This window comes from Plecotus auritus, assembly GCF_963455305.1.
Source record: "Plecotus auritus genome assembly, chromosome: 3".
Lineage (NCBI taxonomy): Eukaryota > Metazoa > Chordata > Mammalia > Chiroptera > Vespertilionidae > Plecotus > Plecotus auritus.
The window spans coordinates 144,810,991-144,883,079 of NC_137772.1; the positions used below are offsets into that span (position 1 = coordinate 144,810,991).

Here is a 72,089-nt window from a genome sequence, read left to right on the forward strand (position 1 = left end):
ATATACAAATGGCAAGCAAGCACATGAAAAGAAGTTGTTCACCATTATTTGCCATGGTGACATGCAAATTAAAACCACAATGGAAAGAGATGTGACTTGGGGAAGTGAACACATAATACAGGGTACAAATGATGTGTTCTGGAATTATGCACCCGAAACCTGTGCATAATTGTGTTAACCAGTGCCACCCCAATAAATGCAATAAAATGAAAAAAAAAAAAGCCACAATGAGCTAAAACCTATCAGAGTGGGAAAAATAGTGACAACACCAAATGTTAGCGAGATGTGGAGAAATTGAATCACTTATGCATTGTCTGTGGGAATGTAAAATGACAATTTTAGGTAACAAATTGGCAATTTCTTAGACAAAAAGAAAAGAAAAATTACACATACAACTACTATACAACTGAGAAACTTCACTCCTGTATATTTTCCCAAAGAAATAAAATATTATGTTTATAAAAAAATCTATGCCCAATACTTATAGTAGCTTTATTTGTAATAATTGCAAACTGGAAATATCTAAGATGTTTTTAAATTGGTAACAGATTAAACAAATTGTGGAACACCCATATCATGGAATGCTATTGAGAAACAGTCTATTATATTTAACTAGAGGCCAAGTGCATGGATTCATACACCGTGGGGGTCCCTTGGCCTGGCCTGCACCCTCTAGCAATCCAGGACCACTTGGGGATGTTGGAGAGCCAGTTTCTGCCCAATCTCTGCAGGCCATACTGAGGGACCCCACTGGTGCATGAATCTGTGCACCAGGCCTCTAGTATGCATATAAGATCTTTGATTAATCTCTTCCCACCCTCCCCCCTCCCCTCTACCCTCTGAGGTTCATCAGTCTTTTTCCATGCCTGTGCATTGAGCATCTGCCCCCTGGTGGTCATTGTAAGACATCACACCAGTCAAACAGTCGAATGGTAGAACAGTCACTTAGGCTTTTATATATATAGACTCAATGTGGGGAGGGCGGGGTGTCCCTCAGCCCAGCCTGCACCCTCTCCACTTTGGGACACCTCGGGGGATGTCCAACTGCTGGTTTAGGCCCGATCTCTGTGGGATTGGGACTAAACCAGCAGTTAGACATCCCTCTTACAATCTGGGACTGCTGGCTCCCAACTGCTCGCCTGCCTGCCTGGTTGATAGCCCCTAACCACTTCTGCCTGCCAGCCTGATCACACCCTAACCACTCCCCTGCCAGCCTGATTGCCCCCAACTGCCCTCCCCTGCAGGCCTGGTTGCTCCCAACTGCCCTCCCCTGCAGGCCTGGTCACCCCCAACTGCCCTCCCTTGCCGGCCCGGTCACCCCTAACTGCTCTCCCCTGCAGGCCTGGTCCTGCCAACTTTCCTCCCTCCCCTGCAGGCCCAGTTGCACCCAACTGCCTTCCCTTGCTGGCCTGGTCTCCCCTAACTGCTCTCCCCTGCAGGCCTGGTCCCCCTCAACTGCCCTCCCTCCGCTGCAGGCCCAGTTGCCCACAACTGCCCTCCCCTGCCGGCCATCTTGTGGTGGCCATCTTGTGAACCCATGGGGGTGGACATCTTCGGCAAGGGTGTGACGGTCAATTTGCATATTACCTCTTTATTATATAGGACTAGAGGACCGGTTCACGAAATTTATGCATGGGGGGGTCCCTCAGCCCAGCCCCTGCACCCTCTCCAACCCAGGACCCCTCAGGGGATGTCCGACTGCCGGTATAGGCCTAAACCGAGGATTGGGCCTAACCCGGCAGTCGGACATTCCTCTCGCAATATGGGACTGCTGGCTCTTAACTACTTGCCAGCCTGCCAGCCTGATGGCCCCCAACTGACCTGCCATACCGGCCTGATGGCCCCCAACTGCCCTGCCCTGCTGGCCTGATCGCCCCTAACTGCCTCTGCCTCAGCACCCACCACTGTGGCTTTGTCCAGAAGGAAGTAGGATGTCTGGAAGATGTTTAGTCACCCGGTCTAATTAGCATATTACCATTTTATGAGTCTAGATCAGCCATGGGCAAACTACGGCCCGTGGGCCGGATCCGGCTGTTCTATCCGGTTCTCTTGCTCTCCCCTCCGCTCCTTTACTTTGAATTTATATTAGTTCACACAAACACTCCATCCATGCTTTTGTTCCGGCCCTCCGGTCCAGTTTAAGAACCCATTGTGGCCCTCGAGTCAAAAAGTTTGCCCACCCCTGGTCTAGATAGTTACTGAGCAGTGCATTCTGGGGAACATGGGGAAGTGCCCTTATGACTCAGAGACCAGGGACTCAACAGAAAGCTGGGAGGTCCAGTCTCACTCAGCAGAGGATGGGCCGGGGACCATGAGCGAGGCCTGGACTCTGTTTAGGTCCGAGGAGCCTCCCTCCTCCAGGTACCACTTGCTCAATGGCCTCCTGCACACACCCAGACCCAGGCTCAAACCCCCAACCTTTCAATGTACAGGACAAAGCTCCAACCAATGGAGCTACCCAGCCAGAGCAGTTATTCTTGGCTTTTTTTTTTACTTTTCTATTTTATTTTATTTTTTACTCTTTTTATTAAATCTTTATTGTTGAAAGGTTTACATAGGTCCCCTTTCCCCTCTCATTAACCTTTCCAGCCTACTACCCACCCCCAGGCCCTCACCACCCCATTGTCTGTGTCCAGGGGTGATGCATATATGCACACAGGCCATTGGTTGATCTCTTCCCACCCACCCACCCACCCTCCCCTGCCTTCCCTCTGAGGTCCCACAGTCTGTTCATGTGTCTGTGTCTCTGGGTCTATTTTTGTTCATCAGTGTATTTGGCTCATTAGGTGTTAAAAGTGCTCTGGTTGTGATCACTTGGGTTTTCTAAGATGCAGTCACATCACATAGAAACCTTTTTTCTTTTTCCAAATGTGCTTGTGGACACATTGGGAATATAGATACCAGAAATAGAAGTCTGTGAATAAGTTGGGAATAGGATGCTTTTTCTTTCATGACGTTGTGTACATGATCCTGTGCCCCTGCTGTGTTGAGAACACAGTGCTGAGACCTCTGAACTCATTTTATTCTTTATTGCATTATTTGATTTCTGGAGTTGAATTAAACATGAAAACAGAAGAAAACATACCCTTAGATATACAATCTGAGTTATTACCCGGAGATTTGACACTGAGCATGAGACACCTCTGTTTATTGGTCAGTTTCCTCAACTATGGAACGAAGGTTGAACCTGCCCCTTGGATCCTTAGGAGGTTGGATATGATGCATCCAGAGGGATTAACTGCGCTGGGAGAGTAAGATCGGAAGTCAACAGACACTTGTTTTCTTTACCTGGACAGAGTTAGAAAAACACAACTTTTTATTATAACACCAGGAAGGGCTATGCCTGTGGGAGGAGGTGCAGGGAACCAGAGCTTCCCCCTTGCTCCTGCCCAATCTCTCTTCCTCCATCCCTGCACTGGCCCAGCTGCCTGGTTCAGCCCCTCCCCCCCCCCCATGGTATGCTCAACTCAGGCTCTGGCCCCGTCCATCCCACAGGGAGGAGCATGCGCAGTTTCTTGCAGACATGGAAGCAGCTGTGGAGTAGGGAGGTAGCAGTTTTCCCCCCTGAAGTCCTTGTTGAAGTTTCTGCTCTAGAGCCTCTCACAGCGGTGAGTTCGCGTCCCGGGAGGCTGTGCAGTGGAGGTGACACGTTCCTTTCAGAAGAAACTTAGGATTGAACAGAGCCTGCCAGCTGGTGGCAGGGACCAGGAGGTCTGCCTTGTGCTTGCTCTTTAATCCCCAGTCCCGCTCTGCTATAACCCAGACCATTTCCCCATGGCTCTCTGTTGGCCATCCAGCAATGGGAGCCTGTGGGCCTGGGGTAGAGGGGAGTGGGGGGAGGGGGACTGAGAGGTGCTCCATGCACTTCCTGGTGACCAGTCATCCCTCTGGTCATTTACGTCATGACGGTCCCTGGTCTTTTATAATATAGATTTCTATTATAAACACAGCATCCTGGATGATTCTTCAGGTAATTTTCCTAAGGGAAGAAAGCCAACCCACAGGATACATATCTATATATCTATAGCTATCTATAGAAATATCTGTAGATATCTACATCTATATCTATCTATATATATATACATGTACATATATCTATAGATAGATAGATAATATAATTATCTTGAAATAACAAAATTAGAGAAATGAATTATAGATTACTGGTAGTCAAGTGTTAGGAATGATGGAGGAAAAGGTGGAAATGTGAATGGCTATAAAGGGGCAGCTTAAGGGTTTCTTGTGGTAATGAAAATGTTTTGTATCTTGAAAGTGTCAATGTAAATATCCTGGATGTAATACTGTAGTATGGTTTCACAAGATATTACTGTTGTGGGAAACTGGGTATACATGAAATCTGCCTATATTATTTCTTAAAACAGCATGTAATTCTTTCAAAGTATCAAGTTCAGGAATGACAAAAGAAGTTAAATGAGTGATAGAATTGGAATATCTATTCCCAGGTACCCTACTCTTTTTTTTTTAAAATATATTTTATTGATTTTTTTACAGAGAGGAAGAGAGAGGGATAGAGAGTTAGAAACATCGATGAGAGAGAAACATCGATCAGCTGCCTCCTGCACACCCCACACTGGGGATGTGCCTGCAACCAAGGTACATGCCCTTGACCGGAATCGAACCTGGGACCTTCAGTCCACAGGTCGATGCTCTATCCACCGAGCCAAACCGGTTTCGGCAGGTACCCTACTCTTAACACTACAGTATAATGACCTGCAATATTTTGTCCTGACTAGGTCCTATGTCCTCAGTTTATTTTTACCAACAAAATTTTTTTTTTCATTTTCTGATTGTATTATGATAGTTTCTAGGATTTTTTCCCCTAGATTTTTATTGCAGTTAAATCCAAAAGAACACAGATATGAAACTTTAAGATTTAATGTGTATGTATTTTGGGTATTTTATAGGCAAAGGGTTTCCCATAAAATACCCAAAATACATACACATTATCTCCCAGTTTCCCAAAGAGTTTTATTAAGACTACTATCATGCTCTATTTTATGGGAGAAGCACTTACGAAATGAGTCAGAAAAACCATCTCATTGTATTTTCTCATAAGTCAATTGAGAATAATCACTTCATTGGGCTATGAGGATTAAAGATAAAGTAACCATCACTGTACTTGACACACAATAAAACAAGATAATTTATTTTTCTCCTCTTCTCCCCACATGCCTTTCTCATAATACTATTTAGAACTTGCACAGAATCTTTCCATGGATGTTCTTAAGTGTTCTGACAAAAGGATATATGTTAGCTCAGTCAGAATTTCCAAATGAAGGACTAGAGAATATTTTGGCCACTGGATACCTGATATAAGAGTCATATATAACTGGATGAATATAACTCAGTGTAAGACAGCATTAAAAATGTGAATGCTATAAGATGTTATTTTTTATCTTCAGAATCCGTAACTCCTATTTCAAAATGAGCAATAGCATAATATACTATAGGCTTTTGTCTATAGCTAAATTAACATAGAATTTGCTTTTCAACACAATGAAGGCTTTAATTAAAAACATGGATTCTAATTATGTTGATATATTCATTACATTTCAAAAATTATTTTATGTTATTAAGGTAAAGCTATCATATAGATATATATGTATAGCATATACTATACACATATAGTGTATTTAGTAAGAATATAGATTACTCTCTCTAGATTAGTACATTATTTATCCCTTGAAAGTTTGAAAGTCTTCTTGACAAAACTCAGGCAGTCCTGGAGCCATTTTTTTCTTTTTATCCTCACCCCAGGACATGCTTTTATTGATTAGAGAGAGAGAGAAAAGGAAAGAGAGAGAGAAAGAAAGACAGAGAGAGAGAGAGAGACATCAATGTGAGAATGAAGCATCAGTTTGTTTTCTCCCACACTCACCCCTACCTGGATTGAACCCCAACCTGGGTATGTGCCCTGACTGGGAATTGAACCCACAAGCTTTTGGTGTATGGGACTATGCTCCAACCAACTGATCCATGTTGGCCAGGGCATGGAGCCCTTTTTATCTAACAATGTTTCTCAATTATTTTCCTGATTGTGATTTTTTTTCTAATAAACATAAAGCTAATTTTGCAATTTTTAAAAATATGAATGGTGTTTTTCTCACTAGATTTCTCATACTATTTAGCACAGCTTTATATACTTATTAATTTGTAAAAGTTTTAGTTCTTTTTTTTACAAGTAGCTTCATTTTCTAACATTTCACTTTATTAATAAAATGAAAAAATAAAATGTAAGGCTAAAAAATACTACACATAAATCCTTATACCATAAATAAAACTATCCTGGGCCTAATAAATTTATTTTTTATTTTTCAATTATAGCTGACATTCAATATTATTTTATATTAGTTTCTGGTGTATAGATTAGTGGTTAGACATTTATGTAGTCACCATGCATAGTTATTACAATATTAATAACTACATTCCCTACGCTGTACTCTACATACTTATGACTATTTTGTAACTACCATTATGTACTTATTTATCCCTTCACCTTTTTCACCTAGTCCCACAATCTTGCTTCCATCTGGCAATTATCAGTATATTTTCTGTTTCTATGAATCTGTTTCTGTTTTGTTTATTCATTAATTTTGTTCTTTAGATTCTGCATGTAGGTGAATTTATATGATATTTGTCTTTCTTCATCTCACTTATTTCACTCAGCATAATACCCTCTAGGTTCATCCATGTTGGCACAAATAATATCTTATTTTTTTATAGCCAAGTAATACTCCAGTGTATATTATGTACCACATCTTCTTTATCCAGTTGTCTATTACTGGGCACTTAGGTTGCTTCTATGTCCTGGCTATTATAAATAATTCTGCAATAACATAGAGGTGCTTTTTAATGACTCTATAGTTTGGGACCAGCCTTTCCTTCAATTTGGTTCAGTTTAAACTTATCTATAGACAAATTTCCTTAAGGTTTCTGTCATATCCTATCTAAGAAAGAGGGAATATGCTAATTGACCATCACGCCCTCACAAAGATGGCGGTGCCCACAGCCACAAGATGGCAGTGCCCAGTCCCCTCAGCCCCACCGGTGGCAGCAGGTGTGCAGAGCAGCTGGGCCCGCCCCCAGGCCGGTCCAGCCGCTCCGCACACCTGCCTCCGGAGTCCCCCAGTCCCCTCAGTCCCCCAGCCTCCCAGGGCCGGCCCAAGGCACAGGCAAGCCTCGGATGGTGGCTGCCCAGCCACCCAGGGCTTGCCTGAAGTGCAGGCAAGCCTTGGATGGCAGCTGCCCAGATGCCCAGGGCCGCCTAAGGCTCAGGTAACCAGGGCCGGCTGAGGCTTGCGCTGCCGGCAGTGGCAGCAGCAGAAGTGTGATGGGGGCGTCACCTTCTCCTGATCACCAGGTCGCCTCCTGCCCCTGAGGGCTCCTGGACTGTGAGAGGGGGAAGGCCAGGCTGAGAGACCCCTGCCCTCCAGTTCATGAATTTTCATGCACTGGGCCTCTAGTGAATATACAATCTCTTTCAGTATTCAGTTAGGATCGTTTTAGTACATTGCTGGAAAGTAGTTATGTGTCTGTGCAGTTATGTGTCTATGCCTTTTGTCTACAGTTTTTCCTTCCTGTTTCTTATGTCTTTAACCCCCTTATAATCCCATCACTATTAATAAAGATCTCACCTCAATTTATGTTCTTTCTCAGCCCCCCCTTTTTCTTTCTTTCTTCCTTCCTTTTCTTTCTTCCTTCCTTTTCTTTCTTCCTTCCTTTTCTTTCTTTCTTTCTTTCTTTCTTTCTTTCTTTCTTTCTTTCTTTCTTTCTTTCTTTTTCTTTCTTCTTTCTTCCTACAAGGAACAAAGACTCACTTGAACCATCTCAGGTAACTGGTTTTTATATGGGTACATACTGCAGTCTTACAGAAAACCACAAACAGACCAAAATACATATAGGCCTCTTATGGAGAGCAACTGGGAATTTAAAGGTCATCAGAAATTCAAATTCCTATTTATCATGGTTCATTTATCAATGAACTTCTCTCAGTCATTACATTTCTGCTCTTCTCTGGGTGTCTGAGCTCTTTATATGTTTCATCTCAAGTGCTCAATAACAAGTGGCTCAGTCTCATGTATCCAAATTCTAAGTTTCTAAAAGATACGTCTAATTGCCCTAAATCATATTTTTACTAGGACTGCCAAAGTCATAGGGAGTGGAGGGACCTCAATTTTCTTCATGTTTTACATTAAAAGAGTTGTTATTTCCTATGTATTTTGTGTGTACAACACTTAGATCTCTATGACAGGTCTTTGTTCTAGATGACATTGCCTTTAGCCCAACTATTACACTGCCTTTCACGTGATTTTCATACCTATATCTTCTCACTGGGTCTACACCTGCCCAGCACCTCCCTCTGAACCACCAGAAAGGTGAACAAATGTGTCCAATACCAAATTAAGCTTGAAACATTGTTGGGAGAACTGTGCTATTTTGGCCACATCATGAGTATGGGGTTTTTAGAAAGAAATAATCTTGGGGAAAGAAGAAGGAAGCAGGAGAAGAGTAAAACCAAATATGAGATGGATTAACTTCATGAAAGAAGGCTTAGTCATGAGCCTACAGGAGTTGAACAGGGCTATTAAGGACAGACCATTGTGGACATCACTCATTCATACAGTCACCAGGAGTTGGAGTCAATTTAATGACAAGTAACACAAACACATTCTTGCTCCTTCAATGTATCATCCAGGACACTATAACTAATTTTAAGGAATGAGGATTATGCATCTGTATGAAAATAGCATAGAGGAGCAAGAAGTAATAATTGGAAAAATTATAGACTTTAGATTCAGGTAGACTATATCTAGAATATTGGTTCTTGAGTGAGTTATTTACCTCTAAAATGGTTGCTTAATTTCTGAAAGCTTATGTATTTTCTGAAATTGTGGATTTCTGTAGTTAGAATACCAACATTGTCCAAGTAAGAGGCCAACAAATCTGACAAGATTGCATGTTCTTTCATGAATTTGGAAGAGCCCAGAGACTAGTCTGGCTTTTGGCCTAACTGCTAAGAAATTCTATTTGTTAGCACACTTAGCATAATTTCAATGTTACTATTACATTCTGTAATATTATTGCTGGTTTTTTTTTTGCATAATTACTATTTTACAAACATATTTTTCACTTCACAATGTTTATTGGACATGCAAATAAGACCTAGGTGGTAAGTAGGACAAATATTGTTACAGATATTTACACTAAAATATTACATCTATGGGTTCAAGAATGCCACTGAGGTTAACTGGCTTATCTGTTTATCATCCTGAAAACAAATATTTTCAGCCTGGAATGAGAACACTGCTATCTTCAGGGTTTTTCCAATATGAGTGAGCTTTGTGCTCTTTGTGGCATCTGAACAGTAATGTGTTGTGGTTAGTCAAAACTCCAGTGGCTGTCATCAGTGGAAAAGGTGGTGTAGAGGAAATTAACTTGAGGCAAGGAAATAATAATGGCTTGAAACATGGATTTTTATTTTTATGTAGAAAGTAATTTTCTGAGTCTATAATAGCATTTGTGGTACCATTCATTGGAGATTTGGTTTCAACAAAATTTCCAACTACAGATGTTATTAATTTCCTTCAGAAACCACAGACAACAACATATTGCAGGATTGTTAATTTGTTTCTTACAAAATATCATACAAAATTGTATTTTGAGTGAGGAAATGGCAAAATAAAACAACTAGAAACAAATAATTGTTGTGAAAACTGGATACTCTTTAATGGAAAACTTTGGTTTCAAATTAAAAATTGAATTTTATGGTAACTGAAAACTAACAGCAAATGTGTTTTCTCATGTAGAGTCTTATGTCCAGTGCCCTACATATTATTACCCCTTTTATTTATGTTACAAAAATTTATTTAGTTTTTGGCAAAATAATATTTATCAGTTATTAGCTTAGCTACTAATATTACTCAAAATTTATATTTAAAATAGGGCAATTTATATGGTATATATCTTTAGAAATATTAAAAAAACTTTAGATTTTATTTATAGTAGCAAATGCTTTCTTATATAATAACAACCCCCTCATCCCAACAAATTTTTCAGAAAAGACACTGTCTTTGACAATTCATAGTAACAGTCACATGTCAATGAGTTGCTGATTCCAATAAACTGTATGGCTGAACCTTGACCAGGCTTATGTCTAGAATATACAATTAAACAGTTAGGACACTGAAACTGGTCTTTAGGCCCTTGTGTGAAATCAGACTGATATGACCCATGGTCTGAAACAGCTATCATCAAGTCACAGAGAGACATTGACACAATTGCCTCAGGAAATCTGCATGTATAGTTGGGATTCTGAAACTATGAACTGAATCTATGAAGAAATTTTTCATGTGCTTGTAAGTTTTTCAATAGATTACAGGGAAGACATGTAATGTCCTAGCATATTTTAAAACAGATTTTTATAGACTTCACAGAAGAAGGAAGAGGAAGAGAGATAGAAACATCAATGATGAGAGAGAATCATTGATCACTGCCTCCTGCACGCCCCCTACTGGGGATCCAGCCTGCAACCCGGGCATGTGCCCTTGACCAGAATCAAACCTGGGACTCTTCAGTCCTCAGGCTGATGCTCTATCCACTGAGCCAAACCTGCTAGGGCTGAAATGACATGGTATTGAAAGGGAGGTATTAGAAGAGAGTGTTTCTAAGTAAAGTTAGAATGATTATAGGTCCCCATAGATCAGGCTTTAAATTAAATAAAATGTCCAGTGGAAAAATAAATTACTTGGTGTGAATTCATCAAAGTGAAATCAAAGTGGAGAAAGGAATGTCCATGATTCAAACATTCTTTGTTTTAGATACCGTAAATGGTGTGGAAAGAGCTATCAGGACACAATTATGTATATTGGGAAGTTCTTACACCCATTTTATGCCATAATTGAAAAACTATAAGATATGAATAATGATTGGGGTGACAGAAAAACTCAGTGGAAAGAAAAAAAAAATCTATGATACAGAAGCTATAGTGTCAAAAAAGACTGTGAGAAAATCTTACTACAACACCAAAGGGAGAATTCAGGGTAACTTCTCATGGTCTGGGTTTATTTAAACCCTACTTAGTGAACAATTGGGCAAGTGGGAATGGCAGCAGATATTACACAAAATAGAAAATTATAATAATAAAAACTTCACTGTAAGAATTGTTTGCCTAAAGATTTAAAGAGATCTATTTAGTTACTATATCTCTTTTTAGCTATGTAACCTAGTCCATAAAGGACTAAATTACTTTACTTGGACTGTTGAATTTGCCACAGAGAAGGTATACTCTTTCTGGGATTATGATTTGCCTGAATAATAAACTATTGGACGTGATAATATTGTGTTACTTCTTCTACCTCCCGGATGATTTTATCGTGTCCCTATAATTGGTGTTCACTTTTTTAGTGTATCAGATTATTAAGAATATATTATATCAAATCTGTCAGGTTGGCAGTAATTTGGAATATTTAGACTGAATGGTGAACCAAGCTGTTATTCCCAGTTTTACATAAATTTAAGATTCTAAATTGCAAAATATAAGGGAAAAATGTGTTTCACATTCATGCTTACTTCATTTCATACCAAATTTCCAAATTTAGAGTCAAATGACACTTTTAGTAAGCACTTTGTAAACTTTTGCTTAACCAAATTTTCTTCTATTCATTAAACTTTATAAATGTTTTTGGAGTGTTTCAGATTTTAAAGTCTCAGATTGGATTCCGAGTTTCTTAAAACAATTATGTCTATGTACTTTTCTTTTAAAATATGTGAAAACAGTGCATAAAATTATAGCACCGAGCATATCAGATAACTGTGTAAAGCCAATGCCCATGTGACTAGCATCCAGGTTGGAAAGAAACTTGCTACCTGCCCAGAAGTAATACCTCATGAGATTTTGCTTGATCACCCCTTCCATCCTCAAGAGTAACTACTATGCTAACTTTTATGGTAATTAGCTTTGTACTTTTAATATTTTTACCAGCTAGCATATATCCCAAAAGGATTCTACTAAAAACACATATGCTGACTGTGGTCATTACTTCTTTGTTTATATTCCTCTTTTCACCAACTTCTATACACTGAAAGTTTTTGTTTGCACCCACCACCTCTGCCTCCATGCATATGTTGACACCCCAAACCCAGTGTGAAGTGTGTATATGATTAGGTCATGAGGACAGAGGGCTCTTCTGAATGGAATCTGTGCCCTTGCTGAAAAGACCCTGGGGACAGTGCGGTGGTCACATTGTAAGGTATGTAAATATTAAACCCATTATATTGTACACCAGAAATTAATAGAACATTGTACACTTAAATATAAAGAGATAGATAGATAGATAGATAGATAGATAAATAAATAAATAAATAAATAAATAAATAATAAATAATAAATGGCAAAAACAACTCCTCCAACAGAAAGACCCAGAAGAGCTCCTCTGTCCCTTCCTCCAGTGAGGGCACGACAGGAAGATGCAGCCTGTCAACCAGGAAGCAGGCTCTCGCCAGACACTGGATCTGCTAGCACCTGAATCTTGGACCTTCCAGCCTCCAGGACTGTGAGAATAAGTGTTTGTTTCTTGGCACCCATTCTATAGTATTTTTGTGTTTTATGAAAACCCATGGACTAAGACACTCTCCATCTATATGTCCCTAAAAAGATATAATACTGTATCTTTTTATAAATGTAATCATATTATATATTTTATTTTTGTTTGCATCTTTCAATCAATATTGTTTTTATAATACACATATTTACATGTGGAGTTCAGTACATTTAATTGTTGTATGTTTGTATGGCTATTTAATAATTTGCCATTCTACTAGTGATATATATTGAATTGTTCTAGTACTAAAATGCTGCTATAGATATTTTGACATTTATTCTGATGGACATGTATGTGTCTGTGTTTCCCTAGATTGTCCACCTCAGAGTAGACTTGTTAGGTCATGGGTATTAATATCCTCAAATGTACTACATAAAGCCAAATGGTTGTCTAAAGAAGTTGTACTTATTTACACTTCTACTGAAAGGGCGGGGAGAGACTGACTCCATGTTCCTTTTGTTCCATGTCCTCCACCTCATGGAGTCAGGTTCCCGCCCTAGAACCTCTCCAAGAGCCCAACCCACACTTTTGAATTAGCCAATAGAAATGCAAGAGGAAAGTAAGCCGCACCCTGCCCCCATGTGCATCCTGACCCTGACCAATCAGTGGAGGCCACACTACCTCACCCCTCCTACCTCTCCCAGGCCCCCTATAAATCAGCGAGTTTGGGGTCTGGGGCTCTCTCTCTCCACCTCGCCGCTGTGCTGGTGTGTGTGTGTGGGACTGAGCTCGAGCTAGCTCGATTAAAGGCTCTTTGCTTTTGCATTGGACTCGGCTCCCTGGTGGTATTTGGGGATCACGAAATCTGGGCATAACACTACTAGGAGTGTTGCAGAGAACTTATTCCTTTCCTTAGCCAATATTTCTTACTTTGTTTCCTGCCAATCTATTGTGTGTACGTTGTAGAATTGCATTAAATTTTCCATTTTTCTAATGAGTCTAAATTTCATTTTCTGTTAGTTGATCATTTGGATTTCACCTTTTTTTATTTTGAAATTATTATAGAATTAAAGAGGAGTTGTGAAGAAACTTCACAACTTTCTGTTTTCATATAAGCTTTACTCTCTTTTCCAAAATGTTGACATTTTAAATAGCTATAGTAAAAATAAAAACAAATTAATTTTGGTACAACAATACTGACAAATTATTGTGGGAACCCCTTTCACGTCCCTCGTGGTTCAGGGTTCCGGTTCAGAGTTCGGGTTCTGGAAAAGGCCGCACACAAATGAAAGAGACTAGAAAAATATTAATTTCGGAAATGGGGGCCAGATGGAAGCCCACCTCTAGTGGGAGGACTACGCCTTGCCATCCCTTTTATTCAGGTTTGGGATACACCCATTGCCCTTAGGCAGGTAATTCCAGTAACAGGCAGATTATCTTATCAGTAAGGATTTACATGATTATTTCGTGGGGAAGTTGCCTCAGTTACCATTGTCTTAATTAGATAGGGAGTGGTTGGCTCTGACCTTTCAGAGCTTCAACGTTGACCAGCCTTCCAGGTTCCTTGTCCACATCTTTCTATTAGTGAGACAATGATTGGTTTCTGGCAAATTATAGATTTTTATTTTGATTTTAACAATTTTTCTACTAATGTCATTATTCTAGTTAATCCAGAATAGTACATTGCATTTAGTCATAAAATCTACTTAAATCTGTGAGAGTTTCTCAGTTTTTTTTCCCTCTTTTTAAAAAATTACTTCTATACTTTTGAAGAATTCTGGTAAGAAATTTTGTAAAATTACTTCAGTTAAGGTTTGTCTAATGTTTTCCCATGACAGCCTGGAGTTATACATTTTGGGGAAGAATAGTACAGAGGTGAAGTGTCACTATTAATTCCTATCAGAGGTTACATAATATCAATATGAATTGTTTCTGGTAATGTTAGCTTAATCATTCTAAATTGTTGTGAGCCAGGTTTTTCTACATCAAGGACAATCTTTTACTCTCCATTTTCTATTTCTTTAAAGGAAATCACTAAGTTTAGCCCACACTTAAGAGGGACAGAGTTAAACTTCACTCATAGAGGTAGGAATATAAAAATATTTATGGAGATAAGTTAAACCATCACAATCAATAATCTGTGAAGCTGTTAAAATGTTCATTAATTTCAGCATTCATCAGTAGATTTTGCATTCAACAATTATTACTGTGGTTTTCTAATGGTGATCCTTTACTATTTTTATTCCTTCTACCCTTATTATTTGGAATTATTCTGGAAATAAAATATGTCTCTTCTTCTGTGTTCTTTTTTTAAATTTAATCATTTAGTTATATAAATGTGGGCTTAGATATTTATTTTATTTTTTTGTTTATAACCCAATATTGTCATTATTTATTTTGTTGCCAGAATTGTTTTAGCTTTGGTCATTGGAGGTCTCTTGGCACCTCCTCTATGTATTAGAGGAGGCCCGGTGCATGAAAATTCATGCACTGGAGGGGGGGTCCCTCAGCCCGGCCTGCCAACCCTTACAGTCCGGGAGCCCTCAGGGACGGGAGACAACCCTGTGGTCAGGGGAAGGCGATGCCCCCATCACACCTATGCTGCTGCCACTGCTGGCAGCTCAAGCCTCAGCCGGCCCTGGTTACCTGAGCCTCGGGGGGCCCTGGGTAGCTGGGGCCTGAGGGGACTGGGTGCCACCATCCTGTGGCTGTGGGCGCCCCCATATTTGCATATTCCCTCCTTATTGGCTGTGGGTGGCATCCAATTAGCATATTCCCTCCTTATTGGCTGTGGGTGCTGCCATCTTTAAGGGCATGCCAGTCAATTAGAATATTCCCTTCTTATTGGCTACGGGCACTGCCATATTTGAAGGCGGGGCAGTCAATTAGGATATTCCCTCTTTATTAGATAGGATAAAATTGATTTTGAGAGAGGGCGAGTGAGGGAAAAAGAGAGAAACATCAGTGTGAGAGCTAAACATCTATCAGCTGCTTCCTGCCTGATCCCTGAGCCTGCAATCTAGGCATGTACCCAGGCAGGGAATCAAACCAGCAACTTTTTGGTGCACAGGACAATGACCAAACAATGGAGTCACACTGGTCAGGGCCCTTCTTACTCTTTGATAATGCAAAATCATACAGGATTGTCTTGTATTTTCCCTACTCCAGGCTTAGAATCAACTATTTTTCTGAGGAATTTTGGTTCCCTTTATCAACAAATGATATTTAGAAACCAAGGTCTTAGTACTTGATGTGCTGGTTGCTATTGGGGTGCTTCTAAATCTTCTAAGTGAGCAGAGGTAGCAATAAATGCATATGTGCTAACCTGTGTAAAATGTATATTTATAATTGCTTCTGTATCTATTTGTTATGTAGTAAGGTAAAAATGCATCTACATTGAGAATCAGTTAAGGCAAGTTTAAAATGTTGTGGCAAAGCAAAACTCTGAAGTAGATTCAATTACCAGTTTTAATGTAAATAATAGTTAAAATAGCAAACAAATATTGTAAGAATATATCTCACCACCAACTGTTTACTGTTTCATTTACTAAATATTTTAGCATAACAGCAAGTAGAGAAACACTATTAATATTTTTTTTTGAAATAGCAAACATGTTAAACAAAATTATAACCATAAATTTAATTTATATTAATACATTGAAAGTAGTATTATAATTGGATACTTTGAATGAGGAGGATATTTTATATATGAATGGTAACATCTAATACAACCATCATCTGCTATTTAATCTTTCTTTAGACAATCAACTTAGCTTTTTCAGTACTAAAACAAGAGCAAGAGCAGATGTTGATTTCAATTATAAATACAAGTGTTTGGTACATTTAACATGTACTGCTGCTTACAGTTGTATATAATTATGTTTTTATGAACATTGTGACACTGACAGTTGGCAGAATTTCTGTATAGCATAACATGTATTTATGAATTCAGGTTGCTATAAAATATCTCCCTCTGAGGTGAAGTGAAAATTTTAAATCATTGCTAAACTAAACTTTGATTTAATTTTATGACAATGTTAACAAAAAATCTAGAGGCATAATCCACATAGCTTTCTAGAAGGCATTCAATAAAATTTAAAACATTGGTAAAAACAGATATTAATTAAATTTGAATTAGAAGCACTTGTTAATTATGAATTAAATAATATTCATTATGTTTAAACTAGAGGCCCGGTGCACAAAATTTATGCTCGGGGAAGGATGTCCCTCAGCCCAGCCTGCACCCTCTACAATCTGGGACCCCTCGGGGGATGTCTGACTGCACAGGGACTGGGCCTAAACCAGCAGTAGGACATCCCCCTCACAATCTGGGACTGCTGGTTCCCAACCGCTCACCTGCCTACCAGCCTGATCACCCCCTAACTACTCACCGGCCAGCCTGATCAATGCCTAACTGCTCCCTTGCCAGCCCAATTGCCCCAAACTGCCTTCCCCTGCTGGCCCGGTAACCTGCAACTGCCCTCCCCTGCCAACACGGTCACCTCTAACTGCCTTTCTCTGCTGGTCCAGCCACTCCTAACTGCCCTTCCCTGCTGGCCTGGTCGCCCCCAAGTGCCCTCCCCTGCCAGCCTGGTTACCCCTAACTGCCCTTCCCTGCTGGCCTGGTTGCCCCCAACTGCCCTCCCCTGCTGGCCTGGTCCCCCACAACTACCCTCCCCTGCTGGCTATCTTTGACCACATGGGGACGGCCATCTTGTGCGAGGGTGTGAGGGTTAATTTGCATATTACCTCTTTATTATATAGGATTAGGAACTATGAAGCCTTGTATGTATTGGGAAAATCAATCAATTTTGCATTTAAATTGCTTTCTTTGATAGTTAGAAAATATCTGAGTTAAAATCTCAGTTTTAGAGCCTATTAACTTCCTATACCAGTTTCTACACCTGGTCAATAAAATATCTGTCAAATTGGGAACATTTAATAAGAAAATTTAGACTACTTCTCTTCTACAGTGCACAATAAGCACCTGTTGCATAATTAAAATGAGAGGAAGAAAGATAATGGCATTGAAAAAAGGAAAAGGGAGATTTTGCAGAGGGACTGAAGAGAAAAAAGAGGTAAGTGGAAGGTGGGAGGTGAATAGGAAGATGGGAGGTGAATAGGGTGGAAAGGCAATCAAAGCCTCATACACAAGATTTTGTCTTGGTTATAAAGTGGAGTCCACAAGCTGTGAGCAGATTAATTGTAGGAAACCAAGCAAAGTCACAGGTACTTCAGTGTCAGCACCGCATTACAGAGGGTCTTCTCCCAGACTCTTTATGGAACTTACTAACATTTAAAAATTTTTAAATCAACATACAGTAAAATGGATTTTCTATTTAGTGTATGGTTCTATCAAATTCGACACAAGTATAGTTTTGTGAAAGCACCACTATACTCAGAATATGTAATAGTTTTACCACCCCAAAGAAAGAACATCTCCCTCATACTCTCTATCCATGTGCAGTCTTATTTTCCCTTTTAATCCCTGGCAACCACTGATCACCCTCCACCATGTCATTGTGTCTTTTCCAGCATGTCATGAAAATTGAATCTTGATATATATAGCTATTGAAACTTGATTATTTTATTTATCAAATGCATTTATGATACATTCATGTTACTGTATGAATGAATTGCTTGTTAATTTTTTGTTGCCGTGTAGTATTCTACTATATAGATGTACTGCAGTTTTGTTTATTGATTCAGTTAGGAAAGGACATTTGAGTTGTTTCCAGGTTAGAGCTATTATGGGTAAAGTTGCAATTAACATTTTGAACTGATTTGTGTGTAAATATGACTTTTTATATCCTTTGTGTAAATAAGAAAGAGTGATATTGCTGGGTCACTCTTTTTTATAGACTAAGTGGATGTTTAACCTTCTAAGAAACTGCCACACTCTTTTGTAGAGGTGCTACCCCATTTTCCATCTCCACTAGAAATTTATGAGAGATCTAGTTTCTCTATGTCCTTGCCACCATGACAGTCTCATTTTTTTTATTGTTATTGTTTTAATTTTATCCACTCAAATAGGCATGTTTTAGTCTATCGTGATTGTAATGTACATTTCCCTAATGTATAGTGATGTTTAGCAATTTTCAGGAGCTTATTTTCTCACTATCGAGATTTGAGAGTTCTTTACCTATTTTTGTATACATGTTCTTTGTCATATATATGATTTGAAAATATTTTATGACTATGTGCTTCATTTGTTTAAACATGTTTTCGCAGAACAGAAGTTTAGTTCATCTTATTTTTCTTTAAGAATTTTTCTTTTTGTAGCATATCATATCAAAGAATCCTTTGAATAACCCTAAGTCACAAATATTTTCTTACATCTTTTTCTAAAGTATCACTTTACATTTAAAGTTTTAAAGTTAAAATTTTAGCCCTGGCCCAGCCAGCATGGCTCAGTGGTTGAGTGTAAACCTATGAACCAGGAGGTCATGGTTAGATTATGGGGGGGCGGGGGGACATGCCTGAGTTGCTGGCTCAATTCCTAGTGTGAGTCATGCAGGCAGCAGCCCATCAATGACTCTCTATTATCATTGGTGTTTCTTTCTCTCCCCCTCCCTCCACCCCTTTCACTCTCTCCTAAAACCAATGGAAAATATATCCTCAGGTGAGGATTAACAAACAAACAAAAATTTACATTTTAAATTTAGCTCTATAATTGATCTAGAGGTAATTGCAGTGTAACTGCAATTATACTGATATAGTAAGCTGTGAGATTTAGTTGAAGGTATTTTATTTATGTATTTATTTCTGCCTATGAAATATGCTTTATTGGGCCCCACTTAAAAATATTTTTATTGACTTCAGAGAGGAAGAGAGAGATAGAAACATTAATGATGAAAGAGAACCATTGATTGGCTGCCTCCTGCATGCCCTACACTGGGGACTGAGTTGGCAACCTGGGCAAGTGTCCTGACCTGTAATTGGACTATGACTTCCTGGTTCATAGACTGATGCTCAACCACTGAGCCATGCTGATCTGGCTGGCACCATTTTTTTGAAAGGCTATATATAGGGTAGTATATAGCATTATCATTAATTTTTATGAGTTAACTTTGTGATCTTATGATGATACTGTTGTAATTAACTTTTAATTAATAATAGGAAAAGAGCAAAGGGAAGTCTAGACATTCCAGGCATGTTATTTGGGCAGCTTAACCAGGAAACTACAGCTTTACATCCCCTGGAATCCAACAAAGGGAAGATAGATGCCTGCCCAATAAAGTTGAGATAACAGGGAAGATACTTGCCTGTCAGTTACATTTGAAAACAGGGGTCATTGGCCAGAATTAGCATGGCCACTACAAGCATAAGAAAATTTGGAATATTTAATCCCATGAACAAAGAAGTTAACTATATATATATATATATATATATATATACATATACACATACTAGTAAAAGGGTAATATGCTAATTAGACTGGGAGACCTTCCAGACATCCTTCTTGACAAAGCCATGGTGGTGGGGCTGAGGCAGAGGCGGTTAGGGACAATCAGGCCAGCAGGAGAGGGCAGTGGGGGAGAGCAGGCCAGCAGGGCGTGCAGTTGGAGGCAAGCAGGCCGGTGGGGGGGGGGCAGGTGGGGGCAAGCTGGGCGGCGGGGGATGGCAGTTGGAGGCGAGCAGGCAGGCAGGGGGGGGCAGTTGGGGGCAGAGTGGTTAGGGGCGATCAGGCAGGCAGGCAGGTAAGCAGTTAGGAGCCAGTGGTCCTGGATTGCGAGAGGGATGTCGGACTGCCGGTTTAGGCCTGATTCCTGTGGTACCAGGCCTAAACTGGCAGTCGGACATCCCCCGAGGGGTCCCAGATTGGAGAGGGTGCAGGCTTGGCTGAGGGACACCCCCCCCATGCACGCATTTCGTGCACCGGGCCACTAGTGTGTGTGTGTGTGTGTGTGTGTGTGTGTGTGTGTGTGTGTGTGTATATATATATATATATATATTATAGGCCTGGTGCATGAAATGCGTGCACTTGGGGGGATCGCTCGGCCCAGCCTGCACTCTCTCGCAGTCGGGGAGCCCTTGGGGGATGTCCAAATGTGAGCTTAGGCCCACGGGGAAGAGGCCTAAGCTGGTAGTTGGATATCATTAGCTCTGCCGCAGAGGCAGGAGAGGCTCCCGCCACTGCTCTGCGCTCACCAGCTGTGAGCCTGGCTTCTGGCTGAGCAGTGCTCCCCCTATGGGAGCGCACTGACCACCATGGGGCAGCTCCTACATTGAGTATCTGTCCCCAGGTGCTCAGTGCACTTCATAGTGACCAGTTGTTCCGCTGTCGGGCTGAAACTGGCTCTCCGACATTCCCTGAGGGATCCAGATTGTGAGAGAGCGCACGCCAGGCCAATGGACCCCACTGGTGCATGATCAGGGCCTGGGAGGGAGGTGGGAGGTAGGCCAGCTGGGGAGGGACCACAGGAGGGCTCCAGGGCATGTCCGGCCCATCTTGCTCAGTCTTGATCAGCCGGACCCCAGCAGCAAGCTAACCTAGCAGTCGGAACATCTCCCCCCTGGTGGTCAGTGCATATCACAGCGACTGATAGGTCAACTGTCTGCCCTCTGGTAGTCAGTGTGGATCATTGCATTTGTTCGACCAGTTGACTGTGTGCCCCCTGGTGGTCAGTGCACGTCATAGTGAGCAGTTGAGCAGCCTTAGCATATCATTAGTATATTATGCTTTGATTGGTTGAATGGCCAACTGGACGACCGGACACTTACCATATTAGGGTTTTATTATATAGGATTTTTTTTTTATTGTTTTAAGTATTACATATGTCTCCTTTTTACCTGATTGACACCCCCCCCCCACCACTCTCAATGCCAAGGGCAAGCCCCCACCACCCCAGTGTCTGTGTCTATTGGTTATGCTAATATGCATGTATATAAGTCATTTGGTTGATCTCTAACCACCCTCTCCCCTGCCATTTGTCTTTGGATCTACATATGAGTGAGATCATGTGATATATATCTTTCTCCAACTGGCTTATTTCACTTAATACCATCCATGATGTTGCAAATGGTAAAAGTTCCTTCTTTTTTATAGTGGTGTAGTATTCCATTGTGTAGATGTACCATAGTTTTCTAATCCATTCATCTGATGATGGGTACTTGGGATGTTTCCAAATCTTAGCTATTGTAAATTGTGCTGCTGTGAACATAGAGGTGCATATATCCTTTCTGATTGGTGTTTCTGGTTTCTTGGGATATAGTCCTAGAAGTGGGATTATTGGGTCAAATGGGAGTTCCATTTTTAACTTTCTGAGGAAACTCCATACTGTCTTCCACAGTGGTTGTACCAGTCTGCATTCCAACCAGTGGTGCATGAGGGTTCCTTTTTCTCTACATCCTCACCAGCACTTGTCGTTTGTTGATTTGTTGATGATAGCCATTCTGACAGGTGTGAGATGGTACCTCATTGTTGTTTTGATTTGCATCTCTCAGATGATTGGTGTCTTTGAGCATGTTTTCATATGTCTCTCGGCCTTCTATATGTCCTCTTTGGAAAAGTGTCTATTTAGGTCCTTTGCCCATTTTTTTGATTGGATTGTTTATCTTTCTTTTGTTAAGTTGTATGAGTTCCCTGTAAATTTTGGAGATTAAACCCTTATCTGAAATAGTATTGGCAAATATGTTCTCCCATGCAGTGGGTTTTCTTGTTGTTTTGTTGATGGTTTCGTTTGCTGTGCAGGTTTTTATTTTGATGTAGTCCCGTTTGTTTATTTTCTCCTTAGTTTCCATTGCCCTAGGAGCTGTATTGGTAAAGATATTGCTACAACATACGTCTGATATTTTGTTGCCTATGAAGTCTTTTAAGATTTTTATGGTTTGCCATCTTATATTTAAGTCCTTTAGCCATTTTGAATTTGTTTTTGTGTATGGTGTAAGTTGGTGATCTATTTTCATTTTTTTACATGTATCTGACTAAATTTCCCAGCACCATTTATTAAATAGACTGTATTGACTACATATTATGCTCTTGCCTCCTTTGTCAAATATTAATTGAGCATATTGGCTTGTGTTGATTTCTGGGTTTGCTGTTCTGTTCCATTGGTCTATATGTCTGTTCTTGTGCCAGTACCAGGCAGTTTTGAGAACCGTGGCTTTGTAATATAGCTTGATATTTGGTATTGTGATCCCTCCAACTTTGTTCTTCTTTCTCAGGCTATTTGGGGTCTTTTTTTTTTTATTCCAAATGAATATTTGGAGAGTTTGTTCTATATCTGTGAAATATGCCATTGGTATTTTAATGGGGTTTGCATTGAATCTATAAATGGCTTTGGATACTTGAACATTTTAATGATGTTGATTCTACCAATCCACGAACAAGGTAAGTTCTTCCATTTTTTTATGTCTTCCTCTATCTCTTTTTTCAATGTCTGTAGTTTTCTGAGTACAGGCCTTTTACCTCCTTAGTTAAGTTTATTCCTAGGTACCTTAATTTTTTTGGTCCAATGATAAATGGGATTGTTTTTTTAGTTTCTCTTTCTGTGAGTTTCATTATTGGTCTATAAAAAGGCCATAGATTTCTAGGTGTTAATTTTGTATTTGCTACATTGCCGAATTCATTTATTAGGTCTAGTAGTTTTTTGATGGAGTTTTTGGGATTTTCTATGTACAGTATCATGTCATCTGTGAATAAGGACAGCTTTACTTCTTCTTTTCCAATTTGGATGCCTTTTATTTCTTCTTCTTGTCTGATCGCTATGACTAGCACTTCCACTACCAGGTCAAACAGGAGTGGTGAAAGTGGGCATCTCTGTCTTGTTCCCGTTCTTATGGGAAGAGTTTAGTTTTTGCCCATTGAATATAATGTTGGCTGTAGGTTTGTCATACAAGGCTTTTATTATGTTGAGGTATGATTCCTCTATTCCCACTTTGCTGAGAGTTTTTATCAAGGAAGGGTGTTGGATTTTGTCAAATGCTTTTTCTGCATCGATTGATATGATTATGTGATTTTTGTCTCTCAATTTGTTTATGTGATGTATCACATTTATTGATTTGCAGATATTGTACCATCCTTGCATCCCTCCCACTTGGTCATGGTGTATGATCTTTCTAATGTAATGCTAGATCCGATTTTAGCATCTTGTTCATCAAGGATATTGGCCTATAGTTCTTTTTTTTTTGTGGTGTCTTTATCTGGTTTTGGAATTAGTGTAATGCTGGCTTCATAGACAGAGGATGGAAGTGTGCCTCCCTTTTGAATTTCTTGGAATAGTCTGAGGAGGATAGGTTTTAGTTCTTCTTTGACTGCTTGGCGGAACTCCCCTGTAAAGCCATCCGGACCAGGGCTTTTTTTTTTTTCTGGAATATTTTTGATTACTGCTTCGATTTCTTTGGTAGTTATTGGCCTATTCAGGTTTTTTATTCTTCCTGATTGACTTTTGTGAACTTATATTTTTCTAAGAATATGTCCATTTTGTCAAGGTTGTCCATTTTGTTGGAATAGAGTTGTTCATAGTATTTTTTCATAGTCCTTTGTATTTCTGTGGGATCAGTTGTTACTTCACCTCTTTCATTTCTGATCTATTTATTTGGGTCCTGTCTCTTTGCTTCTTGGTTCATCAATCTTATTTATCCTTTCAAAGAACTAGCACTTGGATTTGTTGATCTTTTGTATTGTTGTTGTTGGGTTTTTTTTGTTGTTGTTGTTTTGTTTTTTTTTGTTTTGTTTTTTTGTTTTTTGTTTTCGGTTTCTATGCCTTTTATTTCTGCTCTGGTCTTTATTATTTCCTTCCACTGCTTACTCTGGGCTTTTCTTGTTGCTCTCTTTCTAATTGTTTGAGTTGTAGGGTTAGATAACTTATTACCATTTTTTACTTGTTTTCTGAGGTAGGTCTGTAGAACTATGAATTTCCCTCTCAGGACTGCTTTCACTGTGTCCCATAGATTTTGTTTTGTTGTGTTTTCGTTGATGTTTGTTACCAGGATGCTTTTTCTTTCTTCTTTGATCTCTTTGATAATGCAATCATTGTTTGATAGCATGCTATTTAGCCTCCAAGTGTTTGATTTTTTTTCATTATTTTTATTGTAGTTGATTTCTAATTTTATGCCATTATGATCTGAGAAGATGCTTGATATGATTTCTATCTTCTTGAATTTGAATAGACTGCCTGTGACACAATATGTGGTCTATCTTTGAAAATGTCCCATGTGCACTTGAGAAGAATGTATATTCTGTGGCTTTGGTGTGAAATGTTCTGAAGATGTCAATTAATTCCATCTGGTCTACTGAGTCATTTAGGATTGCTGTTTATTTGCTGATTTTTTTGTTTAGAGGATTTAATCCAGTAGTGTTAGTGGGGTATCAAAGTCCCCTACTATGACTGTATTGCTCTCAATCTCTCCCTTGGTATCTTTCAGAAGTTGTTTTATGTATTTGGGTGCCCCTGTATTGGGTGCATATATGTTTACCAGAGTTATATCTCCTTGTTGAATTGCTCTCTTTAGTATTATGAAGTGGCCTTTGTTATCTTTTGTTATGGCCTTCACTTTGAGGTCTACTTTGTCAGATATAAGTATTGCTACCCCAGCTTTTTTTTCATTTCCTTTTGCCTGAAAGAATTTTTCCATCCCTTCACTATCAGTCTGTGTGAGTCCTTTATTCTGAGGTGGGTCTCCAGTAGACACCAGATATATTGGTCATGTTTTCATATCCATTAAGCTAACTATGTCTTTTGATAGAGAAATAATACAATAAGGAATAAAATGAGTTCAGAAGGCTCAGCATTGTATTCCCAGGACCTTTGGTCCCACACAAACCGCAGAGCTCAGTTATCCTGAGATGAAAGAAAAGGAAAGAGAAACGTGAAAGGTTTCCCAGCTCAGTCACAGAGACATCTCATAGCCACATACTAAGGACATGACATTAACTTAGGGGTGGAAAGGACACAAAAGGAATAGAAGATGGAGCCATTTCCATTCAGATTCAAACCAAGTTAAAGAGGCAGAAGAAACACTGGATGCCATAAAAGAATAAGATGAAACAGTCCAGTAGGGAGTGTCCCACACCTCGCAGGGACAGCATCTGGGGCTCCGGACATGACGGGAGGAGGGAGAGGGCTGGGTGACAGGAAGTGCATGGAAAGACCTGGGAGTAGGAACAAGAGGGTGATACTCAGAAGGTGGGCCCCACCAGGTTGATGTCAAGCCTGTGGGAGGTGGCCAAGTACCTCCACCTCTGCTGAGGGGTGCATGCGTCTGTCCTGGGAGCTGTGGCTGATGGAGAGGGAGGCCATGGCTCTATGTGGATGGGTTGCCAATGAGAGCCTCCCTGTAGCCACATTACTTGGTGTTTTCAACACGGCGGGAGCACAGGGTCATGCACGCAACTTCACGAAAGAAAAAGCTTCCTATTCCCAACTTATTCACAGACTTCTATTTCTGGTATCTATATTCCCAATGTGTCCACAAGTACATTTGGAAAAAGAAAAAAGGTTTCTATGTGATGTGACTGCATCTTTAGAAAACCCAAGTGATCACAACCAGAGCACTTTTAACACCTAATGAGCCAAATACACTGATGAACAAAAATAGACCCAGAGACACAGACATATGAACAGACTGTGGAACCTCAGAGGGAAGGCGGGGGAGGGTGGGTGGGTGGGTGGGAAGAGATCAACCAATGGCCTGTGTGCATATATGCATCACCCCTGGACACAGACAATGGGGTGGTGAGGGCCTGGGGGTGGGTAGTAGGCTGGAAAAGGTTAATGAGGGGAAAGGGGACCTATGTAAACTTTTAACAATGAAGGCTTAATAAAAATAGTAAAAAATAAAATAGAAAAGTAAAAAAAAGAAAATAAAAGCCAAGAACAACTACTCTGGCTGGGTAGCTCCATTGGTTGGAGCTTTGTCCTGTACATTGAAAGGTTGGGGGTTTGAGCCTGGGTCTGGGTGTGTGCAGGAGGCCATTGAGCAAGTGGTACCTGGAGGAGGGAGGCTCCTCAGACCTAAACAGAGTCCAGGCCTCGCTCATGGTCCCAGGCCCATCCTCTGCTGAGTGAGACTGGACCTCCCAGCTCTGTCGAGTCCGTGGTCTCTGAGTCATAGGGCCGCTTCCCCATGTTCCCCAGAATGCACTGCTCAGTAACCATTAATACTAATAAAAGGGTAATATGCTAATTAGACCAGAGGTCCTCCAGACAAAGCCATGGTGGTGGTGGCTGAGGCAGAGGTGGTTAGGGGGAATCAGGCCGGCAGGGGAGAGCAGTTAGGGGCAACCAGGCCGGCATGGGAGAGTAGTTAGGGGTGACCAAGCTGGCAGACAGAGTGGTTAGGGGTGATCAGACAGGCAAGCAGGTGAGTGGTTAGGAGGCAATGGTCCCGGATTGTGAGAGGGATGTCCGAGTGCCGGTTTAGGCCTGATCCCACTTGGGCCTAAACCGGCAGTCGGACATTCCCCGAGGGGTCCCGGATTGGAGAGGGTGCAGGCCGGGCTGAGGGACCCTCCCCCTCTCCCGTGCACGAATTTCGTGCACCAGGCCTCTAGTTGCTTATAAAATTAAAACTATATCTATCCTATGACCCTGTGATTCCAATCCAAAGTATTTACTCAAGAAAAATGAAAACATGTGTCCACAAAATACAAGTACAAGAATGTTGAAAGCAGCTTTATTCATATTAGCTCCAAACTGGAAAAATTCTATATGCCTATCAGTAGGAAGATGAATACATATATTTTGGTATGTTAATAAAATGGAACACTACATAGAAATAAGAAACTACTGGTGTATGCAACCCCATGGGTTAAATTCAAAATACTTATGCTGAGTGAAAGAAGCCTTAAACAGAAGAGGAATATTGTTTGATTCCATTTTTATGACATCAATGAACAAGGAAATCTCATATATGGTTGAAAAAATTAGAATATTGTTTCTATGCATGTAGGACAAAAGTTGATTGTATAGGGCATTAGAGAAACTCTTGGGATGATGGTAATATTCTACATTTTGGTATCATTATGGATTATATAGGTACATGCATTTGTCAAAAAATAGCAAAAACACAGTTAATGTTATAGTATTTTTATTTAGAATAAAATAGTTCATGTGATTAATATTATTACTTTTTACCCTTAGAATTTTATGAAATATATTAAGAATGTTTCTCCCAAACCTTTATAATTATAGCAATCACTTAGCTTAATTAGTAAAAAATATGGATTCCATGTGTCTTTTTACAGAATATTCTGATTCACTGGATCTGGATCGCAATTCACCATTTTTATGTGTCACGGATAATCATTTTAATTTGAAAAATTCTGCTTTAAGAAATACACAACATTTGTCTCCATGCTATAAGCCAAAATTTCAAGTCTCACTGACCTCTACCAATTATTGCCACAGGAATCTATCTTTGCCATTTTTATTTCCTTTATCACTGATATTCCAAATTAATTTTCCTAGTAATTATGTTTATAAAATATGTGGGTTAGTATAGTATTTCCTAAAAACAAAACAAAACAAAACAAAACAAAATAGCTTCTCTTCTTAGAAAAAATATGATATTGGAGAAAAATGAACTATGATTTTTAGAAATAGTTTTAAAATCTTTAGGAAGACATTTTTCACATTACTATGCAATTGGAAATAAACTTTGATGTTATTAAATCCAGAATTTGGTAAAATCTACTTAACAATCAGGTGGACTTAAACCATCTGAACATTTTCTTTAACCATAATAAAGAGACACTAACGCCCTAGCTGGTTTGGCTCAGTGGGTAGAGCGTCGGACTGAAGGGTCCCCAGTTCGATTCCAGTCAAGGGCACATGCTCAGGTGATCCCCAGTAGGGATCAGTAAAGGAGGCAGCTGATCAATGATTCTCTCTCATCATTGATGTTTCTATCTTTCTCTCCCTCTCCCTTCCTCTCTGAAATCAATAAAGATATATTTAAAAAAATAAATAAAGAGATACCAGCAGTATTTACCTATTAGTTTGACACTGCATGAGAAATTCTGTGAAAGAATCATTTTGCAAACAATGAATGACTCACAAGTATTAGTGGGATTGTTTTGGAATTCAGAAAAATATATAATTTTGGATAGTAATGAAATAGAGTTAAACAGAATGTGTTTAGAATATAAATATTGTAAGCAGATATGCTTAGTTAGGGTAATCTGACAAGCTTGCCTATAAAGATTTTACCTTTGCTATTTTTCTTTCACAGGTTTGAGTCAGTGTGCGTGTACCTGTGTGTGTGTTTGGACATTAATTAGTTCTTTCTTATAGTTTGGACTAGTTCTTTCTTATAGTTTACATGTGTTCATTAAGTAAGGGAGAGAGAAGGGAATCCATTTGTTAAAATTGTCCACACTGTAATGCATATGCTCTGCTGTTTTTCACATTTACACTCAGCTTGCTTCAACATGTTTTGATTGAACTTGCCTCAACCTCAGGACTGCAAATGTCCTGTGACTTTTCATCCAGACACAAGAAAGCTGGGAGTTGTCAGGAACACTTAGATGTGTGCATGGCTTTTCTAAGTAACATCAAGTGTTTAGGTGGGAGCAGAAGCTCACTTATTTATTATTGTACATCATATACACATAAAAATAATCTTTTGGGATGAAAGACAGAATCGAGTAGGTTATATTTTTTTATTAGAAGGAATTTATTGCTGCTATTAGAATATAAATTTTCTGAATACAGACCTTTTGTAACAACTGTGAAAACAATGTTTCTGGAGCAAATAAAATGTTTCCTTTATGTTTAGTTTCTGCTATTCTGGTATTTTAAAAAAAATCTCATTTTGAATTTCTTATATATTTTTAAATCCTACATCAAAAAGTTATGAGCCCAAAGGTAAAGTTTTCCATAAGACCATATTTATTTGTTCAAAGAGGTAAAATAGCCAGTTGGATATTTTTTATTTATACACCAATTAATCTATTTTCAAAGCATTAGTTTTTGAGAAATTCATATGGACTCATTCCACCATCTTAGTTGAAAAACATTTTTAATAAAAGGAAGATTACAAGGAAACTGATCTTTTTTTATTTCACGTTGGTCCATTACCAATGAATAATTATGTTGACTTTATTTTTTTTTGGTGATTTATTTTTATTTTATTTTTTTATTTCAGAGAGGAAAGGAAAGAGAAAGAGATAGAAACATCAATGATGAGAGAGTATCATTGATTGGCTGCCTCCTGCATGCCCCCTACTGGGGATCAAGCCCACAACCTGGGCATGTGCCATGACTGGGAATCATAACCTGACCTCCTGGTTCATAGGTCAATGCTCAAGCACTGAACTACGCCTAGCCAGGCTTATGTTGACTTTCTCTGTTGAGTTTTTCAGTAACTGTTAATAAGAATCACACATGCATTGGGTGCAATGAAACAAAAACTGATTTTAATGTAAAACAAATCTGTTTTCTAATGTTTTTTTCTTTTTTATTGATTTTTAGAGAGGAAGGAAGAAGAAGAAGAAGAGAGAGAAGCATAAATGTGAGAGAGAAACATGGATCAGTTGCTTCCTAGATATGCCCAAGCGCCCCTACAAGGGGAATGGACCCTCAGCCTGGGTATGCACCCTGACCTGGAGTTGAACCTGCAACCTTTTGGTACATAGGAAGATACTCCAACCAACTGAGACCTCCAGCCAGGGCTAATTTAAAACAAATTATTATCTATACTAATAAAAGGGTAATATGCTCATTAGACCGGACATATTCCAAACATCCTTCTGGACAAAGCCGCAGTGACTGCGAGGGCCAAGGCAGGCTGCCAAGGAGGTTGGCAGTGGCAGCACGAGAAGGGTGAGGGGGGGGTGCCTTCCCTTGATCACCTGGTCGCCTCCCACAGAGGGAGGCCAGAGGCAGCAGCAATGGCTGGGGTGATGGGGGCGTACCTTCCCTGATCAGCCCGGTCACCTCTGCCTCCCAGAGAGGGAGGCCAGAGGCAGCAGCAGTGGCTGGGGTGATGGGGGTGACGCCTTTCCCTCATAGACTGGGTCGCCTCCCACAGAGGGAGGCCAGACTGTGGCTTAGGCCCGCTCCTTGAGGGGAGCGGGCCTAAGCCATCAGTAGGACATCCTCTGAGGGCTCCTGGACTGTGAGAGGGGAGGGGCTGGCCAGGCTGAGGAACCCCCTGCTATGTCCCAGGTGCCTGTGGAGCCAGAGGTAGGGAAGCCGGGTCCTGGTTGCCTGTGGCCGGCCAGAGGAGGGAAGCCTGGGTCCCGGGTGTGGGGGCCGAGGCAGAGGCAGTTAGGGGTGATCAGGCTGGCAGGGGAGAAGTTAGGGGTGATCAGGGATCCCGGGTGCCTGCGGCTGGCCCAGGTGAAGCTGCCCGGGATCCCGGGTGCCTGCATCCAGCCCGGGTGAAACTGACCCAGGTCCCGGATGCCTTTGGCTGGCCAGAGAAGGGAAGCCTGAGTCCCAAGTGAGGGGCCAAGGAAGAGGTGGTTAGGGGTGATCAGGCAGGCAGGCGAGCAGTTAGGGGCCATCAGGCAGGCAGGCAGGTGAGTGGTTAGGAGCCAGTGGTCCCAGATTGCGAGAGGGATGTCTGATCCCTGGGTTCGGACCTAAACCGGCAGTCGGACATCCCCCGAGGGGTCCCGGATTGGAGAGGGTGCAGCCGGGCTGAGGGAACCCCTCCCCCCCAGGCCTCTAGTATAAGTATATAAATTCTCAACCTCTCAATACCTGCTTATTTATCTATGAAATAGTTCTAAACATATATAAAAACTTGAGATTAAAATATTTTTAAGAAGATTGAGTAGTATAAATTGAAACAATGCCTTTTTAAAAATTTTGAAGAAAAAAACAACAGAGGTGAAAAATCACATACATTTTTAATATTTGCCTTTACCTAATTCCAAAATTTGTCCACACCCTATCTTATTGTTATCTTATTTTTCAGTTGACTACACATACTGGGAAGTCAAGTTAAAGGTATTTATAGTTATTTCAGGTATTTATAGTTATCACAGTCATTCATAATTCAAGAAAGCCCCTTTTGTCATTTTAACTTTCAGGGTTTTCCGATTCTTTGAATCTCTATAAAAGTAATAGGTTAAAGTGATATAATAAAAGCAGAGCCCTAACCGGTTTGGCTCAGTGGATAGAGCGTTGGCCTGCAGACTGAAGGGTCCCAGGTTTGATTCTGGTCAAGGGCATGTACCTTGGTTGTGGGCACATCCTCAGTAGGGGGTGTGCAGGGGGCAGTTGATTGATGTTTCTAACTCTCTATACCTCATCGATGTTTCTAACTCTCTATACCTCTCCTTTCCCCTCTGTAAAAAATCAATAAAATATATTAAATAAATAAATAAATAAATAAATAAATAAATAAACGCAGACAATTCTTTGAGTACCTCTGTGTACATATCATTGAATCTTGGGGATGTAAATACATTTAAGTTATTTAAGGATTTCCTACATTTCTTCTTCCTTGTTTTAGTTCGGCTTACAATCTTTTCTACATTGCTGGGATATATTCAAGTTATCTAATCACACATAATGTATTTTTGTAAATAAATGTAAGCTATTAAATTTTTACATCTTTATGTTACCTTTTGCTGTTAAAATTCATAATCAAGGGAACAAAATAGAGTTGGTATTCTTCTCAATAATTCTGATTCTATAGAGTTTAAAGTATAGAGTTTGTAGAATTTTGAGATTTGCCTCTCCTTTTAATTTAATTGTCTTCTTTTGTTTGTCTTCTCATTAGCCATGCTGATAATTAATAAGCATTTTTTCCTTCCACAAAAACATTCTGGAACAAATTAAGACTAACTCAAAACTTAAAACAATGAAACAAGTCTCCTTCCAACACCATTTATTTCCTCTATACCAACTTCTACCTCCCCCTAACACCTTTTTCCTCTGGTAATCACCATTTCGTTGCCTGTGTCTATGAGGTATATTTTTGTGTAATACCTTCACTCTTTTCATACCTTCACTCTTTTCACCTAGCTCTCCAATCCCCCTTCCCTCAACAGCTGTCAGGTTATTTTCTGTATTTATTGATCTATTTATATTTTTATATTTTGTTTGTCAGTTCATTTTATCCTTTATTCCACATATAAGTGAAATCATATGGTATTTTTTTCTTACTTTGACAGGTTTATTTCACTTAGCATAATAATCTCCAGGTCAACCCATGATATTCCAAAAGGTAAGATATTCTTCTTTTTTATGGTCAAGTAATATTGCATTGTATATTGTACAACAGCTTTTTGGTCCACTCCTGTTCTGTTAGGCAATTAGGCAGCTTTCAAATTTTGGCTATTGTAAATAATATTGAAACAAACACAAGGGCCCATATATTCTTTCAAATTACTATTTCAGGTTTCTTTGGGTATCTATATATATAAAGAGCCAGGTCGTAACATCCACAATGACTGGAGGCTTGAACTAATGCCAGGCTGTGCACGCAGCAGGCGAGCAGGCTGAACTGCTGACCTCTCTGAGAGAGAGAGAGGCGGGGCTGATCAGCAGTGGCAGCGGCTGCTGGTGAGGCCTCTTTCTCTCCCCCAGAGGTCAGCAGTTCAGCCCGCTCCCCAGCAGCCTGGGGTGGCTGCTGATCAGCCCCGCCTCTGTGATCAGGCCTGGAGATGCTGACTGGCATAGAAACAGACCAATCAGAACCAAATCTGGGTGAATTGCGAGGATCCAATGGCCCAAGGTTTTTATTTTAGGACTGTACTCATCTCAATGTAATTTTGAGGTTTGACTATGTGGTTATTTTCTTATCCCCAAAACATTTATTGTGATTTTTAATTTTAATTGAGTGTTTTGACAATGTTTTGTTGAAAACCAGTTAACCATGTGAGATTATTTTTGAACTTGATCTTCTGTTACATTGATCTTTATGCCAATATCATATGGTTGTAATTTCTCTGCCTTTAAAATAAATTGTAATATCAAGTAATGAAAAAATTATAACTTGTTCTGGTTTCTCAAGTTTGTTTGACTGTGCTACATTTGTATTTATATATCAATTTTAAAACCAGATTCTCATTTCTTTAGCATGCCTTCTATAATTTCAATTGGGATTGCATTTAACCTGTACTTTAATTTGCAAAGGGTTGATGTCATAATAATATTGAGTGTTATAACCCATAAATATAGTGTTATTTTTATTTAAGTTATCTTAAATTTTATCTTATTTTATTTATTTTGTTTTCAGGAAAATGCACATTTTCACTTTCTCTTTTTTTATATCCCTTGGTTGTTACATTCAATTTCTTAAACACAATTTACATGACACTTTTAAATGTATATCTCAATTTAAAGACCTCTGCCCAGAGGGGAGGGAATAATGGCGGCGGAATAGACAGACGTGTTCTGAGCCTTGTCCCGGAGCAGAAAGAAAGAACAGCTGAGGGTCGCACAAGGAGTGTTTGTTGGCTGGTTGGGAGACAGCTGAATTCCAGAAGGAGGCGGGGGACTGCTGAACGGGGTTCCCCTGACCTGGCAGCACCCACTGCGGCTGGGTCCCCTCCCGGAGCTGCGGGCTTGGACGCGGAGTCTGCGCCATCTTGATCCGGAAAGTGGAGCTTATCTGAAGCCTGAGAATCCACAACTGCGGCACCCCAGGAACAGCTGCGAGCCCCAGAACAACGCTCCCCAACTGGCGCAAGCACACGGGTTCAGAGGAGCTCTACACTCCACCACGGAAAGGTCAGATTTCGCCTGAGATAAGGTGAGGTCTCTGGTCCCGGCGGGAGAGAGGAACGCGCGTTTCGCGGGAGCTGGAGGACCAGGGAAGTCTGTGCCTAGAAAAATCCGTGGCTGTAGGGGCTGGCGTGATCTGTGAATGTGGAAAGGGGTCCTCAGAGCTGCTAAGAGAAGGGCACTCTAAAAAGCAACCCATTTTGATCTGAAGTGCAGGGACACCCTAAGAATTTCAGGCAGTCCAGACTTATGCGCAGCCCCTGCGTTCCCTGGGTGCCTGGGTTTACGCGCAGCCACGGAGTGCGCACACTTGGGCTTTTTCCTCTTGAAATTCTGGCTTCTGATTACTAAGCCCAATACATAGGATCACCCAGTTGGGGACACCCTGGGAGACTGCAGGGTAAGGTTGTTTTTCTGGAACCCGGGGATCGGAGCGGGGAGTGAACATCAGAGAGTCAGCTCTGAGGCAGACCACGCCCACAGGCCGGTGGGAAAGAGTGCCACAGGGAAAGAAGGCTCTAACACTGCCTAGAGAGGCCATAGATAGACCCGGAAGTCAATCCAGAAACACTGCCACCCAGGGGCTGAATCACAAATTGACTCTTGTGTAATAAAAAATAAAGGAATACGAGAAATTAAGACACACCGCCTGCTTAAAATCAGGACTGGCTTACAACACCGAAGAGCAGTGGATCGCAGGGAACTGCAATACTGTCTGGACTGAGAAACAGGCGTGCCAAACAGAAAAACAGAGGAAGTGAATGACCTTCACTACTTCACATTTTATTTTTACCTTTTATTTTTTTATTTTTTTTTATTTTTTTTTTATTTTCATTTTTTGCATCTTTTAATCAAGAAACTTTTTTTTTCTTTTTTCATCACTAGATTTTACCTTTTTAATGATTACATTTTTATTTTCAATCCGTATTATTACTACTGCTATTTTATTTTATTTTATTTTATTTTTTTAAGTGTCATTTTACTTTCTCTTCATTTTATTTTGGGATTAGGGTTCTACATTCTATTTTTATCTTTCCTTTAGCATCGTTTTACTCTATCTCAACTCTACCTTTAGGCCATCACTCTCTTCCTAACCTCCCCCTTTTCAGTGTCCTGTTTATCTTACCCTTTTACTGCTTTAGATTTTCCCTATTCTTTCTGTTTACCCCTTGTTAAAATTTCACCCTACTTACATATCTAATCTCCAATTCCCTGCTCCAAGTCCACATACACCTCTCCCTTCACTGTCTGAGCTATCCATAAACTTGTCCTTCTCTCTGTCCTTTTGTTGTTGTTTGCTTGAATGTAGATTATACCCAATTTTTATGCTTTTTTGTGAGATTGTTTTGCTTATTCTTCTTTTGTTTATTTTTTTGTTTGTTTTGTGCTTCAGCTTTCCCTTGCGTCACTCCGTATTAGTTGGTGTTGTAGTTTGTACTAATCCCCAGGCACTTGTTGCTGGCATTTGCTGGGATTAGTGATTGTTCTATTGGAGTTTTATCCCCAATATATATAGTCTGTTCCCCTTTCTCTCTTAGTCACTTTCTTGTCTCTCTTACTTTTTTTTTTTCTTTTTCTCTTTACTTTCCCTTTTCCCAATTTCATTTTCACATTCCTTTTTTCTTTTTTTCTTTCTTTCTTTCTTTTTTCCTCTTCTTATTTCTCTCCTATCACCTAATTTGCCTTTCTCTGGTGGTCACCTTTATTGGAGGTTATTAATATCGTGAATACATTCCTGTTCAGTGCCTTGTGAGTTGTACCTGGTAGTGCTGTATTTTGTGCCTTTAAATCAACCCAGGAGAGAGAGAACTACATAACCAGACACCCAGAGAAGAGAGACCATGGGGAGACAAAGAAGCAGCCCGCATATGAAAGAAAAACAGGCATCACCAGAAAAGGAAGTAAACGAAATGGAGGCAAGCAACCTTCCAGAAAAAGAATTCAGAGAAATGGTCATAAGGTGGCTGAAAAGAATGGAAGACAAATTCGACAATATGAGCAAGAACCAAGAGGAAATGAAGAAGAACCAAGAAGAAATGAAAAATGACATCGCTGCTGTAAAGAACTCAATAGAAAGCATCAAGAGTAGACTAGAAGAAGCAGAGGACCGTATCAGTGAGCTAGAAGACAAGATGGAAAAAAATACCCAAGAAAAGCAACTTCTAGAAAAAAAAATTAAAAGGCAGGAGGAGAGTCTAAGGGAACTTTGGGACAACACGAAACAAAACAACATCCGCATAATAGGGGTTCCAGAAGGAAAGGAAGCTGAGCAAGGAATAGAAAACCTCTTTGAAGAAATAATGACAGAAAATTTCCCAGATATAGGGAAGAAAAAACCCACACAAATCCAAGAAGCTCACAGAGTCCCAAGCAAAATGAACCCCAAAAGACCGACGCCAAGGCACATTATAATTAAATTGGCAAACACCAACGACAAAGTAAGAATCTTAAAAGCAGCAAGAGAGAGACAGAAAGTTACATACAAAGGAACCCCCATCAGACTAACAACTGATTTCTCAACAGAAACTCATCAGGCCAGAAGGGAATGGAATGAAATATACAAAGTCATGCAAAGGAAGGGGCTGAATCCAAGAATACTGTACCCAGCAAGGCTGTCAATCAAAATTGAAGGTGAAATCAGGAGCTTCACAGACAAAAAAGGACTAAGGGAATTTATTACCACCAAACCAGCAATGCAAGAAATGCTAAAGGGTCTGCTGTAAAAAAGAAAAGAAAGAAAGAAACAGGAAGCGAAGAAATAACACAGGGGTAAAGAATAGGAATGGCGACAAATAAGTACCTATCAATAATAACTTTAAATGAAAATGGATTAAATGCCCCAATCAAAAGACATAGGGTAACGGATTGGATAAGAAAACACGACCCATATATCTGCTGTCTACAAGAAACCCACCTCAGAAAAAAAGACTCACACAGACTGAGGGTGAAGGGATGGAAAAAGGTTTTCCAGGCAAATGGAACTGAAAAAAAAGCTGGGGTAGCTATACTTATTTCTGACAAATTAGATCTCAAACTGAAGGACATAACAAGAGATAAGGAAGGCCATTTCATAATACTAAAGGGAGCAATCCAACAAGAAGAAATAACTCTGGTAAACATATATGCACCCAATACAGGAGCACCCAAATACATAAAAAAACTCCTGGAGGATATCAAGGGAGAGATTGACAGCAATACAATCATAGTAGGAGACTTTAATACCCCACTATCACCACTGGACAAATCCTCTAAACAAAACATCAGCAAAGAAACATCAATCCTAAACGACTCACTAGACCAGATGGAATTAATTGACATCTTCAGAACATTTCACCCCAAAGCCACAGAATATACATTCTTCTCAAGTGCACATGGGTCATTTTCAAAGATAGACCATATGTTGGGACATAGGCAAAGTCTCTTCAAATTCAAGAAGATAGAAATCATATCAAGCATCTTCTCAGACCACAGTGGCATAAAACTGGAAATCAACTACAATAAAAACAACCCAAAGAAATCAAACACATGGAGACTAAACAGCATGCTATTAAACCATGACTGGGTCACCAGAGAGATCAAAGAAGAAATAAAAAACATCATGACAACAAATGACAATGAAAACACTACAATCCAAAATCTATGGGACACAGCGAAAGCAGTCTTGAGAGGGAAGTTCATAGCTCTACAAGCCTACTGCAAAAAACAAGAAACAGGGGTAATAAATTACCTAACCCAACAACTCAAAGAGTTAGAAAAAGAGCAACAAGAAAAGCCCAGTGTAAGCAGAAGGAAGGAAATAATAAAGATCAGAGCACAGATAAACGACATAGAGATCAAAGAAACAATACAAAAGATCAACAAAACCAAGAGCTGGTTCTTTGAAAGGATAAACAAGATTGATGAACCTCTAGCCAGGCTCACCAAGAAGCAAAGAGAGAGGACCCAAATAAACAAGATCAGAAATGAAAGAGGTGAAATAACAACAGATCCCGCCGAAATACAAAGGATTGTTAAAAAATACTACGAACAACTCTATTCCAACAAACTGGACAACCTGGAGGAAATGGACAGATTCCTAGAAAAATATAACCTTCCAAAACTCAATCAGGAAGAATCTAAACAGCTCAACATGCCAGTAACTATGGAAGAAATTGAAGCAGTCATCAAAGAGCTTCCGGCAAACAAAAGCCCGGGGCCAGACGGCTTCACAGGAGAGTTCTACCAAACATTCAAGGAAGAACTAAAACCTATCCTCCTCAGACTATTCCAAAAAATTCAAGAGGAAGGAACACTTCCAAGCTCCTTCTATGAAGCCAGCATCACCCTCATACCAAAACCAGATAAAGACAACACAATGAAGGAGAATTACAGGCCAATATCTCTCATGAATGTAGATGCCAAAATCCTCAATAAAATTCTAGCAAATAGGATCCAGCAGTACATCAGAAAGATCATACACCATGACCAAGTAGGATTTATCCCAGGAATGCAAGGATGGTTCAATATCCGCAAATCAATAAATGTGATACATCACATAAACAAATTGAGAGATAAAAATCACATAGTCATATCAATTGATGCAGAAAAAGCATTTGACAAAATCCAACACCCTTTCTTGATAAAAACTCTCAACAAGGTGGGAATAGAAGGATCATACCTCAACATAATAAAAGCTATATATGATAAACCCACAGCTAACATCATACTCAATGGGCAAAAACTAAAACCATTTCCCCTAAGAACAGGAACAAGACAGGGATGCCCACTCTCACCACTCCTGTTTGACATAGTACTGGAAGTATTAGCCACTGCAATTAGACAAGAAGAAGAAATAAAAGGCATCCAAATTGGAAAAGAAGAAGTAAAGCTGTCCTTATTTGCAGATGACATGATATTGTACATAAAAAACCCGAAAGACTCCATCAAAAAACTAACAGACTTAATAAATGAATTCGGCAATGTAGCAGGATACAAAATTAACGCCAAGAAATCTATGGCATTTCTATACACCAACAATGAACTTACAGAAAGAGAGACTAAAAAAGCAATCCCATTTTCCATCGCACCAAAAAAATTAAGATACTTAGGAATAAACCTAACCAAGGAGGTAAAAGACCTATATGCGGAAAACTACAGGACCCTGAAAAAAGAGATAGAGGAAGATATAAACAGATGGAAGAACATACCATGTTCATGGATTGGTAGAATCAACATCATTAAAATGTCCATACTACCCAAAGCAATCTATAGATTCAATGCACTCCCTATTAAAATACCAACGGCGTATTTCACAGACCTAGAAAGAACTCTCCAAAAATTCATCTGGAATAAAAAAAGACCCCGAATAGCCACAGCAATCCTGAGAAAGAAGAATAAAGTAGGAGGGATCTCAATACCAGATTTCAAGCTGTATTACAAAGCCACTGTCCTCAAAACAGCCTGGTACTGGCACAAGAACAGACATATAGATCAATGGAACAGAATAGAGAATCCAGATATCGACCCAAACCAATATGCGCATTTAATATTTGACAAAGGAGGCATGAGCATACAATGGAGTCAAGACAGTCTCTTTAATAAATGGTGTTGGGAAAATTGGACAGATACATGCAAAAAAATGAAACTAGATCACCAACTTACACCATACACAAAAATAAACTCAAAATGGGTACAGGACTTAAATATAAGACGGGAGACCATAAAAATACTAGAGGAATCCACAGGCAGCAAAATCTCAGACATATGCCAAAAGAACTTTTTCAGTGATACTGCCCCTAGGGCAATGGAAGCCAAACAGAAAATAAACAAATGGGACTACATCAAAATAAAAAGCTTTTGCACAGCAAAAGAAACCATCAACAAAACAACAAGAAACCCCACTGTATGGGAGAACATATTTGCAAATGGTATCACTGATAAAGGTTTAATTTCCAACATCTACAGGCAGCTTATACAACTTAATAAAAGGAAGATAAAGGATCCAATAAAAAAATGGGCAACGGACCTAAATAGAATCTTCTCGAAAGAAGACAGAAGGAAGGCCAAGAGACACATGAAAACATGCTCCAAGTCACTAATTATCCGAGAGATGCAAATCAAAACAACAATGCGATACCATCTCACACCTGTCAGAATGGCTATCATCAACAAATCAACAAACGACAAGTGTTGGCGAGGATGCGGAGAAAAAGGAACCCTCGTGCACTGCTGGTGGGAATGCAGACTGGTGCAGCCACTGTGGAGAACAGTATGGAGTTTCCTCAAAAAAACTGAAAATGGAACTCCCATTTGACCCAGTAATCCCACTCCTAGGAATATATCCTAAGAAACCAGAAACACCAATCAGAAAGGATATATGCACCCCTATGTTCATAGCAGCACAATTTACAATAGCTAAGATTTGGAAACAGCCTAGGTGCCCAGCAGCAGATGACTGGATCAGAAAACTATGGTACATCTACACAATGGAATACTATGCTGCCGTAAAAAAGAAGGAATTACTACCATTTGTAGGCACTTGGATGGAATTAGAGAACATTATGCTAAGTGAAATAAGCCAGTCAATGAAAGAAAAATACCACATGATCCCACTCATTTGGGGATAATGAAAAACATTATAAACTGATGAACAAAAAGATAGTTACAGAGGCAGTAAAACATCAAACAGACTGTCAAATTACAGTGGTAAGGTTAGGGAGAGGTGGGGGAAATAAGAGATCAACTGAAGGACTTATATGCATGTATATAAGACTAACCAACGGATGCAAAACATTGGGGGGTGAGGGCATGTATGGGAGTGGGGTGGGGGGGCAATGGTAAGATATGTACACATATAATACCTTAATAAAAATTTGAAAAAAAAAAAAAAAAAAAAAAAAGAAATCACCAGATAGAACCTGGAATGGTTCAGCAAATTCAGTCTGTGTGCATGGAGTACCAAGGCCGTGGGGAATGGATCAGTCCTAAAGATGGATGTAAAAGCTGCAATGGAAGGAAGATAGTTCGAGAGAAGATTGTAGAAGTTCATATTGATAAAGGCATGAAAGATGGCCAGAAGATAACATTCCATGGTGAAGAAGATCAAGAACCAAGACTGGAGCCAGGAAATATCATTGTGTTAGACCAGAAGGACCATGCTGCTTTTAAGCGACAAGGAGAAGACCTTTTCATGTGTATGGACATACAGCTGGTTGAAGCATTGTGTGGCTTCTAAAAGCCAATAGCTACTCCTGACAACTGAACCATAGTCATCACCTTTCATCCAGGTCAGATTGTCAAGAATGAAGATATCAAATGTGTGTTAAATGAAGGCATGCCAATTCATCATAGACCACATAAAAAGGGTCACCTAATCATCAAATTTAAGGTAAACTTTCCTGAGAATGGCTCTCTCTCTCCTGATAAACCCTCTTTGTTGGAAAAACTCCTACCTGAAAGGAAGGAAATAGAAGAGACGGATGAAATGGACCAGGTAGAACTGGTGGACTTTGATCCAAGTCAATGGAGAAGCATATGAGGATGATGACATCATCCTAGGAGTGGTGTTCAGTGTCAGATTTCTTAATGGGGCCAGTGAATAACACTCACTGCTGGCATTTTATTTACAGTAGTGAATGAGTGAAGGACTGTAATTGTAATATACTCACTACTTGCTACTGTTTTTGTTTTAATATTCAACTCTAGTAGTGTTTTAAAAGTTAAATAAAGAATAAACTCATAAAAAAAAAAAAAAAATAAAGACCTCTGCCCAAAGTCTAGCTTTAATTATGCAAATGCCTACATAAGCTCCTTTTGGATAACTTCTAAAGATCTAAATCAAACATGTCTATATTAAACTCCTGTTCTTCCAATATCTACCCTTAATCAATAATGCCTTCAGTCTTGTGGTTTCGCAAATAAATAAACTTGGTGTTATCCTTGTATTCCTTTCTCTCACACTGAACATACAAGCTATTAAGAAACCCCATTTTCTTGCCTTTAAAATGCATTTAGAATCTGAACACTTCACATTAATGCATTGTTATTACCCTGGCCTGAGCCTCCATCATCCTTTAATACCCTCTCAATATTTTTCTATCACCCCTGTTATTTATTTTAGTTTATTTTCAAAAGTGCAGAAATAGTAATCCTATTGAACCACAGGTAGATTATTAATTACTTCTACTAATTTTTTTTCAGAATAAAATAAATCTTTATCGGCATTTACCAGACCCTATATAACCTGGCTCCGTTTTTTTGTTTTTGTTTTTTGTTTATTTTGTTTTTAAGATTTCTTTTCCCACTACTCTCTCTACTTAATATTCTGCTTCAGTCACTCCAGTCTCCTTATTTTTCCTCAAATATATCAAGCATATTTTTGTTTTAGGGTTTTTGCTTCACTGTTCCCTCTGCCTGGTATGCTCTACTTATCCATATGGCTATATGCCTACATTCTGCAAGTCTTTGTATAAATCTCATCTATTCAAAGATTATCCTGACGATCCTATTTAATATTACACTCCAAGTATCTCCCATTACTACTACTCAGAATTCCTGATTTCTTTTATTTTCTTTCACTTTTTCTCTTTTCCAGTCTTAATCATTAACATAACATAAAATTTATATTAGTTGTTTATTATCAAACTCTCTCAGTAAAATAAAAATTATTTGATTACAGGTACAATTTAATCTTTTTTAACCAATATATCATTAACAAATGCCTGGCAATAGTGTAGTGAGTTCTAATGAAATGTTGATTGAATGAATATGCATAAATATTCTAGTAAAATATTTATCTTTATTTGATTATTGCTTATATTTTTATGAGGTCAATTCTTCTTGGGTCAGCTATTTCCATGAGGTTGATACAGAGTTAGGCCAAGGTCTTCTTTGAAGGAAGAAGGAATTGTTTATATAATAATTTGTATATATTATGTATATATGTAAGTTAATTCCTAGTCCTTATTACTGAGGCCTATATTCACAATTTAGAAGACTTTTTCTCTATTCTATCCTGATTACTTTCTCCATCTTGCATAACTTGATTTTCTAAATGATTCTTAATTTTTAACCCCACATTTATTCCAAATTGCATACAGAGATGCTCTACCAGCCTACTTGGTTTTATTTTATTTCCCAAATTGAATATTGTTTTACAACTTAGTTGAGAAAAAATCAATGCAATCCTATATAATAAAGATGTAATATGCAAATTGACCATCACACCCTCACAAGATGGCTGCCTATGACCAGGCTGGCAAGGGGGTTAGTGAGGGATGACCAAGTGACTGAACAAGCAGGCTGCACATGGGGCGACCAGCTGGTGGGGGCATAGTTAGGAGTGAGCAGGCTGGCAGAGGGGGGCAGTTGGGGGCAACCAGGCCAGCAGGGGGGACAGTTAGAGGCAACCAGTCTGGAGGGGGGGCAATTAGGGGCGACCAGGCTGGCAGGGAGGGCAGTGAGTGGCGATCAGGCCAGCAGGGGGACAGTTAGGAGCAACCAGGCAGGCAGGCAGGTGAGTGATTAGGAGCCAGTGGTCCAGGATTGTGAGAGGGCTGGTGGGGGGGTGCAGTGGGGGATGACCAGGCCTACACCGGCAGTTGGACAACCCCCGAGGGATCTTGGATTGGAGAGGGTGCAGGCTGGGCTGAGGGGACCCCCCCTGCACAAAATTCATGCACCAGGCCTCTAGTAATAATAATAATAGCTAACATTCCAAAGCAATGATAGTAATAATAATATCTAATATTTTAATAATCTTTACTAAGTATCCTGCCTAGTTCCAAGTGATATACCTGGTATGTCCATGCACACAGATATAGTAACATTTAATTTTCTCAATGACACTATGAAATAAGTAATACATTCATGTCCATTTTAAATTGAGTCTATTAAAATAAAATATTTTAGGTAAATTTTCTGAAGTTTCAAAATTTTTATGTTACAGATGGTATTTGTAATCCAGATGTAATGGCTTAGAATCCATGTTCTTGAATGTCATTCAGAGATATGTCCTCTGCCTTCTTTCTATTAGATGCACATCTTTGAATGTTCCTTCTCTCAATAATAAAAACAGAACAAGGAAATTGATTTTATTCAGGCTACTGCAAGAGAGAGAGCACCCAAGATTTGAAGACGAGAGTGCAGGATGGTATTGCCTTATCTATATACTAGAGGCCCAATGCATGAAATTTGTGCAAGGGGCTCGGTCCTCACAGCCCCAGTTGCCTCGGCTGACCCTTGCAGCCCTGGCTTCGTCCGGAAGGTCATCCAGACAGTTGTTGTGCTGTTCAGTCTAATTAGCATATTAGCTCTTTATTATATAAGATATAAAAGGCTAAGTGACCAACCATCCATCTGACCGTCAAACCGACCGACTGACCGGATGGTACATATGCTGTGCACTGGCAATTTACAAATAAATGTTGACTCATCCATGTGTAATACATATAAAGTTCTCCTTCTTAGAGGGGACTTTTGACAATGTCTCAGTGTTGTGCCACATGCTATGCGATCGGCCATAGTACAAACGAGTTTAAAGTACTGTAATGTTTGGGGATGTTTCAGACAGTTGTCTCTTAAAACAAATATGAGATCAGAGGATTCTGCTTATAGTGAATGGTTAGCAATACTTGGAGATGGCAGACTTGATAGCAGGTTTCATTTAGGAATGGATATTATTGAAATCCCCCATGAAATGATTTGTAATGGATCTATTGTTGAAGATACCTTTGGAAATATTATATCTATAGATACTATTAAAAATATATCTAAACGTGCAATTCTTTGTCCTAAAAATGAGCACGTTCATAAATTAAAGGAAAAAATTTTGGATATACTCGATGGAGATTTTCACACCTATTTGAGTGATGATTCCATCGATTCAACAGATGATGCTGAAAAGGAAAATTTTCCCACCAAATTTCTTAATAGTATTACTCCTTTGGGAATGCCATGTCATAAATTAAAATTGAAAGTAGGTGCAATCATCATGATATTGAGAAATCTTAGTAGGAAATGGGGTCTTTGTAATAGTACTAGATTTATTATCAAAAGATTGTGACCTAACATAATCGAAGCTGAAGTATTAACAGGATCTGCGGAAGGAGAGGTTGTTCTGATTCCAAGAATTGATTTATCCCCATCTGACACTGGCCTCCCACTTAAATTAATTTGAAGACAGTTTCTCATGATGCCAGCATTTGCGATGACTATTAATAAATCACAAGGACAAACTCTAGACAGAGTAGGAATATTCCTACCTGAACCTGTTTTGGACATGGTCAGTTATATGTTGCTTTCTCTCGAGTTTGAAGAGCGTGTGACATTGAAGTTAAGGTTGTAAATACTTCATCACAAGAGAAATTAGTCAAGCACTCTGAAAGTGTTTTTACTCTTAATGTGGTATACAGGGAGATATTAGAATAAGTTTAATCAATTTATCAGTTATTGTTTTTATCAATGGTGTTTTTATATCATGTTTTTGTTATTTTTATATCATATCTTTGTTGGTTTTATATCATGTTGTTATTGTTTATTTATTAACAATTTATATATTATTTTCATATACATTTTACTAATTTTCTTTTATCTCTGAAACTTCTATTATAGAGAAAGGGCAAATAGCTATATTAAAATACTTTGTATTTTAATTTTATAATACTATATTATATATACTATTTTGACGTAATTTTTTGCAGTAGCGTAATTACCACACAAATCTTTCCTCTAATTAATTTCCTTTCAATGTGCATAAATCCATGCATTGGGCCACTAGTACTTTTATAAGAAACAATAGATGAGTAATAGTTGGAATGATTTAGAGTCAGGATTGATTTTACAATCAGGGAATGTCTCAGTCAGCAAAACAAGAAATATTTATCTCTGTATCTAGCTATTTTACAGAACAAACAATTCATCTAATCATTCATGAGGAAAAAATTGGGAAGCTGAAGGGTATGTTTCTGGCCTTGTTAGGTTCACACAAAATGTCAAAGATCTGTGTTTAGCCTTTTCATAGGCAAACAAGGGAGTTATATGTCAGTCTTATGGGAGTCTGTATAACTTATGAAAAAGAATGGACAACAAGACTAAATAAATCAGATGGGGAAGTATTGCTCTTAGGCCATACTCTAGGATACAAAAGAGTGGAGGAGATGTATTAACCACTGCTGTTTCTAGGATTTGGGTAAAGTTAAACATTGTCATCTCTTAGGGACTTTATTTTATTTGGCTAGTTTTTCTTATGTAATGTGGTTTGGGATTACAGATGTCTCCTAATATTTTTAAAACACTCTGAGAGGAGAAGGCAGAAAAAAATTTTATTGTGCTACTTAAAACTGAAAGTTCTAAAAATAAATATTAGATACAAGACCACAAAAGAGATATGTAAGACAATGAAAGCATTTCCATAACACATGTGTTATTTATATTCTTTTATATATATGTATTTTTTTTTCTTTGGCACTTCTTTTTTATTTCCTGGAAACTTGTTCTTATCATTGTTCATGTAGATATTTTATTATCAAATCAGTTATAAGAATTCCACTTTATTTCCTAGCAAAAATTCCATTATGCAGACATCTTTACTATTCTGCTAAATTTTATAGAATCAGAACTAAGAAAATATTGCCAAATAATTTTAAGGGAATTTTATTATTAGAGTGAAAGTTATTTAAAGTATTAATAAAAATTTGGGGTATTTAATTTGTTTTTCAAAACCCACAATGTAATTTTAAGTATGGACTGAAAGACAGGCTTATATGAATTGACTGTTTATTTGATTATTATTATATAACACTAGGGGCCTGGTGCACGAAATTCGTGCACTGGGGGTGGGGGGTCCCTCAGCCCAACCTGCCCCCTCTCACATATTGGGAGCCCTCAGGGGATGTCCTACTGATGGCTTAGGCCCGCTCCCCCTGGGGAGCGGGCCTAAGCTGCAGTCTGGCCTCCCTTTGTGGGAGGCGACCAGGCTGATCAGGGGAAGGCACCAGCTCCATCACCCTGCTGCTGCAGCCACTGCCAGTCACCACAGCCACCAAGGTGTTTTCATCAACACGGACTCCAGTCCCTTCACCATGAAAAAATGACAACTTTTTTTAGGCCTTTTCAAGATGTGTCTTTCATAGGATATGACATTTCTTTATTTTTATTTTTTATCCTCACCTGAGAATATGTTTCCATTGACTTTTAGAGAATGTAGAAGAGAAAGGGAAAGACAGAGAGAAACATCAAAGTGAGATGAACACTTTGATTGGTTGCCTCCTGCATGAGACCTGACCTGGGCCCCGGCCAGGGAGGAGCCTGCAACCTAGGTACATGCCCTTGATCAGAATTGAACCCAGACCCTGCAGTCGGCAGGCCGAGGCATTTTCCACTGAGCCAAACCGGCTAGGGCAGGATATGACATTTCTTAGCCCTCCAGCAGCGGGCCTTCATTTTTTTCTCCAGGAGTGTGGTGGAAAAACCCTAGATCACCTTTTTGGATTCTTATTACCCAAGTTACTAAGAATATTATCAGTGGCATACAGGAAGCTTAGCCAATGAGCAGTCAGAAAAGGTGTTTCCTCTGTAGTTCACACCAATTGCCAGATGGGCCCTGCCCAGGCCTAAAGCCTCTGGCCGAAGCTTTAGGCCTGGGCAAGGCACCCCCAGCTCCCTCTGATCGCCAGCTCTACCGCTACCCAGGCCTAAAGCCTCGGGGCCTGGGCAGGGGACCCCCAGCTCCCTCCGATCGCTGGCTCCACCCCAGTCCCCTTGGCTCTGATCGCAGGCTTGGCCCTGCCCAGGAGCCCCCTGGCTCAGGCCCTTCCCAGGCTGCTCAGGAGCCCACACCGGGCCTACCTCAGAGTGACCTTGGTGCCAGGATGTTCCCAGGACCTAGGTGCTGGATGCCTATGTATGCAAATTAACCGCCATCTTTGTTGGGTTAATTTGCATACTCACTCTGGCTATGGGCGTAGCAGAGGTATGGTCAATTTACATGTTTGTCTATTATTAGGTAAGATTGCAAATATATTAAATATTATGTTAGTATTGCTTTTTATTACTTAGAAAAAATTTTGGCTTTTTAATACAATAGGTCATTATTGAAATTCACCACTTGCATACTTTACTCATTATCTGCATGCTGCCAAGTGTATGGATGATCTTGTAACCAAAAAAGAAAGGAATACCCGAAGATAATAATTATAATATTGCAAGAGAAAGATGAAGATTCCCTTGACCATTTACCTCCCTAGAACTAAGTGAAGATGTTTGAATTTTTCTGAAACTAATAATCATGGTATTAAAGTTTTAATCAAACAAATGTGATTCTATTTGAGATTGTATTTTATGTATTTTATGTACCATAAGTGAGCAATAAACATGAAAACTTTTATATATCTAACCATGCATTTCAGCTCCAAAAGGGACTTAAGTTGAGACAAAAAAAAAATAATGCATTTACATAGTGAAGCAATATAAGAAAAATGGTATTATGTAATTACATCAAAATGAGGTTTATATTTTCCCATTTTGGGGGAATGGATTGTGGCAGATGACCATATTTTATTTGAAATAATAAATGGTCACTAGTTAAAGTTACAATAAAATATCAGTCTCAAATATTCAAAGTGAATATTACCCAGAGAATGTGGGGATATCATAATTATAATTGGCCTAGTTATTATTTAAATGGTGTTTCAAATTTCAATGCCTCAAACTTAATAGAAATAAAACATTGGAGACAGTACAGTGGAAAGGAAAAGAGATGATCAAACAGCTAGAAAATCAGAATAACATGTAAAACCTAAAAAGTGATATTTTCGTGACTTGATTAAAACACATCTGATGAAGATATCTAATAATAGAACTGTATGTGGTATGTAAGTGAGCTCCTATATTAGTAGATGAACAACTGTTCTCCCCTTGCACCAGGACAAAACCAAAGAATTGAACTAATTTGCAACAGTAATGATTTAGGCTAAAAGTTAGAAAATGCAGGAGATATTACTCTAACCATTGACCTCAAGTTTATATCACTCTGCAAAGAATTTCAAAGTGCATGGCCTTTTTTAATGATGATGTATAGTTAATTAGTAATTTAGTCTTTCTAAATCTTAGTTTCCTCATCTATGAAAAATTAAAAAATCAAGTACATTTTCATCACAATTTATTAATGGTCTTCTTTCACCAGCACTATCTTATTTTTTATCACCACAACAACTCGATAAACTATATGTGGCAAGAATCTATATTCTGTTCTATGGTACAGGACACAGACTCAGAGTCCCAAGGGTTCTTAGGGATGTCAACCTAGATCCCAAGACTCTTGGAGTACTTGTGCTTCCCCTGCACCATGCTCAATTGTATTGGATTTCTTAATCTACAATTTACTTTTATTATTACACTAGAGGCCCGGTGCATGAAATTTAGCCCAGCCTGCAACCTTTCCAATCTGGGACCCCTTCAGGGATGTCCGGTGCTATTGGGTCTAAATGGGCAGTCGGACAGCCCTCTCACAATCCAGGACTGCTGGTTCCCAAATGCTCCTCTGCCTGCCTGCCTGATTGCCCCTAACCGCTTCTGTCTGCCAGCCTGATCACCCCCTAATCACTCCCCTGCCAGCCTGATTGATGCCTAACTGCTCCCCTGCCGGCCTGTTTGCCCCTAACTGCCCTCCCCTGCAGGCCTGGTCACCCCTAACTGCCCTCCCCTGCAGGCCTGGTCACCCCTAACTGCCCTCCCCTGCAGGCCTGGTCACCCCTAACTGCCCTCCCCTGCTGGCCTGATTGCCCACAACTGCCCTCCCCTGCTGGCCTGATCACCCAAAACTGCCCTCCCCTGCTGGCCATCTTGTGGTGGCCATCTTGTGTCCACATGTGGGCAGCCATCTTTGACCACATGGGGGCGGCCCTCTTGTGTGTTGGAGTGATGGCCAATTTGCATATTACCTCTTTATTATATAGGATTTTGAGCAAAGCGTAACATTACATAGGAGAAAATATAAAAGCCAAGTCAATAAATCTCAGCACTCACTTGATCTCTACTCATACATTCTCAAAAAAAGAGAAAATTCATATATACCAAGGAAAAGTAGTCTTTGAAGTTAATATTCATCTATGAAAAATAACATGTGGACATAACACTGCAAGATATTAATTATAAAAACATACATTTCAATGATACCAGGACATATTTTATCTCTTTAAATTTTAAACAAAGTATGCATTGCTTTTTGCTTAATAAGCCCTCATTAATTTTATTGATAAACTGTCTAATATTTTAGCTAATCTTGATTTTGAACCAGGGTCTTGTTTCTTGTTTTTATTGCACAAATAAATAGTTGATTAATTAATTAAAGCATAGTTATTACATAATACTAATGTTGGAAAAAATGAAAATGTGAAATTATCTTTAGGAAACATGATATGCATAAATATAAATTTTATTTTCTGTGTAATTAGACTAAAAGGAAAGATAAAACATCTGTCTTTGAAACCTGTAGAATATTGAGTTGAAGCACCTAATAACAATTATCAACTACAAATGGGGCTTTTTAATACATTTTGAAATTCTACACAGTTTTTATTTCTGGTGAAATATTGACCTTTTCCCTCCACCCTCCACCAAAGGGTCAATAGTAAATGGATAGATCAGTTAGTTATTCTGATCTATCCATTTGCATACAAATATATTTTGAGATTTCATTAATTAATAAAAAGAGAAGCAGACAAAAATATATGGAAAAAAGATAATAAAATAGGTTTTCTGAGTAATAATGACAGCAAGGTATAGAAGCAGAGACTTATTTATAAAATGACAGCCATTTAAGTTCTTAAAAAATCACCTGAGCTTCTGTCAGACCTATTATTTGATTAAACTATGAGATTACCAGAGGAGAAGTGAGGTGAGAGGAGGTAGAAGAGGTTATATGGGGGATAAATGGTTATTGAAAGTGATTTGATTTGAGATGGTGAGCACAATACAATATACAGAGGATGTATTATAAAATTGTGCACTTGAAACCTATATAATGTTATTAACCAATGCCATCCCTATCCTATCTAAGAAAGAGGGAATATGCTAATTGACAATCATGCCCTCACAAAGATGGCAGTGCCCACACCCAAAAAGGAGGGAATATGCTAATTGACTGCCATGCCTTCAAAGATGGCAATGTGCACAGCCACAAGATGGAGGCACCCAGTCCCCTCAGCCCCCCAGCCGCCCAGGGCCGGCCTGAGGTGCAGGCAGGCCTCGGATGTTGGCTGCCCAGTTGCCCAGGGCCACCCGAGACTCAGATAACCAGGGCCGGCCGAGGCTTGCACTGCCGGCAGTGGCAGCAGCAGAGGTGTGATGGGGGCATTGCCTTCCTCTGATTGCCGGGTTGCCTCCTACCCCTGAGAGCTACCTGACTGTGATAGGGGGCAGGCCGGGCTGAGGGACCCCCCCCTCCAGTGCATGAATTTTTATGCACCGGGCCTCTAGTAAATTCAATAAAAACCATGATTACATTTTTCTTTGTAAGTAGAGAATAATCAAATATTGCAATTTTTTTTGATTCAACAGATAGAATTTACAATGACCTCTAAAGACATTGTCTTCTCAGTATACCTTATTCTTATTCCAGTGAATTTTCTCTCTGAATCTTCATTCTTATTAGTAATGAATGTAAATTTTCTGTCTAGGAATGCTAGGAGACAACTATATTTTTTGAAGAGAGAGGCAGGAAATTTGTTTTAAAACTTTGTACATAATTAACATTCTCATTTCATTCATATTTTATGTTTACTTGATGTATTCTGGAGGTAGGTGTACATTATACAAGGCAACCTTCTTTCTCCTAGGCAGTTACAGTTCACTATGGAACGAGACCACAAAGAAGATTGTGCTTTTCCCACAGCAAACAGAAAAGAAAGCTTGTAGGATTACTTAAAGCATGAACTTCAGAGACAAACATGGTTTCAGTATGCTTTTTTTTTTCTTAGTCACAATACTGTACCTTTCCCCATACTTTATCATCTTAAGTAATTGCACTATTACTCATACAGCCTAGAAACCTAGGGAACATTCTTTGGTCCTTTATAAAAATTACTAGAGGCCCGGTGCATGCAACTTGTGAATGGGAGGGGTCCTCAGCCCATCCTGCACCCTCTCCAATCTGGGACCCCTCGAGGGATGTCTGGCTGCCAGTTTAGGCCCGATCCCTGGGCAGTTGGATATCCCTCTCACAATCCTAACTGCTCACCTGCTTGCCTGCCTGCCTGGTTAACCCTGACTGTCCCCCCTGCCAGCCTGATTGCCCCTCACTGCCTCTGTGCCAGCCTGATAGGCCCCAACTGTCCCCCGTGCTGGTCTGGTTGCCCCCAACTGCAACCCCCTGCTCGCCTGGTCACCTCTAACTGCCCCCCTGCCAGCCTGGTCACCCCCAACTGCCTTTCCTGCTGGCCTGGTCAACCCTCACAGGCCCCCCACTGGCCTGGTTGCCCCACTCAGCCTGCTGTTTAGTCATTTAGTTGTCCCTCACTACCCCCCTGCCGGCCTGTTGGTAGGCAGCCATCTTGTGAGGGCGTGAGGGTTAATTTGCATATTACCTCTTTATTATATAGGATTACATATGTTAGATCTTTAAAGAATTCTCGTAGCCCTGACCAGTTTGGCTCAGTGGATAGAGCGTCGGCCTGCAGACTGAAGGGTTCCGGGTTCGATTCCAGTCAAGAGCATGTACCTTGGTTGTGGGCACATCCCCGGTGGCGGGTGTGCAGGAGGCAGCTGATCGATGTTTCTCTCTTATCGATGTTTCTAACTCTCTGTCCCTCTCCCTTCCTCTCTGTAAAAAAATCAATAAAATATATTAAAAAAAAGAATTCTTGTAAATTTTAACTAAAAAATATATTAATTTCTTTCTACTGTGACTAATACAATACTAATACAACACATAAATAAACACACTTATACATATGAACACATATTTGGAGATAGATAAATATCTACATATTTATTGTTTCCTATACCAATTATTATCTCTAATAATAAAAGGGTAATATGCTAATTAGACAGGGCATCTTCCGGATGTCATTCCGGATGTCCTTCCTGACAAAGCCAGGATCAGAGGGAAACCAGCTGGGTCCCAGGTGCCAGAGGGAAGCTGGGGCTGGCAGCTGGGGGAAGGAAGGCCTACTCTTGCACAAGTTTTCATGCATTGGGCCTCTAGTCCTATATAATAAAAGCATAATATGTAAATTGTCCCCTAGACTGGGAGTCCAACTTGGAGTTTGACAAGGGGGTGGGGCCAGCCAGCCAACCACCTGTGGCCCCTTCCCCTGGCCAGCAGTGGCAGCGGCAGCAGGCAGCAGGGGGAATTGGGTCGCCCAGCCAGCGGCAGTGGCCAGCCACCGATAGGGACCCTACCTGTGTGCACTGGGCCACTAGTATATAAATACATGTAGATATATTATATCCTTCCTATATAAATTAATAAATAAAAATATACTATATATTAAGTTGTGAATATTCAATTAAAATGATATTAATTGTGTATATATATCTTTTAAATTTAATAATCACTAAAAATTAGTGCTACATATAGAGTGGCATTATTTTCTCCATTTACAGATGATGAAAATGATGCCAACAGAGTTTAGTCATGTTGCTTAACCCATTGTACTCCATAAGTGTCTGTAGATGCAAGCCACGTGCATCTATAAAAAAAAAAAATGTTTTCCCTGACCAACTTTAAAATCATTTTTCATGAGAATTTTCAGCTGAAAATATTCAAGAACACCCGAATTGTGAGCAATATATTTATTTTTATAATATTCATTGCAAATTGATTTTTTAAATTAAATTCAAAATATCATGGGTGTGGGGATGGTTTCCATTTTGGACGTGTGGCAGTTAACTGGTTAAGATTGAGAAATATAGTCAAGATTAGGACATAGGCAATTCTACTTCCGTGTCTGAAAGTTCCTAACCACCAACCATGGACTATTTCTTTCTTCATACCGCACAGGTAATCATTAGCACATACCTGTACTGAGGGAAAATTCATAACACCCTCCTTCATCCTTGCTCTATGCTACTGCACCCCAAACTTTTCATAGATGCAACACTGGTTGTTTAAAAGTTACATGGGATAATGCCAGATGCTTAGGTATATAAGTGGAGCTTTTTGGACAGTCTGCCCAGGAAAAGGTTAAAAAACACACATAAGAATACCTTAAGTTTACACTGCTGGCTGATCTTCAGCACAGAGACAACTAACAATAATAGCCCCCTAGCCTGCCAAATCAATAAATAAAACAATAGAGATAAGGGGCAATCTAATTTTCATACGTAATACATTATTAGACTCAAATGCCCAATATTCAACAAAATAATCACAAGCCATACAAAAAAATTGGATAAGTATGGCCCATTCAAAGGAAAAGAAGTCAATAAAAACTGTCAATGAAATAACCTAATGGCAGATATGCTGGACAAAGACTAAAAAGCTATCTTAAAGATACTTAAAGAACTAAAAAATATGAAGAAAGTAAAAAAAATAATGTTTGAACAAAATGAAAACAAGAAAGATCTCAAATCAACAACCTAATTTTATAATTTAAGGAACTAGAAAAAGAAAAACATGAACATGTGAAAACATGGATGACTCTTGAGGCCATTATGCTAAGTGAAATGTCAGTCAGATTTAATTTAACTGTATAAATTTCCACTTATATAAAGAACTTAGAGTAGTCAAAATCATAAAGCCCAAAAGTATAATAGTGGCTGGGTGAGGGGAGAATGGGAAATTATTGTTTAATGAGTATAGAAAAACAATTTTAACTTTTTCATCTCATGGCACATATAAACTAATTATTAAAAGTCTGCAGCACACCAAACAATATATTATACTAGAGGCCTGGTGCATGAAAATTTGTGCACTTGGTGGGGGGGCCCCTCAGCCCGGCCTGCACCCTCTCACAATCCAGGACCCTCGGGCAGGAGATCAGGGGCTATCAGAGCTTTTCTTTCCTGGACTGCAGGCAGCAGGCCCCACCCCCACCGCTGCCACTGCTTGCCATCTGTGCAGTGCTTCCCCCGCTCCCCTGCCACCAGTGGCCTCCCTCTGCAGGTGACAGGCTGGGGTGCAATGGCTTGGCTGGCTTGGGCCTCCCTCTTTCTTTGCTGGAGGGCGGGGCCAGCCCTGTGAGGGGCATCTTCCTACCTGACCTCCCCTAACCACTCTCCTACATACCTAATCACCCCTAACCACTTTGCCTGCCTGTCTGATTTGCTCTTAACTGCTTGCTTGGGGGCAGGGCCTGTCTGCCTACCTGGTCTCTCCTAACCACTTGCCTGCTTACTTGATCACCCCTAACTGCTGGCCTGCCTGCCTGATCACCCCTAACTGCTGGTCTGCCTACCTGATCACCCCTAACCCCTCTGCCTGCCTGCCTGATTGCCCCTTACCATTTGCTTGGGGGCGGGGCCAGCACTGACTTCTGGTTGGTCAGCCTCTGGTAGTTACTGGTCATTATGACCCAGGTTTTTATATATTAGGACTAGTAATCCTGCGCATGAATCCGTGCAACGGTAGCTCGACAGTAGCTCGCTGCTGTCCTCCAGTAGCTCTCCGCTCGCTGCCCAACCCTCCCCCCCCCATATCTTGCTGCCCTGACCCCTCCTGTAGCTCTCTGCCACCTGCTTGTAGCCAGGAGCTCACTGCCACCCTCCTGTAGCTCTCTGCCCACTGTCCCACCCTCCTGTAGCTCCCTCAACCACCCCCCATAGCTTGCTGCCCTGCCCCCTCCTATAGCTCTCTGCCACCTGCTTGTAGCTTGCTACCCCACCCTCCTGCTGATCCATGATCCAGTCGTCACGCAGTCGGTTGTTAAGCTTCACGGTGTAACGAACATTTGCATATTACATCTTTATTATATAGAATTTTTTGCCATTCTGACAAAAAATAGGTATAGCTTTGATTCATTCATACAGAGGTATCAAACATTGCTGAGAGAACTGAGCTAAAATGTTTCTCCTTAGACTATCTGCCCCTAAAAAATAAATTGTTCTTTATTGAGCCATAAATATTTCATTAATGGAGGCATACAAAATATTTCCTGTTTGATAATTCTGCCTAAAAGTTGAATAATTGTGTGCATGCTACCTGGTCAACTGGAATATTTTAAGTATCTAAGAAATTGAAACTACAGTTTCATAACTTAAACTTTATCCATGATTACTAATAATCTTGGATTGAATTTATTAAGCTCAAGGCAATTATAGTGTTAAATAAGCAATTTAAAATTTAACAAGTAATTTTGTACAGGGGAGTTTGTCTCTTTGCACTAGGATAAATTGAAGACAAGTAGCAGACAATAGTACTCACTCTGTATTGATATGTGGCCCTTTGTCTAAGGATAATAAATACCATCATGCCCCATTTTAGATCCTACAGAATTTTGATTAAAACTCATTGTTTCTGAGCCAAGAGAGGCTTTTCACTCCCACTCCAAAATTCCAAACTGCCCTCAACAATAACGATTACAATTTGAGAAGATGTCTTGAAAGGAATTAATCAAAAGTGGTCTGACAAAAATCAATCAAATGAACAAACAACAGCTGTGCTCCCTTGGACCTAGAAGATTAAGGAAGTGCAGTCTGACTAACTTGGATGAAAAACTGTTCAGACTACAGAGCCCTCAAAAAAGGTGGCTGGCTAGATCCTGCTCCCATAGAGACTTGGGTGAGGCCAATCCCATAGCAGATATAAGTGTTTATCATATAACCCACTAGTTAGAGTAATCCTGTTGTCAAAAAACTGAATAATGGTTATTACTTTTACTGGAGGAATACTGTGACATACACACAAACACACACACACACACTAGAGGCCCAGCACGCGGGACCCCAGATCCGCCGCGCAGTGAGACTGAGACCCACCGTGCTGCAAGACCCATCAATGCACCTCCTGGTGACTGGTCATTTGGTCATTACAGTGTTATGGCCACTGACCTTTTAAATATCCTAATTTATGATTTTAAGAGACACAGAAGTAATAAGAATGATTGTTTTCTTTTGTTTTTCCTACTCATCTTCTCTAAGTATTCCTTTTTTTTTTTTTAAATATATTTTATTGATTTTTTACAGAGAGGAAGGAAGAGGGATAGAGAGTTAGAAACATCGATGAGAGAGAAACATCGATCAGCTGCCTCCTGCACACCTCCCACTGGGGATGTGCCCGCAACCAAGGTACATGCCCTTGACCGGAATCGAACCTGGGACTCCTCAGTCCGCAGTCCGACGCTCTATCCACTGAGCCAAACCGGTTTTGGCAAGTATTCCTTTTTTATGGAATTTATTGGGGTGACATTGGTTAATAAAATTATATATGTTTTAGGTGTATAATTCTATAATACATCCATCCGTATATTATATTGTGTGTGTACCATCTCAAGTCAAGTCTCCTTCTATCACCATTTATCCCTCCTTTTTTCTATTTTACCTCCCTCCAACTCCTTTTCCCTCTGGTAATCACCATACCATTGTCTGTCTATGAGTTTGTTTTTTGCTTAATCTCTGACTGTTCTTAGACCTAGTTATGTGCTGGCCAGGTTTTTGATATAATAGCCTGGTACAAATCAACCCCAAAATATTCTTCAATGTTCCCTAGATCTTGCATTGCTTCATAGATCAAATTTTTAAGCATAAAACACACTGCTTGAGGTGGGATTCTGAAATCCACCCCTGAACTCACATTATCAGGTTAGTAGATTTAGCCTTAATTTGTTTTAGCTTGCTATTTTTTCCCCTTTACTATCTATAATTTTTATTTTCAGGGAAAAAGGAAAACCATATATATTGCTATTACTCCAATAATTCTTCAAACTATTTGATTGGGAGGTAGCATTGTATTCATAAAACTTATTTGCTTATTATACTTTCCTTTATCAATTGAATATTCTCCCTCCTTTATTAATAATTTAGCCACAAATCAATTGACTTATAGGAGAGACTTATCCCCCATAAACATTATGTTAATTGAGCATCTGTACAGATTTATGGCTTAGAACAAGCTAGTTTATTTTCAGTTCACTGACATCCTATATAATAAGTGAGGAATATGCTAATTATTCATTATACCCTGAGGCATAATGACCAACCACATAACCGGATCATGGGGAAGCAAACTACAAGCGGTGGTGGAGAGCTACAGGAGGGTGGGGCAGCAGGCAGAGAGCTACAGGAGGGTGGCAGCAACCTACTGGCACACGGATTCATGCACAGGGCTACTAGTCTTTATATAAAAAGAAAATTAAGCTAAATTGTCCAAATTTTCCAAAAGGAGTCTCTTTAAGCTGAATCCTTTCTAACCAAGGCTGATGCTTTTCAAAATAATATTCATTTCTCAAAATAAATTTTAAAACAACAACAAGATGAAGCTTTGTTTAATAAAGTGGAAAATGCTATAAGACACCAATATTTGGGCTCTAGAAGTTTTCATTGTATTGCTATATATAAGCATGCAAAATAAAGCAGATTAATATATGGATTATAGCCATTTTGAAACATAAAAGGAAATTATCCTTAAAATGCTTTCATTTTCTTGTATATTTGCAAAAAACTAACTTTATCTTGAGGATTATTATTAATTTAAATCTTCCCTCTTTTAAAACTAAATGTCATACTGTATACTACATTGATTTGCTAGAATGCCATAAAAAAGTACAATTGGTGGCTTAAACAGTAGAAATGTATTGTTTCATAGTTATTATGGCTAGAAGTCCAAAATCAAGGTATAGTCAGGGTTAGTTCCTTCTTAGGCCTATGAGGAAAGGAATTATTGTGGGCCTTACTCCTTGATTGATTGATACCATCATCTCCCTAACTATTTCTTCATACCATCTTTTCTCTCAGTATGTCTTTGTTAGAATTTATGTTTTTATGAGGAAACCAATCATATTGGTTTGGAGTTCACCATAATGATCTCATTTTACCTCTGTAAAGAACCTTTTCCAAATAAGATCACATTTATACTGGGAGTTAGGGCTTCCACTTATGGATTTGGAAAAGAACACAATACAACTCACAATCCTGATATTTCCAAAATTGTGTTTAAATCTCATGGTGGCCACAAAGTACACAATTTTATTTTCCACTCTTTGATTCTGACCATAGCATTCTGAAATTGGCTCAGAAGATTTATAGTTGGTGGATTATCATATTTAGTTTTATGAGAAAAACAATATTTCTCATATAGATATGAACATACTATTAATGGTGATCAATATTTAAAGAATGTAGCTGAGATTTTCCATTTATAATCTCACTTTATACTTATAATAGCTTTATGAGAGGGTAAAATTATTCCTATTTTAATGAAGTTGAGACTAGGCACTAGGAGGTTAAATAAATAATTGAATGCCACATTGCTCTATGAACAACTGCAAGATGTGAATCAGCAGTGTAGAGCCTGTTCACTTTTATATATTGCACTAGAGGCCCGATGCATGAAATTCATGCAAGAGTAGGCCTTCCTTCCCCTGACTGCGGGCACCAGCTTCCTTCTGGCACCTGGGACCCAGGCTTCTCTCTGGCCACCGACAGGCACCCGGGACCCGGCTTCCCTTGCAACCCCAGCTTCATCTGGAAGGTCGTCCAGAGGTCATCTGGAAGGATGTCCAGTCTAATTTGCATATTATGCTTTTATTATTATAGATTCCCTCCCTCTGAATCAGCCATTATGCATAGAGAGTTCTCCAGGGCCAAAAGGTAAGAACATTTTTATTTTTTAAAATATATTTTATTGATTTTAGAGAGGAAAGGAGAGGGAGAGAGAGAGATAGAAACATCAATGATGAGAGAGAATCATTGATTGGCTGCCTCCTGCACGCCCCCTACTGGGGATGGAGCCCACAACCCAGGCATGTGCCCTTGACCTGAATCGAACCTGGGACCCCTCAGTCCGCAGGCTGACGCTCTGTCCATTGAGCCAAACCAGCCAGGGCGGCAAGAACATTTTTAAAGCTGTAGATATATTTTGCCCATTTGAATATGAAAAGGTTGTATATTCAGCTAGACTAGTGGTCGGCAAACTGCAGCTTGCGAGCCACATGCGGCTCTCGAGCCGCGATTTGCTGCTCTGTTGACTAATGAGCTTGCCGGCCACTGAGCTAGACTGTATATTTTACTCAGTCTTAGTTAGCATCATATGAAGTTCATGATGTCCAATACTAGAGACTAGACACTCATATTTTTTTTGTTTCTTTGGGTGTTTTGTAATTTTGAATTTTTAGTAGGGTTTTAACCTAATGAGGCATTCTCTAACTTTATCTGTGGAGTCCTTTGCATTTACTTTTGCTAGTTGCTTCTGGCTGCTAGGAAACTTGGAATCACTTAATGTCACTTGTTTGGTGTAAACTTCCTTGACCATGTTGTAATTGCCAAAATAAACAACTTTCTTTAGCTAGCCAAGGGGATTTTTATCAGCATTTCATAGAAGCTTTAGATGTTCTAGAGTTCAGAGTTAAAACTCACTACTCTTAATTACCACAACTAGTAAATGACCCAAGTGTGACTATAACTTGAGAATCAATTTAAAATTTTCTTGTTCAGATTTCTTTTTTTTTAGTTTCTAGGGATTTTTGTTATTCTCCTGAAAGCACAATGTAGCATTATCAAATGCTTGCTACACTTTTCCAACATTCATAGGTGTTTTGTATCAGGAATTTTCTCAGAGCATCAATTTGGCATATTAATAGAAAATGAAATCCAGGTACTTTCTGTTTTCTGACAACATAATAAACAAAGAACTTTTAGCTTTTAACTTCCTGAGAGAGAACATCTGGCTCTGAAAGAAGATAAGAATACAAAAGTCTTGAGAACAAGTAAAATCTGCAGATTGGCCACAAATTTTATAAATAAATAGAAAGATAACCAAAGATTCCTCAATGAAATGAGAAAGTGCTTGTATCACTTATAACAAGTAGGGATTTTCATAACTAATAAAAACACCTTCTTTTAAAATGTGATACTAATTGTAATTCCTGAGGTCATTGAAAGTATTTTACTTTTATTATACAAAGTAGAATTTCATCATAAAGGAATATTAAGTAAAAACTTCACATCACTTCTCCATAGCTGCTTTTATATATGTTACATAAAATGAAAACACTTTATAAGGAAAGAACTTTCTTAAAGCAAACATTTTTGTTCAAATATAAATACAAATTAAAATAATTAGGAAATTTTTACCAAGATTGTTTAAAATATGATATACATTATTATTAAGTGTTGTAACTATGCCATTGCACATTGTCAAATAACTTCTCCAGATACACATTGCTTATATAAGCACAGAATTAAGTTGTCATTATTCTTTTATGTTTATGTCAAATTGACAAAATTCGTCATAGGTTGTTTACTCTGTGCTGGACAGGTATTTCATATTCTAGTTAAAAATTTATACTATTCACCTATCTTAACTCATAGGGAATCTTTCTGATTTATTGGGGCTCTGATCATTTTGTGCCTTAATTGTCATTATAATTTACCATTCCAACTTTTAAAAAAAGTAAGTGGAAAAAATATATATAGATATCTCATCTTCCCTGTTGATGTGTATATGTCCTGAAGATCAGTATGAGTAACTCATTTATTTATCAATATTTTTTGAGTGACTAGAAGATTGTTCTAAATTTTATGCAAAGTTCTAGCTGGTAAAAAATAAAGTATAAAGTAAGGACAAATTTGATATCAAGATTGTCAAACACTATAATACTATATAATAAAAGGGTAATATACAAATCAACTGAATGGTGGAACTACCAGTCGCTATGACACGCACTGACCACCAGGGGGCAGATGCTCAATGCAGGAGCTGCCCCCTGGTGGTCAGTGCCCTCCCACAGGGGGAGCACTGCTCAGCTAGAAGCCGGGCTCACAGCTGGCTCCGTGGCAGCACTAAGGATGTCTGACTGACGGCTTAGACCCACTCCCCTAAGCTGGCAGTCAGACATCTCCCAAGGGCTCCCAGACTGCGAGAGGGTGCAGGCCAACCTGAGGGACCCCCACCAGTGCACAAATCCATGCACCAAGCCTCTAGTAGACATATAAAAGTAGGAGGATCTAGAGAGGGTGAGAAAGCTCCCAATGTTGGAAGAGGTTGTGTAGTTGTTTAGTACAATTGAATAAGAGTATGATACAACCCCTCCAAATTGGCTAAATACATTTATAATCTTTAAAATTATTTTATCTTTTGACCCTGGAGAACTCTCTATGAACAAAGGTGTATTCAATGGAAGGGGATATCTTTATATCTATCTATATAAAAGCCCAGAAACCAGAATGGCGGAACGACCAGAACAACCAGAACAACTGGTGGCTATGATGTGCACTGCGGCAGCCAACCAGCCTGATCCGGGCCCTGATTCCCACCCCCACCTCTGGCCAGCCTGGCCCTCGATTGGCCCCCAACACCCTGATCAGGGTGGGCTGGTTGGACCCCACCCATGCATGAATTCATGCACTAGGCCTCTAGTAGCATATATAACAGCATAGATTCTACTCAAACTTCTTATTCACTTCTTCTATTGGTCCATGGAATTGTATGTCATCCAATTATTTATTTGATCACCCTATGCTTAGTTTCCTCTCCAATAAAAATAATTGTACCTGTTCATGAGGTTATTGTGAATATTGTGGAAAGACTTAGTCACATTTTCCAAATATTTATAATATTCACATTCATATCTGTAAGAGAAAATATGTGATCTAAACTTCCATAAATAAGGGGTAAGTACATAAAAATATAGTATACTTAATGCATTTTTCAAATTAATAGTTAAATTTGCTATGTAATAATAGACCAAAATTTATTAAAAATTATAGGTTAAAATTTTGTGCAGTCATTGTGGGTATAACTGTAAATATAAGTACAATCATAAATTCACTTCCTAGGCATATGGACAAAAGTCAATAGTAATATTTTGTAGGATTTTGGAATAATTTCTTCATTTTCCCTCAATACTCTGGAGTTCCAGTGACTGTGTAAGGAGTAAGAGCACAGGCTCTGGAGCCCAGACTGCGGAGCCAGCTCCATTGCATTAGCTGAGTCACCTGAGCAATTCCTTAAGCACAGCATGGCTCATTGCCTTATCCATAAAACAGGATGCTAAAGTAGCTACCTCATGGGGGTAGTTCTATGTGGATTTCTTGAGTAAATACATTAAAAAAATGTATACTAAGGCTTGTTACAGATTAAATATCATGAATGTTTTCTTAAATAAAATAAATGACCCTCTATAAAAGCCCTTTATAAAAATAAGTAGAAATTATAAAACATGCCTATTCTTTTTATTCTTTAAAAATTGTTCTTCAAGATAATTGCATATATTTTTTTCTATTTTCTCTCTCAAGTTCCTTTTATTAATAAAATGTGCAAATGTTTTTAACAAAAGCAAATCACAAATCACAGCAATCGGCAAGACATCAGACATGGAAAAGTGAACAATATGCATTAAGTAAAATGTAAGGGATGAGGTGCCTCTAACCTGTATTTACAGTCATGCTTTTTCGAATGTCTCTTAGGCAGCTTTCAGTGTAATTTTACAAACAGTACAGCAACACAAATGCAGAAGCACAATGGAAAAGTTTGGCAATTGTTTTAGGCTAATTGAAAGTATGAAAATAAACCTTATACCAATTTTTCAGAACCACTGTGCAATATATATGAGTCTTTAAATGCATTGACCATGAAATCATTGTCTAACTTAATGAAAATAAAGGAGAAGAGAGAGTTTTAAAATACTTTTTGCACTTTAGTTTTTTAATCAGAGGAAAAAATAATATTAAAGATCTTACATGTGTTCATATGACCAAAAACAATCAATTCACATTAACTTATTTCATTTAAAATTACATTTTTAAAATTCACAAAACAGAAAGATTGTGCCATCAGTGGGAATGCACTTGAACAAACAAGATTTATTTTCTCGATAATATATTATGCCTCTTTAGGAATTATGATTTTTTATACATACCAAGAATAATTTTTCTAGAAAAAAGAAAAAATTTCTAAATTGAGGAAAAACAAAACATTATGGAACATTTAAAATGAGGATATCATGTTGTGAATTAGAACATTTTATAAACACCATATGTCCACAGATGGACATGATATTTTCCAAGAGCAAAGTTTTTTTTTCTGACATAAAATGTTCAATTATTAGTATTAATAAATGTAATGAAGTATAAATAACTTTAAAGCTCTAGTGTGCGGTTTTATATTGTTATGTAACCTTCTGACCCGTGTAAAATGAACACGTAGGGAATCCATTTTAATAGCTTCTTCCTGTACGCTTAAGGGATTCTATAGCTAGCACAAGTCCTAAACCAAAAATGCAGTTGGTGATTTCTACTCATTTAAAGATTTCTATGCCAGGAAATTTTGTGTTGAATTGGCATCTCCTAGGAATCCAAGTGAATAAACAACACAGAAAGAGGTAAGAAAAGAGAAATATTTGTTCAACACTTTGCATGTTGTAACAATGTGCAACATCATTTATGATATCTTACTCAGCCAAAAATGACATGATGTTATAAATCACTAATTCCTTGATTTTGAATAGGAAGTGGGAAATATGGGATAAGGTCATGTTCAGTTCAGGTCATGAAAACCAAAAATGTTCAGGTTGGACTTTTTATAATGTTTTACCAAATCCCAGAGGAGGTTCAATATCATGGTTATTACTATTATTTTCCTCTTGGAAAATAAAGGAAATGGAAAAATTCTTTCCCAAATTTTGAGGCATTATAATATGGCCTGGACAAGTTTTACTTTTTATTTAATACTTATAAAATCCTGGCTATTCTTTACTTCGAAAGCTAACATTTCAGCAAATAAATATTAATAACATTTTTAACATTCCTTATTCCCAGTAATGCATTTTTCTTTGCCTACATTGATCATCCTAAATTTCTGCATCCTGGATTTTATTTGAATCTTCAATAATATATCTAAATGAGTATTGGAATATATACATATATATATATATATATATATATATATGCATAAAATTATGCCACAATGTTTCAAAGTTCAGATATTTTAAATAATAGGACCCAAGAGTATCAAACAGCTGGTTTGAACCGGAAAGACTGTTCTGCTAGAAGGTGAGGAATATATGAATTTTCAGTCTTTCTCTTGTCATTGTGCCAATAGGATCTTTTTCACTCTCAATCAAACTTCTATTTCTTTCACTTAATCTAGATGGAAAAAACCATGTACAGAATAACAGTTTAAAGATGAATTATCCAACAGAAGAAATAGAAAACTCTGAAAAAGTTACCTTGATTATAAAAGTTCACTGGGCTAAGGATGGAGTTTAGCTCCCTGTCATAGACACTATTGGAGCTAATCTATTTCCTATATGTTTTGTGTTCCAGTAAACAGCAGTGAGCCTATTAAATAATGTTATTGGACCTTTATTGGACTTGTCATGTAATGCATATCAAGATAAACTTTGTCATGTTAAATTCTTGCTGCACTTTTTATCCATTTACTCCACAAACATTCATTGTCTATTTCTTATATTTAAAACTTTTAAAACAATTTAAAATAGGGCAATAGAATTTACAAATTCCATGTACTGGGCCTTTAGTCTTATACAAATATAAAATTGTTAGTACAGCCTAGAGAAAGAGCTGGATAAACTTAAAATGCAATAGAATGAGGTAACCAAAGAATGCATAAATAAGTGAACAACAAATCGATCTCTCTCTTCCTTCCTCTCTCTCTCTCTCAAACCAATAAAAAATGCAATAGAACGAAACAGGAGGCTTTATGAATATAAACAAAGAGTGCAACAGGAGAAAGCATGGCTAAGACAAAGAAGTCAGGCTGATGCAGATTAAAATAGCATCTTTATGAAAAAAGCTAAGTTGAAAATCGTGATTTGCTAACATTACATTGCAGAATTAATATTATTCACCCAGGTACAGGCATGGCTGGAAAGCCACCAGCTTTCTCTCTTTAGGTTACCTTATAAAATTTATAGCATGAAGATACACCTGACTCCAAATGAGCAAAGAGCTAAGCTGAGCACGTCTGGCTCCTTCTTGTTAAATCTCCAGTCAGGAAACTCACTCCTCCCCAGAGACAGATGACGGGTGGGGAAAGAGCTTGAAGTGTTATACTAGTGAATTCCTTCGCGTGGAAACGTACAGAGCTATAACATAAACAACAGTTTACCAAGGACCTTGACTCTTAAGAACTGAGGACTGTAAGGCAGACACATCCTGGGAACACTTAAGCCCCACCCTCTTTCACCAATCTGACTCTCAGAAAAAAGCAAAAAATCATGGGAAGACTGAACCCTGAACCCTGATACCTCTCCCTCACCAGATCACTTCCCAAATTGAGCATGATATGAAATAGTTTAGTATATATAATCCCTATAATAAGCAATATTTCAGGGGGTTTGGCACTTACTGCAATGTTACTGGCCACAACAGTGTTCACGTCATAATAACTGAGGATCTGTTATGTAACCTGAACTTAAGAATGAAAGCAAAGCACTGAACTGGAATATAATTCTCCTTATATAGTTTGCTTTATGAAGGGAACTTTTAGTTCACTCACACTTCCAAAGAATATATATTTAAACAAGTCAGTTAATGAGATCATCTTTAAGTTTATAAAAGCATATTTGAGCTTTAGAGGTATTCTCTTTGCCTCTCCCTTTTTCCCTTAATAAATATAACTTTGATATACATTTTTGGTTGAGGTAATCATACATGTAAATGTTACTTTAAAATAATAAACATAATTTAAAAAAAAACTGATCCTTTCTTCTCTTAATATAATTTATATTACAGACATCCTGCCCTTCTAGTTTCAGAGTGCACTTAAAGAAAACTTTGATTATTTCTTAGACTTTTATCAGCCATATTATCTTCTCTAGTCAGATTTCAGAGAAGTCCTCTCTGGCTAAGGCAGAGGCCCAGAGCTAGAAAGAAGTAATTCTCTCTTGTTGGGTAGAATTACAGACTTACTTTTTCCACCACTCCTATCACATTATCCTTATTAGAGCAACTACTATTTTGTACCTTGAAAAAAAAAAATAACCTGGATCATTTAAATAAAGATAAAGATATTTAATTGGTCTTTAACTGTTGATTGCCGGAAAGAAAATTTAAATGTCAGCTTCTAATAATGCAATATTAAATAAAAATCAATATCTATCTATATATAAAAGCCTAATATGCAAAGTGTCCCCTTGGGAGTTTGACTGACTGGGAGTTCGATCACTCGCTATGATGTGTGCTGACCACCAGGGGGGTGGCGCAGAACGAAGGGAGGCCCCGGCTGGCCGCTGGCAGCCGATAGGACCCTACCCGTGCACAAATTCTGTGCACTGGGCCTCTAGTCTTATTATAAAAATATAAAATTGTTAGTACAGATTATGTGCTAAAGCTTGCACATCTCAAAATTAAATAATTGATCAATAATGTTTATCTGCACTTTCCTCAAAATTATAAAATGCTAACCTAATTATGTAAAAATTTTTGACATGCTGACAATTGTTAACCCAATGTGAGACACAGCCACAAATAATCTTTTTAATTAAAAAATTAAAATAAGCAAATTTGCCTTATAGTTATTCCTTCTTCTGGCTTGCCACTATATTACTAAAACAGGGTTTCTTTGATATTCCTGAATTTTTCAGTTTATATTTTCATCAAAGTTTGGAAAATTTTGTCGAGTATCTCATTAATTGTTCCTTATGCTCACCCTTTCTTTTGTAGACTACAAGTACATATGCTACAGATATTACATATATTATGCTATTTAAGATTGATTCATCACTTCCTGGTGTTCTGCTCTTAATTTATATTTTTGAACCTTTTCTGTGTTTCATTCTAGATGGTTTCCATTGCTATGTTAACAAATCCAATACTGAGGTGTCCCTATAGTAGCTTATTTAAGTATAATGCATGCCTGATGCCTGAGAAATGAACCATTCTTAAAGTATTTGGAGCTTACACTGAGTAATTTAAATTTAAGACATTTTTTAACTTACAAAAAATTGCTGACATAAAAAGAGAAATATTTACTAAATAACCCTAGGATGCCATTTCAACTATAATCCAAAAATGTTGAGTAATTATTATTGAGTGACTTACATGCCATTTGTGTTTTGGGGAATGATATCAGGTTTACTGTGTAATCAATTAATTCTAACAGCACATCTGGAGGGTAAATACTATTCTTATATAACAGAAAAACAATTTTGTCAGGGTTAGGGCAAGTAAACTACCATAAACTGGTAAACTGCAGAGCTAAAGATAGACTCTTATTCACTTAGACTCCAAAATCCATGTCCTTTTCCCCAGGAGTCATAGCCTGGAGAGACTGTTCTTTTAAGGGAACAGATACATTTTTGTGAGGATGGGAGGTGGGGCATTGGACTTTGAAAACTTAAACCAAATATGATAAAATGAATTTATACTTAGAAATTAAAGAATATACATTTGCAGCATAAAATCTAGACATTGAGGCTTGACAAACAGCTCAGATGTTGGGGCATGGACTAAAAGGATGTTTAAAAATACTGTTAAAATTTTCAAATTACTGTGAAAATATAATTTTCCCCAAATTGATGACTTTCAAATCTAGTGATTCTAAAATGAGAAAATAAAGAGCAGCTCTAATTTTACATTCCATACTTTATACCAATAAATACTTCTACATCTGTACTTATATTAATGACAAAGAATGAGTCAATATTTTAAAAAAAAACCTCTTGACATTAGCCTTCCCTGATTTTTTGAAGCACTCAAAATACCAGATGTTGTATTGATGCCATGGAAATGCGTGTCATTAGGAAATCAGATTGGCGTTTCTACAGAACTGCAACTTTGGAGATTAAAAAAAAAAACTGAGCAAATATCCACTTATTTCCAACATATAAACAACTTATTGTGTAATTTTGAAAATACTTCATGGAAAAAATTAAATAATATTATAGAACAAATGTAGTACCTGGAGAAAAATGTCTTACAATAACTATTTGCAGACCTCGAGTTACTTCTCTATTGAAAACATAGTTTTCTTTATTCCGTTAAATGAAAAGTTTCATATTTCATAATACTTGTGATAACCACTACAAACAAAAACAGATTGTTTAACAAGAGTATAAAGAAATACATGCATATTGGAAGTTTTTTCACATTCATAATTTCACATTTAATTTTATACAGTTCAAATATTTAGGCCTTTCAGTGTGCATTATTCAGTGAGGATTTTATGAGATGCATCACATAAGTGGGGGAAAATCAGATAATTGTTTTCTGCAGGATTCTGTGTTCTTCTTCCTAATAGTGAATTGTTAAAGAAGAACATCCTACAATTATGCTTTTACTTTCTCCAGGCCTTTTTTCCAATATATTCTGTTTTTCAGTGTGTTTGTCTTTTGACATAGAAAGTTAGAAAATAGTCCTAAAAAAGGTTAGAAAATATTTTTCTGTTGGTTTCCTTTTGTTTGAAATTGTTTATATATTTATTACATAAAATGACATTTTACCCTAAGTTAAATGAATTGATGAAGTACAAGCTGTGAATAATATACTTCATAGAAAATCTTGTTTATATTTCATTAACTCTCCTACATCAGATTTATAAAGTATTACAACTTTTTTATAGTTTAAACAATTTCTTTTGGAAAGTCACCTTTAATTTCTTTATTGATTAAGGTGTTACATATGTATCCTTATTCCCCCATTACCCCCCCATCCCCCCCACTCATGCCCTCACCCCCCTGTTGTCTGTGTCCATTGATTAGGCCCATATGCATGCATACAAGTCCTTTGGTTGATCTCTCCCCCTTACCCCCACCCTCCCCTACCTTCCCTCCGAGGTTTGATGGTCTGATCGATGTTTCTTAGTTTTAACAATTTTAGAACTTTATATGAATGAAAAGTACAATAAAATTTATGTATTATGTACACTTTTGTGTGTGTGTGTGTTTCTCTTCTGTAGGGAAGAATGAGACTTGGTTGGAGAGTTTGTAAGGAAGACATTCTGAGAAAAGGGAAGTGTGCAGAAGGCCGCCTGCCTTGTTTATGGGAATTCTGATTTAGGGGAGTGCCGAAGGCAGTGCCCCTAATTATTCCTTGACCTTTCCAAACAAGTCTGTGCAGGAGCAGACCCCCGGGTGTTTACTGAAATCCTTGTGCTTAATCTTTTGGGTGTCCTTGCTTAAAAGACACTACAAACACATGTGTTCTCCCAAGATTACTCACCTTACTGATGGTATCTAAAAACTTTATCTCAAACTGCTGCTGAAATAAAAGCCTGATGAGGGAGGCAATCGAGGCTACCCGGTTCCTTTAGCCAGGCAGCCACTTAGCCCTCTCTTTCACGGCAAACGTTGAGTAGGAGTAATACATCCATCTGTCACTCAGGGTCTGCTGGTCAGCCCCGGCACTCCTCAGCATAGTCCTTGCGAGATCCATCCACATTACTGGATTCAGCAACTAGTTGCTAAGACCATCTGTATATCAATCCTTTTGGGCAAATCCTTTTTATTTTGGTAAATATCTGGGTCATATGGTAAGTATATATTTGTCTTTATTAGTAATTGCCCAACTGTAAAGACAAATAGTGATAACATTTACACATTCACCAACAATATGTGAGTCTAGTTGTTTCCCATCTACACCCAAACTTGCTATTTTCCATTTAATTTATACATAATAGTGCATGTATTTTTGTAGTTTTAATTTTCAATTCTCAGATGACTAAAGCTATTGAGCATTTTTATATGTTTAATGCCCATTTATATATATTCTTTGGTGAAGTTTCTGTTAAAATATTTTCCAGATTTTTATATTGGATGGTTTATTTTATCATTGAATTATAAGAGTTATTTTTTCCAGTTTTATTGAGAAATAATTGACATATAACATTGTATAAGTTTAAGGTATACAATGTGATAATTTGATATATGTATACATTGTGAACTGATAACCATAAGAATGTTAGTTAATATGTCTATTATTTTTAAGTTATAAGCTCTAATGTGTGTCAGATATATATTTTTTTTTTCTTTAGAAAAATAGCATGCTATTTTTTATTCCTAACATCTAGAAATGTTTGGAGATGGAGAAATGTTTGGAGAGAGAAAATGTGGAATTTCTTATTGAAAGGAACTTGAGATAGTACCTAGTTCAGAGTCATTGTTCCTTTTCTAAGGTTGGTTCCAATATATATTATTGGGATGTAAGTGGCTTTTACAGTTCTAACAACACCCTCGCTCCTTAGCCCAACATGAAGCATAATCTGACCCAAGCTGAGTCCATCATGTTGGTCCCATCCAGTGTAAGGCAAAAGGAGGTTTGTAGTTGTTTGTATGAAAATAATATAAAATTAATAAGTAATAAAACAGGAATAAACTCTGTTTCACCTACTCACAACTGTACACCTACTTTTGCCTCACCCTCTTTTCTTGACTACATTTTTGAATCAGAACTGTGCACCTGAATCGTTAAGCCTTTTAGAATCCTCTATTAGTTTTCCAACCCACAGCAAAGAGTAGGGGAGTCCTTCTCTGGTGGTAGTAACCTTGACATACGAGTTTTAGAAGCTATTGGTGACTATATGCCACATGAAGAGGAGTAGAAAGTATGAACTTCACAGGCAAGGAATAAAAAAGACAAGATGGAGGAATGATTCATGGCAAGGTTTCGAACTGTCTTTTCAAAACTTTCATCAAAGATTCCAATACTAGAGGACCCATGCATGACATTTGTGCACTTGGGGGGAGTCTCTCAGCCTGGTCTGTGCCCTCTTGCAGTTTGGAAGCCCTTGGGGGATGTCTGACTGCCGGCTTAGGCCCACTCCCTGTGGAGAGTGGCAGTTGGACATCCTTAACACTGCCACGGAGGCGGGAGA

The 72,089-nt window shown here is 38.6% G+C and overlaps 1 pseudogene across 1 annotated transcript; it reads left to right on the forward strand.

Moving 5' to 3' along the window:
* The first annotated feature begins 2,221 nt into the window (after positions 1-2,221).
* Positions 2,222-41,750, forward strand: LOC308244196 (dnaJ homolog subfamily A member 1-like; annotated as a pseudogene). The gene is made up of 2 exons: positions 2,222-2,361; positions 41,066-41,750. The product of its transcript is annotated as a dnaJ homolog subfamily A member 1-like (transcript).
* Positions 41,751-72,089: the final 30,339 nt, after the last annotated feature.